The sequence below is a fragment of the Lycium ferocissimum genome, chromosome 7 (assembly GCF_029784015.1).
Source record: "Lycium ferocissimum isolate CSIRO_LF1 chromosome 7, AGI_CSIRO_Lferr_CH_V1, whole genome shotgun sequence".
Lineage (NCBI taxonomy): Eukaryota > Viridiplantae > Streptophyta > Magnoliopsida > Solanales > Solanaceae > Lycium > Lycium ferocissimum.
This window is the reverse complement of record NC_081348.1, coordinates 29,884,228-29,954,824: the sequence shown is the minus strand read 5'-3', so window position 1 is coordinate 29,954,824 and position 70,597 is coordinate 29,884,228. Positions and strand designations below refer to the sequence as shown.

General features: G+C 35.3%; 9 protein-coding genes and 1 non-coding gene across 20 annotated transcripts in view; 6 read left to right on the top strand and 4 right to left on the bottom strand.

The window, feature by feature from the left end:
• The window catches only part of LOC132064264 (pentatricopeptide repeat-containing protein At5g14770, mitochondrial), a 5,396-nt gene extending 1,044 nt beyond the window's left edge, over window positions 1-4,352 (top strand). Inside the window, exons 1-5 of one of the 10 annotated variants that reach the window (XM_059457189.1) lie at window positions 1-2,356; window positions 2,654-2,834; window positions 3,394-3,458; window positions 3,542-3,721; window positions 3,815-4,352. The exon at window positions 1-2,356 is cut by the window's left edge and continues 1,044 nt beyond it. In XM_059457189.1, the coding sequence (XP_059313172.1) occupies window positions 1-2,252 (2,252 nt within the window). In that variant the 3' untranslated portion in view covers window positions 2,253-2,356; window positions 2,654-2,834; window positions 3,394-3,458; window positions 3,542-3,721; window positions 3,815-4,352. Of the gene's footprint in view, window positions 2,357-2,653; window positions 3,459-3,541; window positions 3,722-3,814 lie in introns of all 10 variants that reach the window. The other 9 variants (XM_059457185.1, XM_059457187.1, XM_059457184.1 and 6 more) reach the window with 9 other exon arrangements.
• Window positions 2,748-4,171, top strand: LOC132062112 (nucleosome assembly protein 1;4-like). The gene is made up of 5 exons (XM_059454753.1): window positions 2,748-2,834; window positions 3,008-3,105; window positions 3,394-3,458; window positions 3,542-3,721; window positions 4,086-4,171. The coding sequence occupies exons 1-5, from the start codon at window positions 2,748-2,750 to the stop codon at window positions 4,169-4,171; spliced, it is 516 nt and encodes a 171-aa protein (XP_059310736.1).
• A 5,503-nt stretch (window positions 4,353-9,855) lies between the features above and the next one.
• Window positions 9,856-10,603, top strand: LOC132064263 (rapid alkalinization factor). Its single transcript, XM_059457179.1, has one exon. The coding sequence runs from the start codon at window positions 9,960-9,962 to the stop codon at window positions 10,305-10,307; it is 348 nt and encodes a 115-aa protein (XP_059313162.1). The 5' UTR covers window positions 9,856-9,959; the 3' UTR covers window positions 10,308-10,603.
• Window positions 10,604-35,679: 25,076 nt separating this feature from the next.
• On the bottom strand, window positions 35,680-35,750 carry TRNAG-CCC (transfer RNA glycine (anticodon CCC)). The gene has a single exon. It is a non-coding gene; the product is annotated as a tRNA-Gly (tRNA).
• A 519-nt stretch (window positions 35,751-36,269) lies between these two features.
• On the bottom strand, window positions 36,270-47,723 carry LOC132064262 (ATP-dependent DNA helicase Q-like SIM). 2 transcript variants are annotated; one of them, XM_059457178.1, is made up of 16 exons: window positions 47,602-47,723; window positions 46,447-47,064; window positions 46,137-46,356; window positions 45,944-46,054; window positions 44,967-45,156; window positions 44,092-44,440; window positions 43,060-43,286; window positions 42,335-42,391; window positions 41,574-41,654; window positions 41,267-41,330; window positions 40,260-40,359; window positions 40,098-40,181; window positions 39,582-39,669; window positions 39,392-39,484; window positions 38,421-38,513; window positions 36,270-36,741 (listed from the first exon to the last, which is right to left on the bottom strand). In XM_059457178.1, exons 2-16 carry the CDS (start codon window positions 47,021-47,023, stop codon window positions 36,442-36,444), a joined length of 2,634 nt encoding a protein of 877 aa, XP_059313161.1. In that variant the 5' UTR covers window positions 47,024-47,064; window positions 47,602-47,723; the 3' UTR covers window positions 36,270-36,441. The 2 variants fall into 2 exon arrangements, 1 of the variants encoding a protein (XP_059313161.1); XR_009416522.1 differs by lacking the exons at window positions 36,270-36,741; window positions 47,602-47,723 and having other exon boundaries at window positions 39,578-39,669; window positions 46,447-47,573.
• Window positions 47,724-52,729: 5,006 nt separating this feature from the next.
• LOC132064261 (histone H2A.1) lies at window positions 52,730-53,470 on the top strand. The gene is made up of 2 exons (XM_059457177.1): window positions 52,730-52,980; window positions 53,070-53,470. The coding sequence occupies exons 1-2, from the start codon at window positions 52,777-52,779 to the stop codon at window positions 53,304-53,306; spliced, it is 441 nt and encodes a 146-aa protein (XP_059313160.1). The 5' UTR covers window positions 52,730-52,776; the 3' UTR covers window positions 53,307-53,470.
• A 1,224-nt stretch (window positions 53,471-54,694) lies between these two features.
• LOC132064260 (autophagy-related protein 18a) lies at window positions 54,695-59,619 on the bottom strand. The gene is made up of 4 exons (XM_059457176.1): window positions 58,651-59,619; window positions 57,099-57,306; window positions 55,185-55,311; window positions 54,695-55,055 (listed from the first exon to the last, which is right to left on the bottom strand). The coding sequence occupies exons 1-4, from the start codon at window positions 59,521-59,523 to the stop codon at window positions 54,965-54,967; spliced, it is 1,299 nt and encodes a 432-aa protein (XP_059313159.1). The 5' UTR covers window positions 59,524-59,619; the 3' UTR covers window positions 54,695-54,964.
• A 1,796-nt stretch (window positions 59,620-61,415) lies between these two features.
• Window positions 61,416-63,409, top strand: LOC132062693 (protein SRC2-like). The gene has a single exon (XM_059455223.1). The coding sequence runs from the start codon at window positions 61,515-61,517 to the stop codon at window positions 62,436-62,438; it is 924 nt and encodes a 307-aa protein (XP_059311206.1). The 5' UTR covers window positions 61,416-61,514; the 3' UTR covers window positions 62,439-63,409.
• Window positions 63,410-64,871: 1,462 nt separating this feature from the next.
• On the top strand, window positions 64,872-65,930 carry LOC132064259 (SART-1 family protein DOT2-like). Its single transcript, XM_059457175.1, has one exon. The coding sequence runs from the start codon at window positions 65,024-65,026 to the stop codon at window positions 65,678-65,680; it is 657 nt and encodes a 218-aa protein (XP_059313158.1). The 5' UTR covers window positions 64,872-65,023; the 3' UTR covers window positions 65,681-65,930.
• Window positions 65,931-69,176: 3,246 nt separating this feature from the next.
• LOC132062692 (protein SRC2-like) lies at window positions 69,177-70,159 on the bottom strand. The gene has a single exon (XM_059455222.1). It carries the CDS (start codon window positions 70,039-70,041, stop codon window positions 69,235-69,237), a length of 807 nt encoding a protein of 268 aa, XP_059311205.1. The 5' UTR covers window positions 70,042-70,159; the 3' UTR covers window positions 69,177-69,234.
• Between the last annotated feature and the right edge of the window lie 438 nt (window positions 70,160-70,597).

Here is a 70,597-nt window from a genome sequence, read left to right as displayed (position 1 = left end):
TGATTAATGGTTTCGGTATAATAGGAGATTTTGATGCAGCAAAATGTATCATGGATGAGCTCTCGGACTCTTATGATGGTGAAAATAAGGGCCTGGTAGTTGGAGACTTGGGTTTAGAACCAAATGCTATTACATACACCACATTGATTAGTAAATATGTTAAGTGGTTTCAGTTTGAGAAAGCATTTGCTACATTTGAAGAAATGACGAGGCGTGGTTTCGTCCATGACGTTGTTACTTATAATTCCCTTATATATGGTCTTTGTAAATGTGGGCGGTTGTATGAGGCCAAATTACTTCTTGATGAGATGAGAAGAGTGGGAGTGGATCCTAATCATGTGACATACTCTATTTTTATTCATCATTTGTACAAAAGTAAGGCTGAAAAAGTTGCTGCTCACTTTCAAAGTCAAATAGTGGTTAGAGGAGTGTCTTTCGATGTTGTCTTGTTTACCTCTTTGATGGATGGGCTTTTTAAAGTTGGAAAGGCCAGGGAAGCAAAGGACATGTTTCAGACACTCTTGAAGTTTAACATAACTCCAAATCATATTACTTATACTGCATTGGTCGATGGGCAATGCAAATCTGGTGACTTAAACAGTGTAGAGCTTTTACTGCAACAAATGGAACAGAAAGGTGTTTTACCAAATGTGGTCACATTCTCTTCTGTAATTAATGGTTATGTCAAAAGTGGAATGGTTGATGCAGCCATGGAAATAATGAGGAAAATGGTAAGCATAAATGTTAGCCCTAATGTTTTCACATATAATACTCTGATTGATGGCTGCTTTAAGGCTGGTAAACATGATATGGCTCTTGCCCTGTATGAGGAAATGCGGTTGAAGGGTGTTGAGGAAAATAAATTCTTGTTAGATACATTTGTGAATAATTTGAAAAAATTGGGTAAAATGGATGAAGCGGAGGCATTTTTTGTGGATATGGTATCTAAGGGTCTGTCACCTGATCATATTAACTACACATCATTGATGGATGGACTCTTTAAAAGAGGGAAGGAGTCAACTGCTCTTCAATTGGTCGAAGAGATGAAAGAGAAAAAAATATGCTTTGACACAATAGCGTGCAATGTACTGCTTAATGGATTATTGGGAATTGGCCAGTATGAGGTACAGTCTGTTTATGCTGAAATTAAGAAATTCGGTCTAGTTCCAGATATTCAAACTTTCAATTCTTTAATTAATGCTTATTGCAAAGAGGGAAAATTGGAAAGTGCTGTCAAACTTTGGGGTGAAATGAAGAGCTGTGGGATATTGCCTAATTCAATCACTTGTAATATATTGGTGAAAGGACTTTGTGAAGTAGGTGATATTGAAAAAGCAATGGATTTGTTAACGGAAGTGGTGACAATTGGTTTTCACCCTTCACCAGATATTCACAAATTTGTTCTCGATGCTGCTTCAGGCCATAGAAGAGCAGATATAATCCTAAGAATGCATGAGCGACTTGTCGGCATGGGGCTTAAGCTTGACCAGACTGTTCACAACACTCTTATTGCTGTCTTATGCAGGCTAGGGATGACCAGAAAGGCAACGTCAGTACTAGAAAATATGAGAGAAAGAGGACTTTCGGCTGATACTACCACTTATAATGCCTTCATACGTGGATATTGCAAAAGTTACCAATTTCAAAAGGTTTTTGCAACATATTCCGAGATGCTGGGTGAAGGAGTTTCTCCTAATGTTGCAACATACAACACTATATTAGGATCTCTCTCAGCTGTTGGACTGATGAATGAAGCAGCTGAATTGCTCAATGAAATGAAGGGGAGGGGTTTTGTCCCTAATGCTAATACGTATGACATTTTAGTCTCTGGCCATGGGAAAATTGGAAATAAAAAGGAATCCATCAAGCTTTACTGTGAGATGATTACAAAAGGTTTTGTTCCTTGCACTAGTACCTATAATGTACTCATCTTTGACTTTGCAAAGGTGGGAAAGATGAGACAGGCTCAGGAACTAATGCATGAGATGCAAGTCAGAGGGGTATTACCAAATTCTTCAACATATGACATACTAATAGTTGGATGGTGCAAGCTATCAAAAAGGGTGGAGCTTGAAAGGTCATTGAGACTGTCAGGTCGCAGTGAGGTAAAGAAATTACTTGAAGAGATGAAAGATAAAGGTTTCACTCCAAAAGAAACCACCCTTTGTTATATCAATCCTGCCTTCTCAAAATCAGGAGAAAATGACACAGAATGGTGGTTGAGCAGATGGCACAAGACGAAGCAGACTTGATCCTTGAAAATTAAAGGTGGAATTTCTCTGTGTTTTGAAGTTGAAAATTCAGGTTAAGGTTAAGTGATGTGGATGAGAGAAGCGAGCAAATGAGAAGAATTTACGTAAGTTTTTCTTTCCCGTGTGTTTCCTGTTTTGTTTCCGCCTCATTCTTCTACTCAATTGTATAGGAAGTCAAAATGCCTTATATTGATTGTCTACAGGAATTAAGCTTTTCCCTTAATGCAATCCAATTACAAGGATGTATCAAGATATGATGATTAATTGGGGACTAATGGGGTAGTTTCGTATATGTGCTTTGCATAAATAGTGCTAACAACAACAACAATGATGCTTCAATCCAAATGGACCGAACTTGTCAGGTCACTATATGATATGTGGATTATCTTTGTTTTCTTTAGGCTGGCATATTAATATGCTTGTGTAACTGTCAATTGCTCCTCCTGTAAAAGGAAGAAAAAGACTTGACATGATTTTTCTAAATATAGAGCCAAGATGATGAGCTTGAAGCGAAGTTTCTGGAGGAGAAAAGCTGCACTTGAAGCTAAATACCAGCAACTGTATGAACCATTGAATACAGAGGTACGAAGAATATTTTTTTGTTGCTTGTTCCATGTCTGCTTGTTGGAGGTGAAATTAGCTCTTTCCTTCCAGTCACAGAAAAAATGGCATACAGTTTGGCTGTCCTTCCGGTTTATGATTTTGTTGATGTGTTGCACAGATATGAAATAGTAAATGGGGTTTTCGAAGTGTAGGGTGTTAATGAAGCTCCCATGAACATGGATGAGGATAAAAAGACTGAAAATGCTAAAGTTTTTATTGGATATTTCCTTTCATCTGTGCATATTGATTGGTAGGCTTTAATTTTGTTATTGGTGTGAAAAATTGCTGCAGAGAGAGGTGTTTCCAACTTCGTGCTGACTGCAACGAAGACTAATGAGATATTGGCAGAGGAGGTAAATAACAAATCGTTTAAATATTTCGTGGTTCTAAGTACCAAACTTTTAACTGCAAATGACTCTGCTTTAGATCTTAAAGCATGACCAAGAAGCTTTGAATTAACTCAAGATATCAAGTGGTGCAGGATTCATAACCAGAAGTGTTTTAAGCTTCACTTCTTTGATACAAAACCTTTTCTCAGGAGTTCTGTCTTGAATAAAACCTATCACATGATTGGTGATGATGAACATATACCGGAGGTATTAGGTAGGTTTTAACTTCTCAGTGTTTTGGCTTTATATCATATGATCCTAGTCTTGTTTGTTCATTTGATGTGCGATGTCTTGCAGGACTGACAGAATGGCATCCAGGTAAAGGCTTGGCTCAAAAGATAATAAAAGGGAAGCCAAAGAAGGGGTCAAAAAATGCTAAACCCTTAATCAGGACTGATACCCGCAAAAGCTTTTTCTGTATCTCTAATCCGCCAGAAGTATGTGAAGATGATGACGACAATGATGAAGATGTTGCAGGTTTAACAACTTTGATTTCCTTTCAATTACTCCATATGTGATTCTAAATGTTCTTGACCTGATTTTGTAAGTACGTCAAATGTAACTTGACAGGCTGACGACCTCCAGATCTAATGGGAGAAAATCATTGACATTCGGTCAGTTGCTGGTTTCTTCTTAGCTTTGGATTTCGTTTTGAGTTGATGTCCATGTGTCATTCAATCCAGTCAACAACTTCTACGTGTTCTATGAGTTATATGGTGCCATTGTTAGGAAGTGAAGTTAGATTGAAGTAGTAAATTTGATGTTCCAATTTGGGGCTCCAATTTAGCAACTCGACAATTTGGGACAAAGTACATCCCCTGTGTTGTGTCATGGTTTATAGAGGCTTTTGGAAGGGATGAATTTGAAGATAGTGAAGAAGATGAGGATGAACAAGAAGACGATAAGGAGGAGGATGAGGATGAATAAGAGAAGAGCAAGAAGAATTTACGATAAGTTTGGCATGTTTCCGTAAATGATTCAAATTTTTGCTCTTATTATTTGGAGATGCTGAAAGTTATTTTAGTCTGTCTGTATGATTTTTTTTTCAATTGTCCTTTTAGTGTCAACATCAAATATGAGATGAATGGCTTTTGTAGCATGTTTCATAGGTGATGTCGTAAATTGCCTCTCCTCGTTTTTTTTTTTTTTTTTAGTATGTGACATGTTTATTCAAGAAAATAGTAGAAGAGTGCCATAGCACAAGTTGGAGAAGGTCAGCACGGAGAACGTCCTCCAGAGTGGGAACTGTAGTTTGTCTTCTGCCCATGACAGCTGATGGAACAAATGGAAGAAAAATTTGGTATGCACTATTACAAGGTGCATTTTATTCCTAAGCAAATTGCAGTATTAGACACCCTTTTTTTTCTTCTGTTTATATGTCAAAACTGAATAGTCAGTTTATGTTCCACATTGTAACTATGCTGCCAGCTCAGAGTTTAAATTGCAGTGAAGTCGTCTAATGTTGTATGGGAAGTATCTAGCATCAAGATCCAGCCTTGCTATACCTCTTTTCTCTATCTCAGAAATTTACTGTTTCTTAAATTTCTATAAGGACGCCTGTTTTTCGTTTATCCTTACTGTTGCAGAAAATTGCCAACACAATCGAGTATGCTTGTGTGAGAGGCTTGTAGGTAATTTATATCAATGCTTAAAACAGTGCAAAAAGATTCTGTGATTGGCATAAACCTTGTTTGGACCTAACAGATCTTGAGCGCTTACCCATCTTCAAAAGTTGTCGTCAGACCATCACCAAGAGAATTTCAGAGGTTCTAGTCTTTTTAGTACTCTGGATAATCCCTGTTAAGTAATATGTATATTATTTTCTTCTCTTTTGTAGAATAGTCGTCGTTTAAGTAACATCATCCCGTGAATATTTCCTGACAAGGTCTTTAACTGGTTCCCTCTTATAGCTCTGGTTGAAATGTTGAATGTCTAGTTAGTTGATAAAATGCACTTGAAGTTTCTGAAAATATGGAAAGTTGAGTGGTTCAACATATGGTTAGTTTGTCGATGGATTGAGCAGATTTTTGTCTCCCACAGTTCACATTAGCATGATCCCAGGACAATGCTTACATGCCAGGATGTTATTCAATTCTTTATTAAATTACAACCACTCTAATTGAGGACCACCAAGTCCATTTCTTAGACCCTAGCCAGTATGAACTTGTAGTTTTAGTTTATTAGTATAGGTTTGGTAAAAGGAATCTGGTATCCTCTAGGCATCTAGAAATGAGGTAAACTTGAAATATATTATTATTACCAATGTGCCATATTAATAACTTATTAGACGGGGCAAAGTCGGCTAATAAGCTCTAAGTAATCCCTCTGTCTCAAAATATTTGTCACATTTCTTATTTACAAACTCATTAAAAAAGCATTTATAAGGGTAGCATTTTGATTATTTTACCAACTTAACATATTTCATCATGTTCTCTCTCCTCAATAAATATTTACTCCATTAATGACGAAACCTCTTAAATGTTGATATGCAAACTCACAAAATCAACCAATTGATATAATTAATACTAGGGTAAAATGGGAAAAAGCTACTTAATTTTATCTTGGGTAAATAAAACGATAAATATTTTGAGACAAGTATTTTTGGTAAGGACGACAAATATTTTGAGGCCGAAGGAGTATAAGTTAAAGTCTAAGCCTTTGTTAGTTAGAGGTTATAAATTCAATTATGGTGCGATTACTTATGTATTTAATTTCATTTCTTTTAATCTTTCAACGAAATAGTTCAACCAACATAGCATTACCAAAGATAGTGGACAGAATCAAGTTACCAAAACAGTAGTTAAAGCTCTTTTATTTTTATCTGGTGGCTGTTCCCTTTAATAAAAGTAGGATGTTAATTACTTTTATGATTAAAATACTGATATTGGTGCATATTTTTAGTAATAAATTTATTGGACGATACAGCTGGCTTTGGCCATTGAGAAAGAGTTTGGTTTAGGGACGCGCACACACCGACCCATCCTGTGATCTGTTATTGGGACCCCACACCCCTATATATATATATATATTGCTGTACACAACGGATACTTCAGATAACGTTCCCATATAACACCGTTAGTGTTCCCAAAGTCCTTATACTTTCTTTTTCCTTCACTGAATAAAGCTTTCTTACTGATGTTTTCGAGACTGACTTCTTTACCGTTGCCTTATTTGAAAATGTTATCTCGGCGCCAGTGCCAAGGCTAAATGGCTCCTTCTTTGTCTAAAACCTTGATCACTATGCGTTTTTCCCGCTTTATATATCTAAACTAAAAGGTTAAAACTATTATAAACCGCACAAGTAATTAAAAAGTGAACCTAATATGCACCCCATACTGTGTCTAACTACTTCAAAATTGATTTTGCATAACAAATACTTGACAGTTGACATATGTGTGACATATGACATGAAGCTCCTATAAGTTACCTAAACACACACACTGACAAAAGCATACCCTTATAGTCAATTTCAGTTGGTCGACATTTCATTGCTAGTTAGTGATGACTTTATAGTTTTCTGCCAAGCTCCCAATCCAATTCCACCATCATTAACGAGTATTATGACTTAGATGAGTCATTCACATGTTTAGCTTACATAGATAATTGTAAAATCAAAGAGAATTATGTTTGCTAAGGTAGAAAGAAGGGCAAAATGTAACACGAAAGGGAAATGACAAGTGTATGTTATTGCCCACTTTCATCGGATGGAAAGTTGGCGAGAGTTGTTAGTTCAAAAGCCAATTTAGACATTTTCTCTTCAATTATATGTTGTAATAAAATGCTTGAAGCAAAGTTTTTTTTTTTTTTTTTTTCACCTAACCAGATTTATATAAAGATATTTAAATGTTGTGATTAACCAAAGCAAGTTAAAATTAGTGGAACGGGTAATATGCTGTCATCCTTTTTATTTAATACTTTATTTATTTAATTAAATAAATTTGACATAAAGCAGAACACCAAACACAATCATTGATAACGGGGAATCTGTAACACACACACTGACAAAAGCCTAGCCAACCAGAATAGAAAGGGGAAAGAGCAAATCTCGTGTTTTAGTTAGTTGACTTTAGATTTTTGGACGGACTTGCCCAAATTATATAAAACCATCATTACCTAGTATTATGTCTTTTTTTTTTATATTTATTTTACTTTGTATCCCTATTTTAGATAATTGTAAAATCAAAGAGAATTATGTTTGCTAAAGGTAGAAAGAAGGGCAAAATGCAACACGAAAGGGAAATGACAAGTGTATGTTATTGCCCACTTTCATCAGATGGAAAGTTGGCGAGAGTTGTTAGTTCAAAAGCAAATTTAGACATTTTCTCTCTTCAATTATATGTTGTAATAAAATGCTTGAAGCAAAGTTTTTTTTTTTTTTTTTTCACCTAACCAGATTTAGAAAAGATATTTAAGTGTTGTGATTAACCAAAGCAAGTCAAATTAGTGGAACAGGTAATTGCTGTCATCCTTTTTATTTAATACTTTATTTATTTAATTAAATAAATTTAACATAAAGCAGAACACCAAACACAATCATTGATAACGGGGAATCTGTAACGGTGACGGAAGTGAGCTGGACGCATAAGCCTAGCCAACCAGAATAGAAAGGGGGAAAGAGCAAAACGTGTTTCGGTTGACAAGATTATTGGACGGACTTGCCCAAATTATATAAAACCCTACCTAGCTCTGCCGTCTTTTTCTTTATATTTATTTACTTTGTATCCCTATTTTTAATAAATACTACAGCTCCACACTATTCTTTTCTCCCTTATTTTCTCTTCCTACTACGGGAGCAGTGGACAGCTCAGTCAGTCGAATATCTTTTCATTTTCTACCCATTTTGGACATCCTATTTCCTACTTATTACGATAGTTGCCATTACCTAACCTTATCAAAATTTAATTTTTTTTCTTGTCCTTTCTTTTTCCTTGGATATTGCCATAGTAATAAAACTCATTACGACCAACTTTCTATCATTTTCAAACATTTCTTTTGTTCTAGTTAAGGAATTATCATGTACATTGCTCGTAGTCATCTTCTAAAATAAGTGGTTATTTTTTCTAACAATAGCACATATAGTTGTGTTTTCGTGAAGTTTGTCTATCTTTATACTTTGCTTCAAGTACTAGGTCAATCAATGAAATAATTGTGCCTCAATTTAAATTAATGAAATTAAGCAAGTGCCAAGACGGCACATTCTTGTAAATTTAATAGTTGAAAAATCATAATGATTTTGACTATCTTTTTCATTGTCTATTAACCTGTTTCAACCTTCCTCCTTCATGTATAATTCAAGATAATAAGAAGAAAATAATTGGTAATTGTTTAAAGAGGTAAAAAAAATATGGAGTAGTTTTCTACTGTTAAAGTGATTTCAAGTGGTTGATCAAAGACAATTTCAAAATTATCAAATTGATGATAAAAGAAGTTTGTGCATATTGATTATGTGCAACTAAATAAAATTACATGCTAAGTAGTAGGTATTAGACTATGAAACGGTACACACGTTATAAAAGACCATTCTAATCCTCTTGTTGTCATAAGGAATCACATTATTTCAACTATTTTATAGTAATTTGTAATCTATTGGACAATGTCAAACTCAACCCTTTCTCAACATTTGATAGCTACCTCACCATTTACTTTGAAAAATATATTTTTGTGAAATGAAATTTTAGCAATAATGATAATTATAGTTTGCGTTTGGCTAAATTATTCAAAAATCGCATTTGTTAATATTATGGAAGCAATTCATATAAAGTTTGGCCTCTCTTTAAAAAAATATTTCTTTAGCGTGCATTACGAAAAAGAATGGATAAAAATTCACTTTACAATTAGTAATCCTTATTTAAATAGATAAATTATTTGAAATATTTATGATAAATTTTAATTAAGTGAAATTCTTTAATTTTATTTAACTAAAATGTAAAACATAAAGTCATAAGATACATCAAAGAGTATGTTTATGAGACTTTTTTTCATAAATCTGTTATCGACAACGGATGAGATCAATTTTTATTTTTACAATTGGGATAATTTGGAAAGTATCAACTTTTGTTAAGAATATTTTTATCTTAAAATATTAAAATAACTTGTACTTCTACTTCATATGATGATATATCCATCTTTTCGGCTTGCTGTACACGACAGAAAAATAACTCGCTAAAACATGTTCTCTCTTTTTTCAAAATTTTTTAGAACTTGGTCAAACCAGCTATAAGGGACGATACTCACATTAACACAACACAATATTTCATTCTAATCCTTTTAGTCCATAATTAAACCTCAGATAATATCAAGTATTTTATGACTTGTTTCTTACTTGGAAATTGTCAAAGCTCAATATGTGATTGCAATTTTCTCAACAATATTTGATAGCTACCTCACCAATTATATATGCCATACATGTCTAACGCCGGCTTTAAAAAAAATTAAAAATAAACCCCAACCTCTAAATTCTCCGCGTTGAAAATAAAAGTTAGTGGACACCCAATAAATCAAAGTATCAAACTTTCCTAATCCTCCCTGGCAATATAGTAATAAAGTCCAATATCAAGGGCAGATAACCAATCCCCCCTACTTATAACACAACTGGCCTTTGCCCATTTATAATTGTCTTCTTCTTCAGAGAGTTTGCAAAAATAACCAAAGTTTCAACACCGAACACAAAAACAAGAAGAAACAAGCAAAAGGGTGTCTTGATTTTACATCAAAAATGGGAATTAAGTCGTGTTTGGCTATTTGTGTTCTTGTTTTTGCATTTTTCATTTCAATGGCTAAGGCTGGTGACAGTGGAGCCTACGATTGGATAATACCGGCAAGATCTGGGGAATCGTGCAAAGGGAGTATAGCAGAATGCATGGCTGAAGAAGAAGAGTTTGCTTTGGACAGTGAATCAAACAGGCGTATTTTAGCAACAAAGAAGTACATCAGCTATGGTGCGCTGCAGAAGAACAGTGTACCATGTTCTAGACGTGGTGCTTCATATTACAACTGTAAACCAGGTGCTCAAGCAAATCCTTATTCTCGTGGATGCAGTGCTATTACTCGTTGCAGGAGCTAAGAAAAAATAAAAAGTGTATTTCTCGTGGTATATTGAATTTTTATTTTTATTTTACTTTTTTTTTTTTTTTGGTTGTTGGTATACGAATGAAGAGAGAGAATGGTGATGCTCACTTGATGGGTATTAATTGTTGTCATAAAACTCTTTTTGATTATTTTTTCATTTTTTTTCTTTTTTTTGGATGGTGTTTTTATATACAGAACTTATAGTAACTGAATTTGTCTGTCAATAATTCAATTTTAACAAAATTGTTGGTACTAGAATGTTTATTAGCCTCTCTTTGGATGGTGTTTTTATGTAGTAGTACAACTTATAGTAACTGAATTTGTCTGTCAATAATTCAATTTTAACAAAATTGTTGGTACTACTATATGTTTATTTTAGCCTCTCTTTGGATGGTGTTTTTATATAGTAGTACAACTTATAGTAACTGAATTTGTCTGTCAATTCAATTTTAACAAAATTGTTGGTACTACTATATGTTTATTAGCCTCTGTTTTGATGGTGTTTTTATGTACTACAACTTATAGTAGCTGAATTTGTTGGTACTATATGTTTAATTGCCTCTTTTTCAGATTTCTGCTCTTATTGAATGAAAATTATTGGAAATTTGTGAGGTTTGTTTGGATAGGTATTGTCATTTTCAAGATTTGAGTTTTTTTAAAATTTGTCATGTTCGAGATCTGGATTTGAATAGACCTTGTCTTCTTCTGTTTGATACAGACTGTTTTTTGATTTGATATGTTAATTATTTGAGCTAGTAAAAGGGGAAATTTTGACCAGTGACGAAAAAAGAAGCAAACAACTTTTGAAGCTTTGTATTTCAATTCCCAGCTTTTCATTGGTCATGGTGGTGTGAACATAGGAAATTTTGACCATCATTTTGAATTGCTTTTTTCTGTTTACAGTTTTCTTTTTTTAGGCAAAAGCTGAGAAATACAGAGTAGTTGCGATGTTTTTGAGAGAATAAAAGAATAAGGAAATGACTCAAATGAGGGGAAAGGTTTGATGAAGATTTGAATTAGATTCTTTGCAGAAAGTGTAGTGAACTTGCAATTTTGAAGTTTTAGGTAGACTGACAAGCAATGAAGGAATCAAATTTCGAAAATAAAAAACTCCCGTCCCAATTAAGTTAATGTTATTAGTTTTATGAGCTAATTTCGTATTTTCACTGATATTGTATTTTATTGTAATTTGCTTATTCACTTGTTTCTCAAGCTTTTGAGCCAGCTCTTTCAACTATTATCTCTCTAATTTCCTAGCATATTCGATGACACAGAGTCATTTGATTTAAATTTTCCTCTTGTTTTTTGTCTTGATAAATGGACTAGCTAAGATTATTTTTCTCATATAAAAAGTGGATCTTTTCAAAATATTGAAGTAGAAAACTTGCTAGGAAGCGTCTATTGAACGTAATTGCAATCACGCATTGTGAATGCAAGTGTATGTGCATTTATCATGGCATGGTGAAGAGAACAACACCTGGGAAATGGAAGATGGAAATATTATTTTGTATGACGAGCAAAATTGAGTTTGTATGAGTACTCCAGGACAGTTTTAGGTCTTTTTGAAATCACCATTAATTTTTGTCACAGGACATAGCAAATTGTGAACCTCTTCATAAAGAAGTAAATTTTTGCTAAGTTATCTTACAATAACAAGTCTTCATAGAGGATCTGAAAATTTATAATAGTAGGGGTAGTATAGTAGCTGGTTAGAATTATGCGGGTATTAGTAATGCAATGATTAGATATGAGAGAATTTATGTATTATTTTATGTTGGGATTAGTTACGCAGGATTTAGTTATCCATATATTAGTGATTTCATTTTCTATCTTGCATAAAATAATACATAATTTTTCTCATAACTTATTTATATATTAGTTATGCGGGTTTCTAAATTACAAACCAAACACCATATTAGTGTGTTGAATATTATACATAGCAAAAAATTGTTACTAAATATGGTACTCCCTCATAGGATCAAAAAAGAGTTCACAGCCCTATTTCGCACACTTTCTTAGAAAATACTAACTTCTAAACAAAAATAGGTAATTTGACTAAATTACCCCTAATTAAATAAGCATTGGGATTTGATCATATAACACTTAATAGGAGCAAATCTGAAAAAATAATGTTAATTCTTTCTTGATTTGATAAATGGACACTTTTTTTTACTCAAGAAAAAAAGGCTAAGTGAACATTTTTTTTTATCCGGAGGAAATATTACTTACGTAGTGGTTCTTAGTATTAACTTAGCTCCTATCCAACTGCCAAATTCTTAAATTTTGAATCCGTTGTATTTAATAGTGATGATCCCCACAAACTATAACTACACTTTGATGCTCTGCTTCTTATAACTGCCTTATCATGTTACTTGGAAAGCAATTAATCATCACTTATTTAGTATCTCCAGCTACACAGACAAAGCAGTAGAAATTAAAAAACAGTTGAGTATTATTAGGAACATTGCAAAACCTCTCAATGAAGTCTACATTTCCTCTGTAGTCTCCTAGCAATAATATCCTATATTATAATTATCAAAAGAAAAAGAGCCCTGTCCATCGCAATGTCAATTCTCTTTTTCTTTTTCTTTTTCTTTTTCTTGTTAAAGCCCTTTGGCGGCCCTTAAACTTTTGGTATTAAAACAATTTAGCACTTGAACTATTTTTGTGCAATGATGCCCCTATTGAATATTGAATATTGAAACATGATTAAGTTGGTATTCAACCAAATCCTATTAAATATTGATATTGTAGATAAATTCAATAGGCATTTTAGTATTTTTAAAGTGAAATTACAGAATTAGATAATATTTTCGAAGAGTTTCTCTTCCCAATAAGTTCTTGAAACAAAAAGAAAGAAAATCTAATACTTTGAAATGAAAGAAGTAGGAGGGTTTTTTAGCTTCAATATAAAATAAAACATGGAAACGATTGACTGAATATGAAAATACATAGAATAAAGTCTCTGTTTGTTATTTGTCAAAGAAAATATTATCAACATTTCACAAATTCTCTCCACCGACAACGTTCAACTAAGTTAAGTGGAACAATTAGGCAGAAACACAATGGAAGTGTTTAGAATTACTAGTATTTCATTGTTCAAGATAATCTTCTCTTATAAAAAAAAAATCAAATTACTAAAGAGCCAATTTAACCCAAGTTAATCTACCAATCTTTTCACTAAATCTTGGAGAGGATAGGGTATAAAAATGTAACATTATTGTACTAAAAAGATCTTCCCAACATATAAAATCTTCCAACATAAGGTGTGAGTGTGGGTAGGGTTTGATTCAATCATGACAGTGCCATTTCAAGTTAAAAATTAAGAAAAAGATTCACCAAAAGGTGGATAGTTCGCATTTGGTGGCTTTGCCCCTTCTATTTTGATTTCAGGTTCTTTAAAGTCTTCACATGCAGTCCATAGACTCAATGATTTTACTCGAAACATACAACAAAAGTATCATACATCTTTAAAATTAGATTTTGGTTTGTCTTTCCATTATTAGTTTTCTTTATGAAGCCTGTTGGTTGTTAATGAAAGGTCCATTTCAACCCCCATGCCATTCATTCTACTTATTTCAAAATAAAAATCTCTTCCCACTTGGATTGCTTTTATTTTCATTTGAGGCCCCATCTAGCTCTATTTTTTCAAAGCACTCCCACTAGAAATCATTATTGATGATCTTCATCCTTGAAACTACGTTCTTGTTTTGAGAGTAAATGAGAGTACTTAATTTTGAAACCAATTTGTAAATTATGGTAGCTATAAACCTAATTTTGAAATGTTCAAACAAGTACTAATACTTCATTCATTAGCTAATAGAAGTTAGGTGAAGTAATACATTTATACTTTTAAAATTGAGCGATTTCATTTTCCATTAAAGTTTTGGTCTAATATTATCTTTGCCTTTAAAAATTTTCATTTTTTCCCATGATCCCCTAACGAAGCTTTAACATGAGGATAATTTTTAACTTTTTTTTTTTTTTTTTTGTAAAGAATTTAAATACGTGAAACTCACTCATTTTACACTTGAGCTTTGTTAATAATACAAACAAATAAGCACAAAATAATTTGCTAATGTCAGTCTGAATAAACTAAAAAGTTAACAAATACACAAAATTGAATCGTTTAAAATAGTCCTAATGTCATAACTTGTCAAGTCAGCAATCCACAATTGTCTAAAAAATTTCCTTTTTTATCATCGGTTCCACCATTTGACATGTGAGTCAATTGGTTCAAGTCATCTTTACATAGTAGGCGTTTGGACGTGCATGGACATGCGATTTCATCTCATGAGATGAAATTTCATGATTTGGAATTCTGAATCATGATTTCAATTTTTTTTAAATGTGAAAGTTGACTCATAAGTTTATATTTTGTAAAAATAGATGCATTAGTTGATAGATATATTTACCAATCATGTTTTCCAACCATTTATATCAATTATTAAAAGATCTACAAGTTGGTAGCAAATTTATAACAAATTTATTCTTACCAACCATGTGAGAGGATTATATTAAAGAGTAGTTACATTACAACTCATGTTCAATTTTTCATTTAATTGAACTAAAGTTTGATCAATTGATGTTGTATCTTTTAGAAAGGCCTTTTAGTTTGTATTAATTTTGTTATGAAAGATGACTTACTCATTTGGAAAGATTATATAAGGTTGGGAAAGTTTTGATGGTTTTCACAACTTGTGGGTTTTTATGTCTATAAGAAAAATAAATTGCATGTCCAAATAAAACTTTAACTTCAAATCATCATGATTTCATCTTTTGATTTCAAATTATGTCTAAACGGCTCCTTAGTTACAAGCTCGGATGGTTCAACTTTTGGTAATCGGTCATTATAGTCACTCAACTTTGTTTTATCTTCCAAAAGTCACTCAACTTTGTCTAGTTAGCTTTCATGGTCATTTTAGCCTGAAATATAATTTTCGATACCTATTTAATAACGTATTTCATCTTATGATTTCAAATCATGTCTAAACGGCTCCTTAGTTACAAGCTCGGATGGTTCAACTTTTGGTCATCGGTCATTATAGTCACTCAACTTTATTTTGTCTTCCAAAAGTCACTCAACTTTGTCTAGTTAGCTTTCATGGTCATTTTAGCCGGAAATATAATTTTCGATACCTATTTAATAACGTGACTGTTGTAATTTTAAATTCGCAATCTCACATTGACAGCTATATCAAAATAATACCATAATTATGGTATAAATAATCTCGAGATTGTTAACTGCAGAATCAATACTTCAACTAAATGCAAGTAAAATATAATATTATTTTGTCACAGAAATATTATCCGTTATCACACAAACTTTCTTCTACTTATTACCTATTTTTCTATGGTAATTTATGAAAATTACAATGATAAAATAAATGACAAAAATTTATCAAAAATAATTCCGCTGCCCGGAATTGAACCCGGATTCCTATTCTGATCGTCACTATGATCAACATGGGAATTGCCAGTGCTACAGTGGACCGTTTAATTCATGTAGCGGCAATAAATATCCCAGGTATGTGTTTCTCTTTTATTTTTCTTTAATTTTCCATTTACTTGAACAAGAAATATTTATTAGAGAATATTTTCGAAAAGTACATTATTTTTTAATGTTTGATCGCTAAAAAATACTTTTTACGGAGAACATTTCCCCTAGATGAGAACATGACGTCCAGTCACTTTTGGATAGAAGTTGTTTTCTTCCCAACTAATCTTACTTCTCGACTTCATTTGAATGTTCCAACCAACATTTAAATATTACTGGAGTATTACCTTTTAATCAAAAATGTTATTAAAATATTATTATCTGATTTCTAATATAATTAATAATTTCTAATAAATGTTTGGATGCATAGATTGTACTTTATTATTTCGCTAAAACAAATTAAAAAGTAGTGAACACTTTTTTAAGTATTTACTTACGCTGCCATTATTAGGGGAAGGGGTAAAATAGAGCTAGGGTGGTGAGGTGGCATGCCACATGCAGAGTGACGTTCACCATAACTAAATGTGAGGCAACGTAGGATTTAAGTGGCTGAATCCTAGTAATGGTGGACATCCATTAGATATAGCGGCATTTGTAAAATAAAGTTCAATGACTTTGCTACATAATTCACCCTAGTTGACTGACCTTTTAAGATATTTACTTTGTTATCACAAGCAAAGAACAAAATATGTCTTTGTAAATGAAAAAAACTATACTATTAAATTATAAAGTACTAACCAAAATAAATAAATTTATATGTTGGTCTAGTTCAATTATCTTTCAAATCAAATAAACATGTGTCGTTCTTTTAAGTCGATTTTAATTTAGTTTTTCGGTTTTTCTTGAACACCCTACCAAGATAACATAGTAGGAAATTAGAGAAATTGCCTGCTTTGAACAAAAAAAAAAAAAAAAGATTTCAATGTAAAGAAAAGAGTTATTGCAGATGATTTGCTTTGAGAAGAAAGCAAATACTACATATATCTTTTTGTTGGCTGTGATGTTAATTACTCCCTCTAGATTAAAAAAAAGTGTCTACTTAATCTTTTTTTCTTCAGTCAAAAAGAGTGTTCACTTATCAAATCAAGAAAGAATTAAGCTTGTTTTTTCAGATTTGCCGTATTGAGTGCTATGTGATCAAATCCCAATATCTATTTAATCAGGGGCAATTTAGTCAAATTACCTCTTTTTGTCTAGAAATCAGAATATTCTTAGAGAAAATTTCATAAATGACTACATTTTGACGGTTAAAAACTGCATAGCTACATGTTGCTTAATTACATCTCGTAGCTACACTTAGCTGGTCCAGTGAAGGAATTTCCCTGTATTCACAATATGTTCTCGCTGTATTCCAATTCGACTATATTTCAATTCGGTTGTATTTCGCTGTATTCAATTCGGATGTATTCAATTAAGTTGTATTCATTCCTAACTTATTTTACATTGTAGTTAACTTATTGTATTTTAAATTCGATTGTATTCAAACATCATAAGTGCAAAAAAACATATGAATATTCAGCTGTATTCAAATACACTGTAATTATTTGTATACAAAATCGAAATACAGGCGAAAAATACATAAAGAAACACTGTATGTTGCACTAAAAATATAACGAATACAGTGAAATACACTCAGATCTGAGAAACAAGAAAAATGCACTCAGATTTGAGATAAAATGAATAAAATACACTCAGATTTGCGATACAATAAATAAAATACACTCAGATTTGCGATACAATAAATACACTCGGATCTTAAATACAACGTCGGAGATTTTTCCACCGTCGGCGACGGCGCCGGTAAGGATCTTAAATACATCAGAACGATGCCAGATCGACCACGTCCCTAACGCCGGCGTTCGTTTTTCCAGCAGCGCGAACTCAGTAACGACGCTAGATCTGAGAAGAACGACAGCTGCGGTTTCTTCACAGTTAAAATGATGTTATTGGCAGCATCGATCATCGCGTCGCCGTTAGGTTCTACTAACGTCGACGACGGTTTCTTCACCGTTAAAACGCATTAAAAAAAAAAAAAAACTATAAAGAAGGTTTGATCTGAGAAGAGGGAGCAGTGGTTTCGCCGAAGCTCCGGCGGCGATGTCAATGGTGACTTGTCGGCGCCAGATCTGAGAGCAGTGGTTTTCACAGGGGCTCCGGCAGCGATTCGTGGTGGCCAGCAGCTGCGGAGGGAGAAGAACACCTAAAAGCTAGCCCTAAAATTCTCAGTCAAGATAAAAATAATAAAAATAGAGTATTTTACTTTAAATATATAATGTAGCTATAATAGGTAATTCAACTACAACTTTTAGCTATGAGAAGTAATTAATTCAAACTATTGCTACTAAATATAATTACTTATAATAGTTAGTCACGCCATGTAGATTTTTCATATTCTTAAGGAGTGTGCAAATGGCTAAATGGATATTTTTTTTGATCCGGAGGGAGTAATGTCTTGGCTATCCAAAAATATTATCCCTTTAGTGATCTAGACAATCAAAAGAAGAATGTAGCTTAACCAAATATGTTAGATCAAGAAGCTTCTACCAGGGGGTAATTTTAAATTATTTTTTTTGTTTTGCAAAGAATTTAAGTAGGTGAAAACCACTCATTTTACACCGAAGCTTTGTCAATAACACAAACAAATACAACATAAATTGCTAATGTCCGTCTGAATATAAACTTAAAAGTATAACACATACAGTAACAAATTGAAGCATTTAAAATAGTACAGGAGACAATTTAGATATTTTTTCCGGTAGCAACTCAAATGAAGTGGGGGCTCCGGTTTTAGGTATGCTCGAGCAACACTGCTTCTTATAGTTCACATATGAGTCCGCAACTTTTTTAACTTAAAAAGTGTCTAAAGTTACCAAAATACCCTGCTAAAAAAATAAAAATAAAAGAACCAAACTACCTTTTGGGCACAAATTTAGTGCACAATAGGACCAAAGTGTAAATTTACACTTTGGCCCTATTGCGCACTAAATTTGTTCGCAATAGTGGCTAACTAAAATTCCCATGCCTTTATTATTTTGAATAGTTTTGAAATTCAAGTTTTTTCCGTACTTTGATCAAAGATTAGTCATGTTTAAAAACGCCGGAATATTAATATTATATATAGAACCTGATATATTTTTCCGCGAACAATAATGTAGACTCAACACATCAAGTATACCTATACGTTTGGATCGTCGTTTCAGGGGTTGTAAAGTGCCCCAAAGTAAGTTTTGTTTGTTTGTAAACTTGTTATCTTTAGGTTTAAGTGTTTTATTTTATAGGGTCTTGATTAATTTAGGATGTCGCACGAGTTACTATTAAACGATAAACAATACCAAAAAAAAATATAATATTAACATAAAATGTACATTTTATTTACAAATATACAATCTCCATCCCCCTAGGTCCCACATATGAGAGGCTTTAGAATAACCTTAGGCCTAAGTCGAACCCCACCACCCCCACCACTCTCACCATCATCTCCATCCCCCATCTTCCTCTTAATCTATGCACGCTCTATGGCGTGATCATCCTGCGTTCCCTTCCTAGGGGGCTTGTTCAAAACATGTTTCCTATGGGAGACAACGGTGGCCGAAATGTGATCTTCAGGAGATGACTCTGTCGGAGTAGGAGAGGGATCCACAGGCGCAGAAGAATATACCTGAAATAACATATAATCAATTTAGTTTATTTTTATGCTAAACTAAACATAAAATAACATATAAACAATTAATTTAATACATTATTTTACTGTAAAAAATCAAACTTGTGTGTCGACAGGCTCCTAAGATGGCTGGCTAGAGGGATCCTTAGAAGGCTCATAAGCTGTCTCCTGAGTGGGCCCCGGAGCCGGAGATGTAAATGGTATCGGAGCAGGAGACGGGTCCACAGGCACAGGAGAATGAACCTGAAATAACATATAAACAATATAGTTTAGTTTTATGCTAAACTAAACATAAAATAACATATAAACAATTAACTTAATACATTATTTAATTGTAAAAATTCAAACATGTGTGTCGACGAACTCCTGAGATGGCTGGCTAGAAGGCTCCTGAGATGGGTCTTCAGCAGTCGCCTGAGCGGGCCACGGAGCCGGAGACATGTCGAAATCCTCGAATAAGAAATCGAAGTCCAGCTCCGTGCCACACCGTAGATCACGAGTTGGCCGCTCACCCTGTGGATAACGAACTAGCGGCTGTGTAGGCGATGGCTAGAACATGTGACCTGAAAATAAATCCGGCGTATATACAAGTGTCGACGGATGCTCTGAAGTCGACGGGATCTCTAAAGTCGACGGCCGGCAAGAAGTCGACAGGATCTCTGAAGTCGGCGGAATATAACGTATAAGTTGTGCTCATCTAATAGACCACGACCTCTTATAAAACATCTTTAGTAAGTCATAATCGGCCGCGGCCTTCTAAAAATACCACGTTTAAACCACGCCGCCGATGCGGACCTCGGGTGAATGTGCTTGTCGACGTTCGAGCTCAAAGCATACCACCCTCGGCTAAACCATCCGCGTTTCATATCCCGTGTCTCTCGGGGCATCCATATGGTCCACTCTCCCGGCCGCATCCTACGTACGTCCGTAGTCGCATTTGTTTTTTAATAAATTTGTAACTTAATACATTAAACGATTAATTAAGTTTAAGACTAATAAAAACCAACGCCTCACCGTCCCGAGAGAGCCGCATATCCACGGCCATCCGCACAAGGCCTCGCTGCCAATCAGTCGCGATGACCTATAAATGCATGACTAGTAAGTCGCATAACCACGGCGCGATAATCTGATCCCAACGGTGGACCTGGAGCTGCATAAAGGCCCGCCATGCATCAGTGACGGTCGTACGCTCGTCCTGCGTGTAATGGTCGTGGTCCCAAGTCGGTTACGAGCAAACGCGAAGTCGTAAGACGCGGTCGGGCGCGTGCTCCTTTATGATGTCTATATGTATCAACGGACACCGCGACCTCCACGAGGACTCCGGCAGCCCTACAAAATGCCGGCAGCTGATCCAAAATCTTATCATACGGCGCCCATATAAAAGCCTATAAAAATAATTGAATTAGTTAATAATAAAAGACTAAAATAGTAACAAAAAAATAACATACTAATGTTAAATAAAAAAAACTTACCGTTTCCGACGTCATACGATCCAGCTGATTCTTGAACGGGAGAATATTGCGGTGCGTATCCGCATCTTGGATAACGCCTCCTCTCGTCCATCTCCGTGCGTATGGCATATATATATAACATATGAGCTAAAGGTCTCATCCTAATCCATACCCATATCCGAAAGGGTTATTAAAAAAATATTTTATCGGTCGTCGTTTCAAAAAGCTATATTTAGAATGAAATACACACACGTATAGTACGTGGAGCGGGAAAATGCTCCCGGTTCTCACGCTAATAGACGCTCGACACCCGCGATACATTAAAGCCCCCGCCCCTTAACCGTAACATCCCAAGTATGTAGTAAATCACCAACGTGGCGAACCCGATGTGTTCGGGAACGGGGATGCTCCCGAATATGACGAGAAGATACATACGAGCACGTCGGTCAACCATTGCCCGAGGTGAGTCCCCGTGTAATCGGATGTTGCATGTCTATGGATCCAAGTGCTCGAAGAGGGAAGACATTAAGGTATTGACCCATATGACTCTCCCGAGGCGCGAAACCGCGATCCTTGTCCCGCCGGCTACGAGCATTTCGGCTCCTCAATCTACAAAAGCGTTCATCGACCTAATTTGTGACCTCAACTCCCGAAATGGTGGTCATTAACATGAGATGATATAGTTGGCTAAGAAGCCCATGATTTTCGGCCACAAAGAATTAACGTTGTACTTGATATTGCCCCCAATAAGTATCTCATGATTTCACTTAAATAACTGCTCCACAACCCCGGGAGGTACCAATGGTTTCATGAAATAACTTGTAAATATGGTTTCATAATATAAGGTGTCGTATTTAGCATTTTTAATTAATTATTAACAGTACTATTAATTATGTAATCTTGTATAAAAAAATTATTAAGGCATGAAAACTTGTAGACTTAAACTAAAGATGTTTAATTATACTAACATTTTTAACGGGAAATTATATTAACTATCTAAACCCATGGAATTAATAATTGTTAATTAATTATTATACTAACTAATAACTACAATTAACTAACTAATATTATGTTAATGCTATTTTAATCTTAAAAGGGATGTTAAGCTAACTAAGGATTAGATACAATTAATAACAAATTCATATATAATTATACTAACTAACTAAGACTTTAGGGAAATTATATTAACTATCTAAATTTGCGAATTAATAATTGTTAATTAATTATTAAACCAACTACAATTAACTAACTAATATTATATTAATGTTATTTTAACTCTTAAACTAGGGATGTTCAAACCTAACTTAAAGATTAAATCAATTAACAATTAGCTAGCAAATAATTTGAATTAAATAACAATTGAGCTAGAAAATAATTAAAAATAAATAATTAATTAATGAAACTATTAAAAATATTTAATAACTAATTAATAAATAATTAACAAATAAACAATTAGTTAATCCGACAATTAAGGGTTACGAAATAAATAACCAACTAATAAACAATTACCTAACAAACAATTAACAATTAATTAATAAAAAAAAAATTGGGGCTGCCCATTGCGCACAAAAAAAAGTGGGCAATATTTTTTTTTTCGTAATCCGCAACTATTACACAACAATCATGCGTAGGATAGTAATATATTGAACAATGTAATACAAAATTTGTAGTGAAATAACTAAAATGAAGGTGGCTTTTAGTTTTTGAAATCGAGATTTACGCCGCTTTATTCGGAGATTAAAGCTTTGAAATTTGTTCCTTGCCTTGAATATACCAAGAATATTGAATTTTGGGTTAAAAAATTATTCGAAAACGATGTTTAGTTTGTGGGGAGTATGAAAAAGTGGATCGCCATTTTTTTTTTTTTTTTTTTTTTTGAAAATGGTTGGGGCTCGATCGGGTGGGGAAGATGAGTGGGGTTTTTAGTTAGCCACTATCACAAGACAAATTTAAGGTGCGACCTGGCCAAAGTGTAAATTTACACAAATCGGCATATTGTGCACTAAATGCGCAAAAAGGTAATTTGGTTCTTCTTCTTTTTTAACAGAGTATTTTGATAACTTTAGACACTTTTATGGGTTAAAAAAGTTGCGGACTCGTTCACATATAGAGTCCGGAACCAAAATGCCCCCAAAAAAAATATTTTGAACCAAAATACCCCAACAAAAAAAATGTTACGAAAATACCTTTAGCGCAGTAATTTACTGCGCTAAAGTAGTTAACGGGGACGGTTCCGTTAACTGCTATAGCGCAGTAATTTACTGCGCTATAGTGCTCCTCTTTTTTTTTCCAGCCCTTTTGGTTAACCCTTCTTTCGTTACACTTTTTAACGTACTTTAACCATAGATTAATCATGCTTCGGGACCCCGAAACTTCAATATTTATATAGAACACTACTTATTTTTGTGCGATTAATAAGGTAGAATCAATACATCAAGGATACACAAAAGTTCGGATGGCCGTTTTAGTGGTTGAAAAGTGCTCGAACGCCATTTTCGTTTGAAGACTCGGTGACATTAGCTTGAAGTTCTTTACGAATACTTAAACTTGTTCATTAATAATTAATCAAAAGTTAGTCAAAATGGCAATATTCATACAAATAAAAAAAAACTTAATTAAATTGCATCATTCAGAACCTTGAGTAGATGAAAATACTTAACATACTAATATTCTTCAAAATAACAGTATAATAATATATTAAACTTAAAACTAAAATCACAACATTCTTAATCATCATCAGAGTACAAGTCCTCAATATCGTCCTCAGAAAAATATTGGCGATTTCTTAAGACACATCTTTTTTCAGTAGTAGTTAGTTCTCTACCGGTTGATGATGCTCGTTCTTCGGCCAACTTTAGCATGTAAAATCTACATCGTCTTGCCGTCAAAGATTCTCCCGTTATTTTCTTTTCTAATCCTTTGCACGGCAAGCTCGCAAGTTCTCGGACCTACTTCGAGGCATGGTTAAGGAGTACCTTGTTGGGATTGGAGCGTTGAGATTTTTCAAGTCACGAACAAGACATTCTGATTTTGCAAGCCGATGTGACCATTCTCGGCGTACACCGCAATAATATTCTCGCAGATCTAAATATTTCACACTACAGAAATCATCATTACGCTCTATAAGAAGGTGGGGATTTAGCTCATCTAATTTGAAATCACTGGTATCGCTCGAAAAACTGCTATGATTTGAACTCTCATCATCACTGCTATTTGGTTCTTTTGGAAGGAGTAAAGACCAATTCGAGTTTCTACTACTCGACATTGAATATGGTGTAGTCTAATAACAAAAGAAAGGGCTCCTTATATAGTTGCAAACCCCCAAGTACCCTGGGAGGGAGGGGGAGGGTCTTTATGACCCTACCTACTTACCTTATTGTAAGAAAAATATTAATCTTCATCGGACATTTCACAGTCCGAATCCCACTTGGATCTAAATCTTGTGCTACCATGTATACCATATTCCACCCTATGGTAACGTATTTGCATCCGATTGTTCTCTTCGCGAAAATGATTAAGAGCTAAATTAAACTCTTGTGGAGTTCCGCGAGGCATTGACATAACACGCTTTTTTGGGCGTTTAAGCCCTACTGACGCTAACTTGTGCTCCAGTGCTACAGCCTCCCTAACACGCCAATCCCGCTGCTCTCTCATTCTATTATTGTATTCTCGATTGAATCTATCGTTAGGGTTATTTGAGTAATGAAAATCATCATCATCTAGTTCCCAGGTCCTACCCATTACTTCAAATATGTTTGCTGGAGTGAACGATATAACATGACTAATATCTCTAAATTGGTCAAAAAATGACATAGTAACTCAATTTTGTGTGGAATGTTGTGTGGTTGGTAACAACTATTCGTCAAATGACGTTATATAAAGTTTGATTCGAATCATGACGTTTTTCTGTTTTACAGTTGAGGTGACAATATATGCGGTAAAGGTATAGCGCAAGTAAAATATGCGTTATCCCAAAGATAATGCATTAAATTACCGTGTTATACCGTATTTTACGCGTTAACGCAAGAATTTACGCGCGCACTATTCGTTGGAATCGCCATAACGCAGTTATTTCATGCGTTATGCAACTCTCCGCAGTTAATTTGATTTGACGTAACACTGCAAGACAATGTAATTGCATACATGTGTTGGATCTATATTCAAACTTCAAATCTTATAAATACCGAGTTCGTATAAGGCAAAAAAAAGCAAAAAATTCAAAGTTTCATCTAGTTTTTGCATTCTGTATTCCTCCTAAATTATTCAAAATATGGCAGATGTTCCAAGAATTAGAGTTTCTTTATTCTGGGACGGACAAATTATATTCAAGGAAAATAATTTGCGCTATGATTCTTCCCCAAAATACTATGTTAAGTTTCCACTTGATTTAAAATTCTCAAAACTACTCCAAGCCTTGTATAATAGACTACAAGTTAGGAGAAGTGATTTTGATCTAAATATAATTGGAAAATATCCAACGTCATTTATGCCGCAAGGTGTAACTAGTTATGGACAGTGGTACATTCAAGCCGATGATTCTTTGATTGATTATTTGAAGGCGCCTTATGATTATAGGAAATGCATAACTTTAAACGTCCTTGAAATGTATATAGAAGGTCCTCATTAATCGACTTGAATTCATGGCTGTGGCTCCTCGAAGCCCGAAATAGACCTCGTCTGAGCCCCGTCTATAATTCAGGCCAAAGTCACTCAAGCGGAACCTACTTATTAACACAATTACCCTGACATGAGTACCTATGAAAGCATTTTGACTAGCCAAATGCCTCTGGATAGTTTAAGTCAAAGAATGTGACGAGCGATGGTAAATATTATTATTATTATTATTATTATTATTATTATTATTATTATTATTATTATTATTATTATGTGTAGTGACACTTGAATGCTACTAATGATGTCGATTATATTATTTAGGGGTTATATACCCGATATGGATCATATCGGATGGTCTCCTCAATCGGAATGGATGAATCAGTTGGAACATCCTCACCTATCCAACAACTCAAAGCGACGGTCCTTCCTCAAGTTTCGGTGCGCAATTGATTACTATCGGTACGTCTATTTTTTTAACATCAATAGTGTTATTTGATGTGTAGTAGTTAAAACACCATAATTTCTTGTGTAGGGAGAATGTGGTGGTTGCACCAAATTATAGGCAAAGGCCTGCTATGGATGGTCCGGATTATCCGAATTATATAGTGACATCATCCAGCGATAATGAGAAAATACCTAATGCGGAGGAAAGTGACGACGAGCAAAGTGACGATGAGATTGAGGTTGGAACTAATCCTCGACATCAAGTAGAACTGTTGCAAGACATGATGAACGTATCCAAGCACACGAGGAACCGAATTCACAAGAACCATTTGAACGGCAAGAGTCGACTCGGTTCACCCGCAAATCCAATTTCAACAAAGAAGAGTCGACCCCGATTCAGTGGCATTCCGATGAGATCCCCTATCTTGATCATCTTCAAGATCGCCCAGTTGCCTTTGTCTTTATTAGGGATGATGATCATATTCGGCGAAGTTTGTGGAAAGAGCCAGTGTATCTGGTAAAACAAAAGGCTCATATTGAAAAAGGGATGATTTTCTACCGAAAAAAATCATTGCAAAGGGTTGTTAAGATTTATTACATCCAGGGGATGAGGAGTTTAAAGTTGACGATTCCACACGAAAACTTTAGCGACTGGTCTGCAAGTGAAAATATCAAGGCTGCGAATGGATGCTCCGTGGTAAGGAAACTGCTGAAAAGATGTGGACTATTTCAAAGTTCTACACAAAGCACACTTGTGATATGGGTGACCTCCCAGATGATCATTGCAATCTAGATACTAATTTGATTGCGCGTGTATTAGTTGGCGACATTAAAGAAAACCCAATGTATCCCCTTCGCCTAAGTTTATTTTATTTTTGGTGTTAATTTAATGTTCCTTGTTGTTATATGCTGATATTTCAACTTTTTCGTGTAATTCTATTAAAGATTGTATTAGAGCCGTCCCGAAGGTATATAGCAAAACCGTTACTAGGAGGAAGGCGTATCTTGGGCGTAGGCGTGCACATGAAATTGTCTTCGCAATCGGGAGGGCTCTTTCAAGACGTTGTCGAGATACATGGCGGCTCACAACACTTCAATCATGGTATTGTTATTGAATGGAAGCTCAAATCGAAGCTCGGTGTGCCGTAATATTTTTGATTTTGTGTTTTGGGGCCTTCAAACCATGCATTGATGATTTTGCTCATTGTCGGCACCGTAATATCAATAGATGGAACATGTGTACGGGAAGTATGACATAAAGCTGCTAATAGCGATTTGGAATGGATGCAAATGGAGCTATATTCCCTCTAGCTTTTGCAATTGCGGCTAATGAGAGCATTAGTACGTGGGGTATGTTTTTGGACTACTTAAGGCAACACGTTATTAAGGATCGCATGGGAATATGTGTGATATCGATGTGATACGCCGGCATATTGCACAATATGTTCAATTTGCGGGGTGGCGACCACCCTTTGCCTACCATCGTTATTGTTTAAGGCATTTGAAGGCAAACTTCCAAAAGACATATCGAATCCCGACTTTGCAATTGGATGTGGGCGGCTACAACAGAGCATCGGGGAGAAGAAGTTTAACACCGGATGGACATTATTAGGTCAGCGAATGAGGAAGCCTTCCACCGGTTAAATGCAATTGATAAAGACAAATGGACATTATACTAGATGAAGGTAGGCGATGGGGTATGCCGACAACAAACGACTCTCCGAGTCATTCAATGGCTTGTTGAAATCGCAAGGGGACTACCCGTCACCGCAATGGTGAGAATGACATTTAAGCAAAAGGTTATGGAGCGGTTCGTCGCAGATCAAAAGAGGCCAAAACACACGTACAGAAGGTCTAAGATGGATGCCAAAACCGTCAAAATTGTTCGAGTACCACAAATATAAGGCTCAGAAACATGACCGGATGGAGTACAACCCTGCAGAGCGCATATTTCAACTCACAACAAGTGTGCACCAAGGTAAAGGAGGTAACGTCCACACAATTTGTGAGATTCCAAGAACATGCACATGCGGCAAGTGGAAATCATATCACATGCCGTCAAGTGTTTTATCACAATGGGAAAGAACGCCTCCCCATACATGGCTGAGGAATATACGGTTGAAAATTATGCAAGAACGTATGCTGGAAGGTTCTACCCACTTGGTAGTGAGAGTTATTGGCCATCGCATCCATTTTCAATGGTTACAAATAAAGCATTTATCCGTAAATTCAGAAAGAATGCATACTCGCGTATTCATAATGAAATGGATGTTACACCGGGGAGATACACTCGAAAATGCTCATTTCGCAATTATGTTGGTCATGATAAGCGCAAGTGTCCCTTACGGCATGGTGATCAAACTACATCTCGCGGTGGAAGTACTTCTCGTGGTGGAGGAAACTTTCGTGGTGGAAGTACCTCTAGTGGTGGTGGCACATCTCGCGGTGGTGGCGGAAGATCAACTCAAGGGCATTAATTGATGAATGTTTTTAAGTTTTTTTCTTACTTTGATGATTGTATTTTTAAAAGTTTGGGTTTCTTATTAATGAACAAGTTTAAGTATTTTCATCTACTCAAGGTTATGAATGATGTAATTTAATTAAGTTTTTTTTTTTTTTTGTATGAATGCTGCCATTTTAACTAACTTTTGATTAATTATTAATGAACAAGTTTAAGTATTCGTAAAGAACTTCAAGCTAATGTCACCGAGCTTTCAAATGAAAATGGCGTTCGAGCACTTTTCAACCACTAAAACGGCCATCCGAACTTTTGTGTATCCTTGATGTATTGATCCTACCTTATTAATCGCACAAAAATAAGTAGGGTTCTATATAAAATCAAGATATCATCTTGCCGCCTTATGTAGAAATCGTTGATAATACACAACATATAGCTAGTTTAACGGAACCAATTGATTTTTGTATTGGATTACAAATAGAGAGAAATCGTGGATATCTTATAAAAACGCCACAAAACTTTCAAGATGGAAGATATTGAAGTTTCGAGATCCCGAAACATGATTAATCTATGGTCAAAGTACGTTAAAAAGTGTAACGAAAGAAGGGTTAAACAAAAGGGCCGAAAAAAAAAAAAAAAAAAAAAAAAAAAGAGGAAAAAAAAAAAGCTAAGAGGAACCGTCCGTTGAACTTTTTTAGCGCAATAAATTCTTGCGCTAAAGGTATTTTCGTAACATTTTTTTTTAATGGGATATTTTGATTCAAAATATTTTTTTTCGGGCATTTTGGTTCCGGGCTCTTCACGTATAAGGCAAAGGCTGATTGCATCAATTCACGCCAACTCATTTGTCAAGTCAGCAATCCATTGAGGAATCTCAATGTTTTGAGCCAAGCCACCAGGCCTTTGATGTTCGGCCTTCACTGCTGGGATTCGTGCACCTAGCCACAAAGTTAGAAATATCAACCTTCATGCTCTTCCACCGGTAGTGTTGCTTCAAATCCTTATACATCTTGGTGGATCCGGATGAACCGAATATTTAGAACTATGAGCTTCCATCATTAGTTCTTGTCGAAGACCATCAACATCGGGAACACACAATCGTTTTTTATCGGTACCAACAGAAATGAAGTGTACTCACCCCTTTCTACTCCATCTCTGGCTTTGCCAAAAGTTCATCATCATATTGCTTGAATTTAATCCTTTCTATAATATCGGCAACCGTGATGGCGTGATTCCCACTAACTCTCCATTTTCGGCCTCATCAAGTCCGACCCCAAGACTAGCAAGCCTTCGAATTTCCTTCCCCATGGGGATTTCATGTGCACGCAAATAAGCCAACGTGCCCGTAGATTTCCCCGCTTCAAAGTATCAAGAATACATTGCTTCTCAGATGATACAAAATGTTCAAGTCATAATCTTTCAACAATCATTCCGAGATTCAACTCTCTTTGTTTGAAGATATTCGACTTGTGATGTAAAACATCACAATGCTCAATTGACGCCAAATTTTCAAAGCAAATTCAACTCTAAGTTACATGCTTCTTACCGACGCGACGCATAAGCAATCACCTTACCGTTTTGCATCAACACACAACCCAAACCAATCTAGAAGCATCGTAATACACCACGTATCCAGCGAAGGTAACGTCAAAATAAGAGCCGAAGTCAACCTTGTCTTAAGCTCTTGGAAACTCCTTTCACAAGCTTCGACCACCGAAATTTTTGTCAACTTAGTCAATGGCGAGGCAATGTGAAAACCTTCCACGTTTCCCGTAGTAATTTGCCAAACCCAAGAAACTAAATTATCGGGTGCCAATTTCACTTTTTCGAGGGTCTACTTTAATCTTCACATGACCCAAGAAAGACAATGGTAACTCACACTTAGAGAATTTTGCATAAAGCTTGATAGAACCTTTCCATGAACTCACGTCGGAGCTAGTCACCTCTTATTCCCACATCTCAAACCATACGTGAACAACATCCTTCAACGATTAGCTAAGCCTTAATCGAATGATCCATTGCCTTCAATCCTTAAAGATCTCATCTAAAAAGTGTTTGCTTCGTGACCCAAAGAAGGTTTCTGGATAAGGTATTCCTTGTTGAGCCACAACCAAAGCAACAACATTTGTCTTGACTTTTGACATTTTATTATAGGTGGTGCTTGATTTGGATCATTTATTATCTTGACTTTTAACATTTATTAGTCATTTCCGCAAGGCACGAATTAACGAGCGAATTAGAACGATCCTAGAAAGGACTTTAAGCTCTAAGACAATCTAGAATCAAGAAGAATAGGGAAACACCTATAAATGTCCTGGGAGTTTCTCGGTCATGCAGGTGATCAGGCTGCACAAGGAAAACTCCACTAGACACAGCTCCACAGACACCGACAATAATCCTAGGACGTATTTAAACCTAGGCTCTGATACCAAGCTTGTCACGCCCCAAAACCCACCCTAGACGTGACCGGCATCCGACGTCATGAACAACATCGGAAGAACCTAAGCAACACCATAATAATACTTGAACCCGCCAGGTTCAACATTCGCCTCCAACGAGCTTTATAAAATAAAGGTAAACGAATCACGCATATAAGAATTAAATCACCGGAAGTCTTTAGTTATCTAGACTTGTCAAACATAACAACGTGCCCAAGAGTTAATCAATAACTCAATAACTACCCACAAATGTCACTAGGAGCTTCTAAGATAAAGGATTAATATTGACTTGTGACACTAATGTAACAATTAATAAATCAACTGGTGTCCCACGAACGAATGTGTGGGCTCACCAAATTATCCGCAACAAGTCAAGTCCTTGACCCGGAGTATCACGAAAAGTTACCTAACAATTATCAATAAGAATAGCTCATTCGACTAAAGAGGATATATATATATATATATGAAGAAATCAGTCTTGAAAATCATTTGAAATCAATAAAGTTATATGTGTATTTAAGTATCAAAACCCATTTATAAAGCCTCTTGTTAAGTTACAACTTCAAATATGCCCTTTTTAATCAATTAAGATACTCAACAATTTAAGAGAATAAGAATGTCACGCATGCCATATTTCAAGAATAATCATATCGCGCATAGTTTTATGTAGTACACGGTGGCTATCCTTCCTCCCGAATAGCTAGGCATAAATCACATTTGGAGAACCATGTCGGTGGCTATCCTTCCTCCCGAATAGCTAGGCTTGAATGTCATTTTGGTAATTACTAATCGGTGGCTATCCTTCCTCCCGAATAGCTAGGCAATGACAAGGATAGTGGCTACCCTTCCTCCCGAGTAGCTAGGCCAAACACAACAACAAAATTCATAAATCACAATTTGTCTCAAAATAGTCACACCATCAAATAGCATTAAAGTTCATTATGCCATTACGAAAATCCATAATTTCATAGATAACTTGAAAACTTCTTTAAACAAATTTCTTTGTCATAGTTCCTTTGTAAAATCATCAATACCAAAATTAACCATCATCACTGATCATCTCTTATAGAAGAAAATGATTCATAATATCACATACATATATAGGGTTTGTTACAATCTAGATTTAATGTGGGCTTGTCCCCTCACGCACATTAACCATTAATCAAAACATGTAATAAATTTCGAAGTGTAAAACCAATTCATCATATCATTCAACACATGCTTTTATAAAGAATCAATCTTTCAAGAGAGTTTGCAAAAGAGACATATCAATTACCTTTATATTCAAAAAGGATTTTATTTTTAAAGAGACATACAAATCAAATAAGAAAAAGGAGACATACCTTAATTTGTTAAACAAGGTTTAACAAAAAATGAAGAATACCCAAACCCTAGCTTGAATTACTTTGGAAAGAATTATGTTGCAAACCCTAGGTTTTGGTCATAAAATCATGTTAGAAAGGGATTAAGAACTTGAATTCAACCTAGAATCATAGTAACACTTACCTTGTATGGTTCTTGAGGCTTGGGACTTGTTCTTATTGACTTTAGGGTAAATTTTGATCTTTGGGGAAATAAACCCCAAACCTTAAATATAACCGAAAAACGCGTAAACCCGACTTTTTGACCTGAATCCGACCCGATTCGCGATTGGTCCGCGATGCGGGACCATCGCGCAATGTTCTGCAGCTCAATACTCAGACTTGCGCGATCGGCCCGGAGAAACACGCGCCCCCACGCGCCTGAAAAGACGGCGTGTGTCGGTTCTGCACAGTGTTCGGTAAAATGGACATAACTTCTTGTACGTAACTCCGTTTGGGCTGGGCGACCTACCGTTGGAAAGCTATTTGAAATATCTACAACTTTCATTGAGGAAGTGTTTCCAAATTCACAACACATTTTCATGAAAATCGCCCATTTTCAGACCTACCAAAACTCGAATTTAAGAATAATGGTTTGGTCAAAACTATCCTTATATAGAATGGATTCATATAGATAAAATATCATCTTAATACTAGATTTTTACATATTCACACCTAGTTCAATTTTACCATTATAATTTTAAGTTGGAGTGTGTTTTGAATGCTTCTCCCTAAGAAATATTTATTTGAGAATAATTTCAAAAAGTATATTATTATTTAATGTTTGATTGCTAAAAAATATTTCTCACGGAGAACATTTCTACTAGATGATTAGATAGATAGAGTCCGGCGCCAAAATGGGTTGTTTTTGGAGCTAATAGCCCAAAATAGGATGCATTTTTTTTTTTTTACACCAAAATGGATATTTCGTTGGATAACCAACGAAATACCCACAATAATTACTGTTCCAGTCCGGATTGTTGCATTTCGCTACACTTGTAGCGAAATGTAACAAATAATTTTTTTTTTTTTTTTTTTTTTGTATTTCGTTTATAAAATAACAAATAATTTATCTGACTTCTTTAATTGCTTTCATTTTATTTTTCCTTAATTTTGTTACAGTTTACTTGTGAGGATTGTTTGGTCTAAAGAATGGTGTTTCGGAGCAATTTTTTGTTAGTTTAGATTTGTCAAAAGAAAACAACTAAGTGTTTACAGTTGTCAATAATATTGAGAATTTCACATTTATTTATTGAAAGGTTGAAAAATAAAATTACACAAATGATAAGGGAAAATACATATCAAAAAAAGGTTTTCCGCTGCCGGGGCTTGAACCAGGATTCCATTTTTTATTATATCAGATAAAGATGGGAATTGCCAGTGCTACACCGGAGTCTTTTACAACCATGGATGGAACGAAATATATATATATATATATATCAAATTGGAAAAACTTAAATCACATTTGTGCCTAAAATAACCTTAAATTACATATAACCTCCAAGTTTTTTCTTTGAACAAATTGAACTTTAATTTTTCCTCTCAAATTAAGATAATTTGGCAACTTAGAAAAGTACCCGTGGTATATGAGCCTGTTTGGATTGGCTTATTTTAGGTGCTTTTAAGCCAAAATAGTTTTTAAGCACTTTTGTAGTGTTTGAGTGAGATAAAAAAGTACTTTAAACACTTATTTTTAAACCAAAATAAGTCAAAAGTTATAAGTTAAAATTCCTCAATTATGACTTATGACTTATAAGTCTAAAGTCATAAGCTCATTCAAACAGGCTATGTTTCTCTTCTCATTTCTTTCTTCTTTTTTCCCAAGCTCTTTTTCCCCGTTCTAACTTATTTTTGTTACATATTTTCTTGGTGAGTTATTTTAGTCTTACAGTTTAGATGATATCGCTCAATGTATTAAATTTAAGAGAATTTTTTTCACTAGCCAATACATATTTAGCAAGTATTTATCAAATAGACGAACTTATACATAATCTATTGAGACGTCCTTATGGAGAAATTTTCTCCGTATACCATGACAATCATTTCTTTTTGTTGATAGATTCATCTATGCTTTCAAACTTCACAAAATTTAAAAGAATAAATAAATCGTTATATGAAATCAAAATGATAGATATGCCCCATTTACTTTTCGTAAACTAGATCTCAAAGCACAAAGAGATTGAATTTTTTTATACAACTTGTACTAAGAAAATGACCGTACACATTAAAATCAAGCACTTAAAATAAACAAAAGTAGATCCTTTGTAACAGTCTTATTAAATACTACATCACAACAAAGAACAGAATATGTCTAGACTAATTTGTAAAGAAAAAAATTACATAAATTTATAAAGTACTTATCTTAATAAATAAATTTATATATCAGTTTCATTCGTTTTTTTTCTTTCATATCAAACCAAATCAAACTAATCATGTGTCTAGTCTTTTAAGTTGGTCCGGTTCTATCTAACTATTTTGTTAAATTTCTTTTTCCATAGTCACAAATCAGAGAAATTGCCTGCTTTTGTACAAAGATTTCAATGTAAAGAAAAGAGTTATGGCAGATCTTTTGCTTTAGAGAAGAAAGCAAATACTATAGTCTACATATATCAATTTGTTGGCTGTGATGTTTATTAATGTCCTGGCTATCTTGTTTTTAGTGATCAAGAAAAAGAAAAGAGGAATGTAACTCTTGATATATGCTAATGCATGATGTATTACTCTAATTATTTTTCCTTTGTCTTCTTGATTTCCCAAGTAACCAAACAGGCCTAGAAGCACCTTCATCAGGCTCAGGGTACAATCTGATAACTTCTAGCTGCAAATTTCTGAGAGTAATAGCAAATTCTAGTGCTTCATTCATTGCTTCTCGAGCATCACCAAGTGCCTCTAGTATTTCTTGACTTACAATGTAATGTGAACATATTTGGTTTAGTATTTTGTCGTGTCTTTCTTCATACCTTAAAACTCTTTCCTCTGCTTGTTCTAATGCTTCTGTTATTATCCTCAATTTCTCTGCTGCAATCTGCTGCTTCTGTTTTCTCCTCAAGTTTGGCAAGTATAGCAAGAATGATGTTGAGAAACCTATAAGTGCAAAGGTGATGTTGTTAAAATACATTGAGGCTCTGCTGAGAATTCACCAATTATAAAAGAGTTGTTGGAGTGAAATAATAGAAGGGGTATAGATTCTTTGCTGTGTGTAGGGGTAGACTTGAAAATAGCATGACTTTATATTAGTTCCTTGTGGAGAATAAAGTTCCTTCTCTGCTTAGTTTTCAAATGCACACTCTATTTTTTTAAATACGGAACTTTATAATGGTAGAATTTGGAGTGAATATAACATTTTTGGAAGTGGAATGAAAAAGGTGAAGGAAAAGAAAAGATTCTGGGACTTATAATTTGGAAGGACATGGAAAGGGAATAAAGCCAAAAAAATTTTAACATGCGCATCCAGGGAATCGAACCCTGGTCAGTACCGTGGGAGGGTACTATGATACCACTACACCAGATGCGCTTGTTGTTATGGGTATTCTAATTTACTTATAAGTATATAAGTCATATCATATGCCAAAAAACCAAACGGCGGAAAAGGGAGCTATACTTTTACCGACATCTTTCTTTTATTTTAAGTCATTGATTTCCTATCCTGAATTCACGTTAAAAGGCTTGATCTTTCCTTTGTTTTTCATTATCACTTTCTCACTCTATCAGTCGTATAATGAAGATATCATTCCATAAGGTGAATTATCGATGTCATTGGGAAAAAGAGAAAACTTAAATCATCCAAAATGACGCTGCAAAGACTCTCTGTTCACGTTAGATTGTTGAACGGTTGCAATTAGGAGTCTCTTAGGGTTCCATTTTGCTTCAGGCCCTCGTGCATCTCAACACAGAATGTAGATCTTCATACATGGGTATATAAGCCCCCTCTGCATGTACTGTTTTTCCACTTAAATCTTCTTTCACTTACATTTCCAAGTTTGGAGCTAGGTTTAGACCAAAAAAAAGTAATAATAATAAAGACTGAAGAAAACAAACGTGACACCCGACAAGGATCTATCAATCAAAAACCAGAATATAAAGTGGATGAATAAATAAAGAATGGGATCGTGCAAATTACAATCTTCAATCTTTGTTAAAAGGCTGATTGTTTCAATCTTCAATAGTCACATTCTTTTTAACCAGTTCAATAGTTCACGTTTGCGTCACTTTTTTGATAGCTTGGAAGTCAACCTTCCTCGAACTGTACTACAATCAGGCTTACGTTTACGCGATTTTCGTATTCTTGGAGATTTCCCCGTTCGTTTTCTCTGCAAGCGTTGGCGACGGATCTCGGGATCAGCCCACCCTTTTCCCCATTCAGCAAAACTGGAAAAAGACTTGGGGCTTCTAATAGACAGCAACATATCCTCTTCAGGATAAACCTGAAATGGCTGCTCTGTTTCAGAACTCAGGAACTGCCTTCCACGTTCTGTTAGTTCTGGATATTTTATCTGAACACGGGTCTGTAACATTCCCCAAAAATGATCAGCCGTGTCATTGAAAATAACCACGTACAAACATACTACCAGTTCAACATTGATTTCAAAGGCAGCATAACATAAAGAAAGTGGAAATATTGCACCAAATGAAAATATTTATCCCCCCTCCCAGAAATATACCGCTCAAGATACAGGAAATATCTTGATTATCATTTCTAATAGGCATTATGCCAATATTGTCGTGAAACAGCAGCTGTTTTTACAATCAAACTTTCACACGTTTGGCTAGTTCTATCTTGCCACATCCTCCATCAAGCAGGAGGAACCAGATGGATAAAACAAGCAAATCTCAAATATAGAATGAACAAATCAATAACAACATACCCAGCGTAATCCCACAAGGTGGGGTCTGGGGAACAAAGCAAAGGAGGAATTAAATGTCTTGTTCTTCATAGAACGTTTCAAAATAATGTAACTTTCCTGGAGGACAATCTAATCATAAGACCATCTGTCCCATTAAAATCATCTATTTTCTTTTTGCTTTGTCTCAAAACCCTTGACCTCTTTCTTAATTATAAAAAGATCACATCTAGGACATTTCAAATTATAACAGCAATACTATACTTTCAGAAAATATAATTCTCCAACCGAGGATGAGGGAGGCGATAAACTGATACGGAGGGGCTGGATGCTAAACACCGTTGAAACCTATTATCTAGAATTGTCAGAAAGGAGAGACAACAGCAATACGTGGGAAAAGGTTTGGAACACCAAATTTCCAAAGTAAATTTCTTTGTTTGGTGTGCAGTGCGAGATGCAATTTTAACAGGAGACAACACAAGAAAGAGCAGCAGGATATTTGTGAGTTGGTGTTGTATGTGCAAAGAATCTGGAGGAGATGATACTAATCATCTCTTGTTGCATCGGAGCTTGGCTTTACAACTATGGGGTGTTGCATTCTCATTGTTTAAAATCTGTTGGGTTTTATCACGGACAGTGAAGGAAACAATTACTAGTTGAAGATTGAAGAGGATCGGCAATGAAGGGACAGCAACATGAAAGACAAGACCATCTTGTCTCATTTGGAGTATATGGAACGAATGGAATAGGAGAATGTTTCATAATAGCGAGAATGACGGAGAAAGTATTAGAAGATTTTTTCTATTTCACCTGTATTTCGGTATGATGAAAAAATACCATATTGTATGGACAGTTGGTCAAACTTGGTGGAAGATAATGTATAACTCCAGCAAAGTCACACGCACATCTTGTATGACACCAACTTGATGTTTATTAGTGAAAGTTTTTTACTTACAAAAAAGGAATAAACTAACTGAACCAACTTGATGTTTATTAGTGAAACTTTTTTACTTACAAAAAAGGAATAAACTAACTGAAACCTTTTGACTTACAAAAAAAGGAACAAACTAACTGAACCTTCATTAGACCAATAATAGCAAATTAGAAAGGCTTCCAAGTATTTGTTTCCCCTCCTTGCCACATCGTACATGTTTCTAAGATCCTAGTTTTCAGCATCGAGAACAGCATGACTGACTTGACCCATAATGCAGTGAAGTATAAAAGGAGAAGGATATATCAGATAGGGCCGTAAAAGTAAATAAAGATTGGATGGATTTGAGAAACATAGTGCCAAAACTTAGTACCTATGTGAAATAACTACGGTTATTATGCAGAAAGCTTACCATGTCATCTCCCTCCCTAATAAATCCTTTAACTTCCAAAAGTCGAGCAAGACCTTTCCACCACAAGATGTCACTTGCACTAAATTGCTGATACTACAACACAATATACAGAAAACAAATGACAAGATTAGAGTTGCAATAGGAAAAGGTAAATACAAAAGAGTATTAACAACAATGTTGTAAAACAATAAAAAAGAAGATCTATTTCAGCAAAAGAAATATATTGTTATTCTCTTACACCAATTGAACACGAAATAGAAGGGGTAGAGTCGACGCTATATGCTGGTTGAAAGATTGGCTTCAAAACGTAGAGATAAAGATCTTTCTCAATAAGTACGAGGATTTACAAGAATAGAAAGTCGCATGAGTAACTTTAAAGTGGTATAGTATACCAGCATTAATGCACAGTGGATGGTAAAAGTTCTCTGTAAAAGAAAATAGGCAGCCTTTCAGAGATGAGCAAAATTAAACACAACTTACTAGAGTAGGATTAACATGTAGGTGGAGGACATCTGCTCGACAAGTTAAAGCTACTTTCAGTATGACATAGTAGCTTTACACAAAAGAGACAAAGAATTACAGATTATTATAAGCATCCCAACATATGATTCAAAGAAGATTCTGAAGAAGGCTCTTCAAGAGCAATCCAGAATTACAAACAGCATATATCTCCAGGGAACTCTATTAGCGGTGCAAGAAAGATCCAGAAATTAGTGACAAGAAGCTCATTCAAATTGAAGGAAAAATTTTTAGGTCTCTTTGTCATACCCTTGGTAGACATGTTTTCTAAAGGCCTTCGCTGACAATTTCACATGGGTCATGCACATCAAACTGCTTTCTAACAGGCCTTCGCTGACAATTTCACATGGGTCATGCACATCAAACTAGCAGATAGAAAGGGATAAGAGGGAGAGAGAGAGAGAGGGAGAGGGGAAAAGAGAGAAAGCGAGGGCATTGAGCAGAACTAGTACCTGTTCCCTTATTCTGCTGACTAAAGCCTTGATGTTTGGCCTGTCACCAAGTCTCCCTTCATAGCCACCATAGGAGATGTCTGCAAAATTTCTCTGCACCAGAAAGGATTAACAAAGACCAGCAATGCCAAAATGAGATGACAGAAGTACAAAGAAGCACAAGCAAATGTGAGATGCCAGACGTACTCACACAATGAGCAGCAACAACTTGCAAGAAGATCATCGCCTCAGCCTTTAAATCTTGTCTTTCAGGTGGTCCTTTGATGCATACATCACACCTGTGCATTATGTACCAGGTAAAAGACATAAAATAAGAAAGTGAAATCTCATCGGAAGTCAGGAAAATCTATAGATAAAGGCAAACATCAGTAAGCATGAATTGAAAAAGATATTAGCAATGGGATGCATTTGGCACATCTTTACATGCATAGCAAGTCATTTTACTTCAAACTGCTAGAAATGAACATCTCTTTTACGTAGCATGTCCTATGACAAAACGAGTACCTAAAACCTCAACTTCTAGACTAACCTAAGAGGAGTCAAATATTAGAAACAAACCAGGCTACGGACATTATGTGCCCTCCACACCAACCCCATAAGGGAAAGTGGAAGAAAATCAAAAGAAAAGCACAAGCACACACCCTTGACATGAAGCAGCTTGTAAGGAACAAAAGAGAAAACACAATAGCAAGTGTTCTTGACATACACCAGACATTTCTCCAAAAGGAAGTGCTCGCCAAAGTACTCCACAAGTGTCTTGGCTCTACAGCAAGCAGTGTTCATTCCATATCTGTTGAACATAACCAACACATAAGATGGAAAACCAAAATACTAGTCGAAGCCGTTCAATTAACAATTATCTTACAACCTGAAGCAATCAGACAACATCTTATATGCTTGTTTTGTCTGCTCCTCACTTCTTTGACTCGGTAGAAGTGTAGGTGTCCTTGACAAGTTTGCATACAGAACTGTTTCACAAGAAATCGAACAGCTTAAATATACATGTAGTGCCTCTTTGGAGCCGATGTCCCAGCTCTATGAGATAAATGTGACTCTTCTGGATAATACAAGTTGAATAAGAGATCATTTGGTGAAGTGTATCAAAACCACACCTTAATGCACAGCAGGACAAACTTTGCTAAACCAAGAAGAAGGCATGAGGTTCCTTATCACCATAGCTATTCATATAGTAGTACTTTGACAATGTCAGATTTCCTTTCACCATATCTATTTTTCTAGTCTGTGCACTAAATCTTTCCACTTCTTCCCTTATTGTCCCTGTGTCATTATTATGTTTTTTGTCTTACTTTTCCTTCTAAACTAAGTACCTTCAAGAAAACACTTGGTCGAACATTTATTTAACTTTTTCTAATGAGAACCATTTTGACCCTATGATGTTTAATACATTTTGATATGATTCTAGGATTAGCTCCTAAGTTTTTAAAGTCAATCAATTCATCAAATATGTCAAACAGACAAGAAAAGGTGAAAGAATGACATGTATTTATGCCAATATTTCTCTGTGGGCATCCATATTATACTATAATAAGAGGTTTCATAACCTTTTCCCATGACAACAAATTCCAATATTTAAGTATTTGAAGAAACCAAGTTCTCAGCTTTTGAATTCTATCATAGAACTTCCAGTTTTTTGCTAAAATCAGCACTGCTTTAAGGCTCATTGTTGAGTTTAACTTTCTTTCTCCAAGAAACTGAGTCTCATGCATGGGACAGGAAATTGCTTCATTTCACCATCCCAAGCATTACTATCAATGATAGAACCGGTGGATGACAATTTTGTTCTCTTTGAAGTAGAAATTCTATCTCAAGATTATGATAAATAAACCACAGATAAAAAGAAACAAATTAACTGACCACAATCTGCAACTTTTCCATCCCGACCAGCTCGACCAGCCTCTTGATAATAAGCCTCCAAACTCTGTAATTGACCAAGAAGCATAAATGAAATTTAAGCCATGTAACACCAGAAGCAATGACAAGAAAATAGTTCGAACAAGGTCCTAAACATAATGCTTCTTAAGTACACCCATAAGCATCTGTACAATCATATTGCTAAAGAAGAAAGACCAAATGAGAATGTGGTCAAGATTTTCATGTAGTTCGTTTACACGAGTAAAACAACAGCAAAAAACATTAAGGAAATCTAGCTGAGTAATTGCACCTGGGGCCAACCATAGTGGATGATCCTTCGCACATTTAACTTGTCAATTCCCATCCCAAAGGCAATTGTTGCGACAATGACCTGAATTCCAAAAGTACAATGTATAGCCTCAATTAGTAAATGCATAAGTGTAAAACATAAATGTAAGTAAAACAACTTTAAGCTCAAGAAAATCGCCGATCTGCTGTCAGGATATCTTAAAGATGCTATTTTATCAAAGAGTTAAAGTGGACACAGGCATGCAAAATGCTTGAAACTAGTAAAAGATGATAGCCAGCACTGAAAAGTAATATGCAACAGTTTATAATAGGATATCAAATTAAACAATTCTCAAAAGTGAAATAACTAATTAGGTCAGGATCTGCCAGCCAATATTAAACATCAGCTTCAACAAACATAGTTTTGTTCGGAAGTATATGCGTATTATCTATCCCAAATTCCTGCTTATAAATTCCAGAGAAGGAAAGTTCAGCAAGGAATTATTGGGATGACATTCTAAAATCCGTAAGGTCAGATAAATAACCTATAAAGAAATGAGGACATAAAGATTAATCCAACTTGACTCGCACAAAAATGAGGGTAAAAGGTTCAACATTGAATTTCCTCTGAACACGAGAGAATATGCACAGATCAGTCTAAAATATTGAATATTGAATGCAATGGATCAAAGACCTTCAGATATGCAATAACCTGTTAAATAATATACAAAATGTGTATTTACATTACTTCATCTAAGTTCTAACACATCACCTTAACTTTACCTGCAGAGTGTTCTCGTGAAATTCCTTATGCACCTGCCTTAGATGTGATTTTGGCAACTGAAACAAGCAAGAAAAAGAAAATGTCACTTCTCCATCCACAAGGAAAAGTATATCACGCAACTTCAATCCTGAGTAGCATCGTTTTGTGGAATGCTCATGACGGTGGGCAGCTTGATGCAGGCAGGTCAAAGAGAAGGGATGGAGGGCTGCTAAGCTGGCAAGCTTCCAAAGAAGGGTACATATGACAACATAGGCAAATCCCAAGTTTGAGAGATGAGTGAAGTAAGTTCACATGGTACGTGCGCTTTTGGATTCGATGGTGGCGTAGCCCAAGGGACAAATCCGTAAGGTCTGTTAGGAAAAAAAGGACAATACGTCCATGGACTTGGGCTGTGACATATTTAGACCTTGACTTTAATCTAGCAGGGCATGTAACGCATAATATCACTAGTGACAAGATATACCTAATTACATGGAAGCAAACCAATTGAACAGCATGCTTATGATCACATTTAGTCCACTTTCACAACTATGGTATTTTGCATCTTAAAGACTTGCCCTTACATCGTGAGGCTATGCAAAAATCTGAAGTCTTTCAAACATTTACAAATACTTTTTTCTCGTTCCTTCAAACAATTATCATTTAGTGGCAAAATAAACTCAACATCAATAAAATCAGAGGAAGAGCGAGATAATTACTATAACTGATTGGATATATCAATTACCTTAGCATTGTAAGCAGCAGCCTTGATCCCAGATCTAGAAAGAAATTTTGATATACTTAATGTTTCTTTCCTAGTTGGGACATAGATTATTGTTGGTCCATCTTCCAATGCTTTGTACCGAAGCTTTGCTCTTTCTTCTGGGTTGCTGGGTACATCAGGTGTTTTGGGCAACACAAAATCACTACAACCTTTCAGTGGTAGTTTTCCACTAAATTCACCACAAGAAACTGCAGCAATTTTAACATCAGTACAATTTATTTGAATTCATAAAGTAAATTATAGGAGTAAATGACCAAGCGTACAATTTAACATAACAAATTTATATTCCAGGTAGACAATGAAAAATTGAGGAAACCCCTAAAAAGTACCCTGGAGTCCTGGACATTGCTTTCAAGAAGATGAAGTCTTTACTTAAGCTGCTACATTGCCAGCTAGAGGCTGAGGAAAATCCACAAAAAGCATTTCACTTGTTTGGTTATTAAAAAAAGAAGAGACTATCTACGACACAAAAAGGTCAAGTTTGAGAATGCAAGAAAGAGTAGGATGAGATACATTCATCATATGTGGTCTTTTGATCATGTAGGAGGGTAGTGTCATAGGATAAGAAGATGCAAGGTTTTTTCTTCTATCAATTTACCAGGGATAAGCCATCTCTTTGGCAAGCTAAGATTATATCCTCTTAAAACCTCATACTAAACAATCTTGCACCGTTGTGATGATAGATTGTCCAGTGATTGTTGCCAGTAAGTGAATTCAAACTTAAACACTTTAGAATGTAGATGAAAGTACTGCTGCAGATACGACAAAACAAACGGAGTAATTTCAATCCACACTAAGGTAACAACTATTAAAATTTTAAAAATATTCTCTATATTTACACACAAAAAATTCCAAGGTCTCTGATGGCTTTTGATAACAGATCGAGTTATTTGTTGTGTAAATCTTTAGTGACATGGAAGATGGATTCAATCAAATTCTCTTTAAAATTTGATCTGTACTGTCTAAATGAATAGTCCCAAAACAGAGTTTTACCATCCAAATCATCAACATCTTGCACAAAATCACACTCATCTTCCAGAAACTCAACAGACAATTGTCTATCCTTCGAAGGATCTGAGCCATATCTCCCAGGAGAACATACTTCATCGTCACTCTCAGAAATAGCATCTCCGTCAGTGTTGTCTACATTAACCTCATCAGTTCCATTATGTTCATCCATGCAACCATTGGAAGCACTATCAGAGCTTTCAGAATTCTCCTCCAGATTTGTAGACATTAACTTATTTTTCCAGCAAGACTTCCCTTTTCCGGAATAAGTGCTTATCAGGTCATGAAAATCCTTCTTGTAGGATGCTATAGATGATGTTCTAGAGTGTTTCACCTGCAAACAGCAGAAATGACGTGAATTGTTATTATTTCTATCAGCATATGTTCTTAGAGTGAAGACTGTATCTTTAGAAGGTTCAAGCATTAATATTGTAGCAAAAAAATTAAAAACACTCAAATGAAACCAACCATATTAATATGCACTTATGCAGTATATCCCTTTCATCGTATTATGCAGCAGATATAAAGTGACACAAAGACTAAGGATCTAGCTTAAAATACCATAACTATGATCAAAGAAAGTAGTACTTTAGTTCTTGAGTGTGAATTACAGGATGCAATTGATAGGCAAACATAATGTCAAAATTTAAGTATGAAACACTGTGTATAAAAATCACAAGAAATGTGTTCTCAAACATTTTGCAACCCCCTCCACAAACAAAATAAGAAAAATAAGAGAAAGAATGCACCCTTCACACAAAACAAAGCAAATAATGAAACAGTGCAGTGAAGGCAAATGCAGGAAATAAAAGGAATATCAAACCAAAGGAATATCATACATACATTGTAGATTAACTTACTGAAAATCGGAGATTTGGCCGGAAAAATGAAGTGAGAACAATATGTGTTGCCTTTGACATGTGCAATGACTGCAGAATGTCTTCTCTAACACGAGTAGTGGCAGTAGCAGTCAGTGCCATGATCGGGATGTCAAACTTCAGAAACTTCATCGTATCCTTTCTAAAGTTCTCTCTCAAAACAGATAATCGCCTATTACATACAAAATTTATGTCAATATCTTGTTGCAGTTTTTGCTTGGCAAGAATGGAGTTGGATAAGAGAAATATCAGAGGAGTTTGCCCACTCATATGCATGCCAATTTTTCTTATTAGTTAACAACAATGATGTATTAAGTACCATATCTACACCCAACTAGTAGATCAAAACACTGTAATAGAATAAGAGAAATAAATGGGATATGCTATAGTCAGGTGTAATTTGATAGCCTGCTCTAGCAAAAGACCACATCTACACTGCAAGCACTATGTAGTCCAAGATTAATAATCATACGCATGAATAACCAATATATGGACAAAGAAATTGAAGAAAAAAACATGGAAAGGTGAAATATCAATTGTTTAGTGTCGCATCTTTAGAATTGCACTCATTGGCAAGGAACAGTACGCCTTAAGGCCTTGGTGACGCTTTAGAGCTTAAGCGCCTTTAACAACACTGGCTTCATCCACTAAAAGTTACTGGTAACACTCTCTTTTGAATGATCAAATGCCTAAACAAACATAGAACCAGAATACGGAAGGTGAGCCCACCCCCACCCCCCAATGTGAACTACCACCTCCAACGACTACAATTGGCATGGTGCTTATGGTATGTAAACACTGTATGGAAGGTAAAGAAGTTCCTTCTTGCTTTTGTGCACTCTAGGGAAAAGGCTATAGAATTTATGTTTATCGAAGAGCTTATTCGGTTACTGAAAATTTTGACCACCAACAGAAAATAGTATGAGCCTGATTTATCAAGCAAATAAAAGAATATATACCTGTAATCTGGTCGAAAATCATGACCCCACTTAGAAACACAATGAACTTCATCAATTGCAAATAGAGCAATTCCACGACTTTCTGCAAGGCTTTGGATGGGTTTTATGAGTCTGGCCAAAAAAAAAAAGACAGGAAATTCATCTGTCAAACAACAGCCAATACTACAGTTCAAAAGATTAACAGGCTCAATACCTTAGAATTGTTTCAGGGCATACATAAATGATGCTATACAAGCCTGCCATTGCTTTTTGCTCGACACTTCGATCAGTTTGACCAGATCCAAGGAAGCAAGCAGAAACACCATGTTTTGCTAACTTCAAGCACTGATCGTGCATCAAGCTAATCAACGGCGATATAACAATAACAACCTTCCCAGTCAGCAATGCTGGAATCTGAAAACATAAAGATTTCCCTGCAGAAACATAACTCTGAGACACAGAGAATCACATCTTACCGAAAGGAAGACAATGGCGAAGAAGGAAAAAGTGTGAGGGGCTAATACCTGATCCTGTTGCTGCAAGAACAAGACAGTCTTGGTGAGATAACCAAGCTTCCAGAGCTTCTTTCTGAAAATCCTTCAACAATGAAAATCCGAAGTGCTTCTGCAACAAATTCTTAACCTTCTTTTCCCAATCTGGTCCAATGTCTTCATCTTTACAATAAGATGATAATATATCTTTTTCAGCTACAATGTGGAGATCAGAATCCTCTAAAGGAGGATGCACATTTCGACCTCCGGTATCTCTTTGCAAGATTTCTGATTGAGACATACTCAACTTATTCATTGTCTTACTTCTTTTAGGTCTACCTGCTGATTGAATGAATTCGTTTATGTTTGGTTGCCGCATTTTGTCTGCAGAGCACGACGAAGAAGAGGAACCTCTTTTCCCCAGCGTTCCAGCACGGCTGGTGAAACACGCTTTACTAGTTGATGTACTCGCACTGTTTCTTCGAGAATCATCGAGTAGATAATCAATTGCACCCTCAATTGATGGACCCACAACTTGTACAGCATTTGAAATATCAGATAATTCAAACCCCATTCCGACCAATTCAGCAACAACTTGGTCCCGATCCATTTAACTTCACTCTGATAAAATTGTTTTCAAGAACGACGCCACTAAGAGTACACATACACAGAAAAGTCAGAGAGTCCAGATTGAACTACAATCAAACAAATTGAGAACTCACTGAACAAAACCACTTGGTAAGATTTTTCGTAGCTACATTTACTGCTTTGGGGAACTTACAAACACAACACTAATTTCAATAGTACAAATTTTGCATCTACATTGACAATCTTGAAGGACTTAAACACACCATACCAATTTAATAGTACAAATATTTGCAGCTACATTGACTATTTGGGGGACATACAAACACAATACTAATTTTAATGTAGGAAAAGTATTTCAGTTTTCTTGATTCAATGCTGCAATCAAGAAATCAATTAACAACAAATTCTCACATCAGACCTTTTACTTTCATAATTGTTCAATTATCGCCAAGTGATATTAGGTCTAGATTTCCCCACCCCACTAATTGTTAAATTCTTATCGGTTAAGATGGAATTTTAATATTTGTTCTTAATATCATCTAGCTAATTAATGTGTGCCTATGGCGATTATTAGAGAGGGAATGAGATGCTGTTGATTACCTTTCTACGGAACAGTGAGAACCCTATTGTTGAAGAAACACAAAATTGGATCCCAATGGTCTGCCGCGCCTAATTTAAAGCTTAGCCAAGGTTTGAAGGCAAATATTTTTACGACGTCGTCGGCCACTGCATACAAGTCTTAATGTTTATGTATATTCTTGTTTAATACTCCATATCACTTCTATAATTAATTAATATAGTTTGGTCTAAATACTTACTGCGAGTAAATTTTTTCGTTGTGAGTAAAATTAGGGGGTGCATTTGGTTGTTTATTTGGCATTGCACTATTTGATTTCAATTTTCAATTTTGAAAAAATGCCATTCGATCTGAAATTTATAAAGCTTTTTTTCAAATATCGTAAAGTAAGTATCATTAAGTGTCTTAGGCCTCGTTTATTTTTATTAATTAAGATATAAATATGAATACACATCTGAATATTAAAATGTGTGTTAAGATGTAAATGTTTGAATCTGAATGCTAAGATATTGTATTAAGATCTGAATATCAACTAATTAAGATTATATTGTTTGGTTTCTTAACATCTAAATGTACAAAATTTATCTTTATCCAAAAACTAAAAAATATAAAATTTAAAAAATAATTATATTCAAAAATATATATATATATATAAAATGTATGGTGATTGGTTCTGAGATGACTAGCGGTAGTGATTGTGGATGTTGGTTGGGGGTGGTATTGTGGGTAATAGCTAGTTGTGATAGTGTCTAACATGAGTGGTTGATGGTGGCGGCTGATAGTTATGGTGGATGATAGTGAAAACTAATAGTGGTTGTGAACGATGACAGTGGTTGGCGATATATAGTGGTGACTGATGGTGGTAATTGTCAGTAATGTTCAGTAGTAGTTGTGGTAATGGTGATTGGTGGTGATCATTGTAAATGGCAGCTAGTAATGGTGACAGTTGATTGCAATATTGGCATGGTGGTGATTGTGATTGATGATTGGAATGTTGAGATTTAGATGTTTGAATCTGAATGCACACATGAATATTAAGATATTATATTAAGATCTGAATATTTAATAATTAAGAATGTATTGTTTGGTTTCTTAACATCCGAATTTACAAATTTTATCATTATTCAAAATATAAAAAATATAAAATTTTAATAATATATATATATATATATATATATATATATATATATATATATATATATATATATATATATATATATATATGGTGGTTGGTTTTGAGATGACTAGTTGTGGTGATTGTGAAAGCCGATTGGGGGTGGTATTGTGCGTAATAGTTAGCGGTGATAATGCTTGACAATAGCAGTTGATGGTGGCGGCTGATAGTTATGGTGGATGATAATGAAAACTAATAGTGCTTGTGAACGATGACGGTGGTTGGCGATATATATTGGTTACTCATGGTGGTGATTGTTAGTGGTGTTTATTAGTACTTGAGGTAATGGTGATTGGTGGTGATAATTATAAAAGGTAGCTAGTAATGGTGACACTTGATTGTAGTATTGGTGCGGTGGTGGTTGTGACTGAGAATGGTGGTTGTGGCCGAGGATGGTGGTTGTGTGTGGTAGGTAGTGGTAGTCGATAACAGTGAGCACAGATGCAACTATAATTGATAACGATGGGCGATAGCGATAGTGGTGAGTGGATGCAATTGGCAAACTGTCAACTTTGTAAAAATCTTTAAATAGACATCTTAATGATATTAATACTTTATTACATATTTTAATAATTCAGATCTATTCAGACCTTTTAAGTGGTTGAAAGATAAAAAATAAAATAAAAAACACTTAGACCCTATCTGTTTCTATTAAGATTATTTCATTTGAATGATTAACATGTTGTCTCTATATGTACATTGAATGCTTAAGATTGTTTGTTTCAACATCTGAATGTGCATAATTTATTTATTTCAAATATAATAAATATACAATTCAAATAAAAAAATATTAAGTAATAAAAATATAATTTTACTAAAATAAAATTAATATTTGATTAAAAAATAAAACATTGAAGTTTGTTAGTATGGTGGAGATAGTTTGTAGTGGTAATGGTTGCAAGTGGCTATTAATGGTCATGGTCATAGTTGTGATGGTGGGGTGGTTGGTATTGTAGTGACTGGTGTGATGGTGGCGGTTGGCGGTAGTGGTTGTGATAGTGGAGTTGGTTGATATTAGTAGTTGCCAGTGTTGGTGGTGGTTGAAGGATGTGTAGTGGTTGACGATGATGCCAGTGGTAGTTAACGGCGGTGCTAGTTGGAAAGTAGTTGGCAATAGAGATTGACTACAACGGTGGTAGTGACTGATAGTGATGGCGGAGGTAACGGCAATGGATATAATTATAATGATGGAGACGGTGGGTGTGGTAGCGACTGACAGTAGTGGTTGGCAACAGTTGGTTATCAGTCGGTTGTGACGATAGAGGTGGTTTGTGATGGTGACTGGTGGTTAACGACGACAGTAGTGGTGGTTGCGATGACAAAGGTGGTTAGTGGTGGTGATTGATGGTTGTGAACGGAGTGGCGGTGAAAATTATTCACACAAAAATATTTCTTAATGATCTAAAGACTTTGTTATAGATCTTAATGATTAAGACTTATTTAGATCAAATAAGTGCTTAAATCTAATGTAAACAAATGCACTTAATGGCTTAAGGTCTGAACATTTAGATTTAGACTTCCATTAAGTGCAAATAAATGAGACCTTAGTGGTTGAAATTCAGACATAAAAAACAAATGAACTTAATGACTAAGATGTGAATGATGGGGATTGAGACCTTTTATAAGGACAAAAAAATATTGAGACTCTAGTTTGACTAGACACATGGTTTACGAAAATAAAGGTTTTTTATTTTTTATTTTTTGAGTGTAAACAAAAGATACGTGTAATGTACCAAAATGTCTTTTGAATCTTGATCTTAAACAAGTGAGGTAGAATGTTGAAATTAGAAATTATCAAATATATAAAGATTTTTTTAAATAGACAAAAAAAAAGTAAGATACCTAAATTGAAATGGTGGGAGTACGTATCGAATAATAAGTACGAGTATATTGGAAAAGATAAATAGGATAAAAATCATATCAAATTGATCGTGACATAAAATAATTTTTTTCATTGATACATAACCTCAAATTTAACAATGCACTATAACGAACTTTAAATAATAATCAAAAACAAACAGCACATTGATTATAACCATCTAAATAAGATCAAAAGAAGTCAACTAGTTAGATACGCATTCATTCCTTCCACGATCCATTACTATCGTAAGGAGATTTGAACTGGTGTAGAACAAATAACGGTATTCTTGCAGGCTGAAGTCCAAGTAGATAATATTTTTGCCTATGAGATTATAAGAAGTGCCAAGCACCCTGTTACAAGTTCAAATTTCGACTATGACATTCTAATGTTATAAAAGGGCCTTTTATAAATTTATGCCTCTATCACTTGTTGATAATATTGTGACTTTATGTAATGCTCAAGCTATTTGATTCCTATTTATAAAATTCGAGAAAGATGTTTGGCATTAGTTTATACTCATTATGCCTAGTATTAAATAGAGAGTGAAATCATCTTATCAAGATTTTAAATGAATAATGAGGTCTGACCAACACCTCCTAAATACGCGCCCAAATTAGGCCTTGCCTTTTGTTAGGCTATAGTTCTTATCAACATAAAAGCTTACTTGAGTTTTCGTAGACTTTTTTTTAGTTAAAAAGGAAAAGTAATAAACAAGTGAGCAATTTTTTTTTTCCTTTTCAAAATTGATGGTAGGGGAAAGGGAAATTGGAGAGAAGATTATAAAGGGGGGAATTGAACCCTCACTAACAAGGTGAAAGTAGTACAGGTAGCCAACCAACTGAGCTATTAAGATTCCCCAAGCGAGCAAGATCATTTCATATTCTTTTTGATTTTATGTTTAAGGGTGTCAAAATTATAATTTAGCTCTTAATTTTTTATTTAGGGATGTCAAAATTAATTTAAATATATTGGATGAGTTGATCCAAATCGATACTTCAAATGTTTTTTGAGTAGAATAAATTAAATAATGTAAAACAAGTTCTTCAAAGGTATAAGCAAAATTGGTCAATGAGTTGTTCAAGTGACTAACTACCAAATAAAAATACTCCAAACAGAACAAATAAATAAAATAGAGAGAAAATTTCTCACATACTTGTAGAAGTTGTTTTAGAAGCAATATTATACAACCAACTAGGTTATGGTAATTTACATAACACATATAATTGGATACGACATTTCATAAATGTTGCAAAATTATTTTATCGATATTCACCAAAATGTCAGATCTTTCATGTGACATTTTATAAAAGTCACAAGTAAACGTTGTAAATTTTTTACCAACATTAATCTAAATGTCAAAAATCTAATGTCATTTATTTCTTACCAACATTTACTCAAATGTCGGAAAATTTTAGTGAGATTTAATATATGTCGTTTATTTATTACCAACATTTACCTAAATGTCGGGAAATTCTCGATACTAAAATTTACGATATTTGATGCTAATGTAAATTAAATGTCAGTAAACAAAATTGTGACATTTAAACAACCTAATACATTTATATAATGTCGTCGTATTTGTACCTTCTTGTAGTGAATTTCTTGACGATGTGAATCATGACTATCTAGTAACACCTTTATTTACACAAAACAATATAGAATAATAAAGTATGGAGATAGGGTTGTAACTTTTACTAGTAATAACAAAGAGCAAAATATTTAGGACTATGAAATTGATGGATAAATAGGACTTATTAGGAGTAATAATCCCACTAATCATACTTTGTAGTATGAAATTAAGAAAGGTTTCACGAATTCACAACAAGCGCAAAACAAATTTGGGAAAATTCAAATTCCCCGCGCGCGGTTTTATCTCTCAGTCCCCCAATTCAACCAAACACAACTACGTGTCATTAAATCATTAGCTCTCCGCATTAGCCAAGGATCACTAACCTTTCTTATTTTCCTAGCCGTCAGATCTCACATTAAAAGAACCATTACGCTTCGTTAAACACCAATACTCCTCACCCGGATCGCCAGCGTGGCAATCCATTCCCCTCCCTATAAAATTACAAACTCCCAACTTCATTTCCTCATCAAACATTCAAATCTCAATCTAAGCTTCTTCTACATTACTATCTTCTTCAAGCTAGTTTCATAGCAATGGATGCCACAAAGACTACCAAAGGTGCTGGTGGAAGAAAGGGTGGCCCAAGAAAGAAGTCCGTAACCAAATCAGTCAAAGCTGGTCTTCAGTTCCCGGTTGGTCGTATTGCTCGTTTCTTGAAAAAGGGTCGTTACGCTCAACGTGTGGGATCTGGTGCTCCTATTTACCTTGCTGCTGTTCTTGAATACCTTGCTGCTGAGGTACAAACATACCCATTAAACTTCGTTCTCAGATCCGTAATTTTCTGCTGACTACGTAGTTACTAATTCCTTTTTTGTTTGTTGTACAGGTGTTGGAGTTGGCTGGAAATGCGGCAAGAGACAACAAGAAGACTAGGATTATTCCTAGGCATGTGCTTTTGGCTGTAAGGAACGATGAGGAATTGGGAAAATTGTTGGCTGGAGTTACTATTGCAAGTGGAGGTGTTCTTCCAAACATTAACCCAATTCTGCTGCCTAAGAAATCAACTGCTTCTGAGGAGAAGGCATCAACACCAAGGGCAACTAAGTCGCCAAAGAAGGCATAAGAATACTGTGTTAGAACTGTGATCTGTGGGTTAAATATGCACTACTCTTTTGTCTAGTTTATTGGTATTTCTAGTAGTTGTAGGACGTAGAGTTTTGTTATGCTTTGTTAACTTGTGGTGTAACGTTGCTTGGAAATATAATAGAAAGTAACTCCTTTTTCCTATTTATTGTCTCATTTCGATTTTCGTAACAATGTCTGCTAATGTAATCGTAATGATGGAAGATGAAACTTCTGTATTACCGTCGCTGTTCAAACTGAAAACATAGAAAGTGATAAATCAGAGGAAAGTGGTGGAATCGAAGATTGTTTTTGGACCCTATGCTGCAAGCGGAAGTTGGGCCGAAACAGTAGGTCCTACCAATAAGCAATCCATTCTCTGGAGTCATGGGCCCGAGTGGTGCAAGTACTGGATTCAGTAACAATTGAAGCAACGCCTCAATGAAATGTCTTTATTGTCATTCGTGAAAACTGTGAAGAAGTTTAATTATAACACTGATTTTTGCATCTAGTTATGACAAGCAAATACTCAAATTGTGTGTGCCAACTGCTTAATCGGTATAATGTGATAAATAAGGGCTGTAATTGTTTTGGGCATGATCCATTTAGTTATGCAGCTTCTGAATGTTGGCTTAAAGCGGTATGCTTGTGAACTATAATAGTTTGATAACTCTAAATGTTGATTCTTCTGCGGCTTTTGGGGTTTTGAATATGAATGATACAACTTGTGCAACAGTGGTCGGTTTTCAAAATTGAAGTGATTTTTACAAAGTCAGTAGTGGAGAAGTGTTAATTGGTATCATTTGTAGGCAGAGAGTATACACAGCTGATTTGAATGTACTATTTAGTTTTTCTTAGAAGTAGGGGGTGCTTTGTTGTATGTAACATTGCTTGATGCCTTTCGAGATCAAACAGGCCAAGGTAGTCCTGTTGGTTCTTATTCTCTTCCAGCTTTCAATGAGTAATCATAAGTGTGAAGGAGGATATTGAATTGTAAGCATATTCGTTTTTAGCACTTAATTGGTAGTAGCATTTGATGTGCTGTCATGGACATTGAAATTTGAAGATTATCTTCTCTTTTCTCTAGCCATGTGCAGAAATTATTATACTATGCAGTCCTGCACAATCACCTCTCTACTATCTGAATTCAACTCACATGCTTGTGACTATCCATGTTCTTCCACATGAAAATGAGCCCACCTTGCAAATTACTTTCTGCAGGTCCTCTGCTCTATATTCTGATATATAGTAAAGATGAAATCTAGTAAATCCACTTCCAGCTGCAAAACACGACATTTCAAGCAGGTGGTCACATTGATGTTTCCTTCTCTCTTTTGTTACTGGAGTTCCTGAATAGTGCTTTTATAGAGACAAATAGCTAAGTATATCACTTCAGCACTCAGAGGACAGACATGCTCATAACAATGTTATCCGGCAATATGCGCAGCAGTCACCTATGTACAGCCAGAAGGTTGTTACAAAAGCTGACCGGTTCTCATCTTCTTATAGATTTACATTTTTTTTTTTTTTGGATTATGTATGAATATTTACATTCACTACCACGTCCCCCTGCGAATTTATAAATAGATACAACAAAAGCCACACAAGGAGGAGGCTAGCAAAGAGATCTGTAGCATGCACCCAGCTAGCTTTCCCAAATTAAAAGTTCTCCTCAGACTTCAAGAAACTGTGATGCTCCAACAGGGTCATCTCCCCACCAGCTGCTGCATCAAACTGGCATCGGTAGAAACTGCATTTCCAATTTATCAAGGCATTAATTGTTGAACTTCCAAAGATGCGATTCACTTGTCACAAAATTTGGGACAGCGTTCAAAAAAGAAACAAAGCGACACCTTCCCACCAGGACTAACAGCCTTACCTGCCATCCATGCCAAGAATCACAACCGTATTCTTTTGGTGACCAAAGGCCACAATGTGCTGCAGACCTTCTTGTAAGCGGAACTGCGCCACAGACCACTCAGAGCTGAAATACTTTGGTAGCACACCTGCATGGCAAAACACCAGACGACTGTCAATAAGCTTAGATTATTGAGTTATTGACAAAACTCTCCAACTAATTCTTTTGCAATGTGTCCAAAAAGTTCTCAGTCCCAAGTATACTGGCGACAAAATTACAAGAAGTGGAGGACCTCTTCGGACTGTTTGACAGAACCTACGGTTAGCGTCATCTCAACTGAACCAAGAAAAGATTGCTATTGCAACAAGCTCCTTCAAGAATCTGAACCATAAGATGGCAGTGAAATATGTTTCAAAATTAACTGCACACTTCACCTCCAGGATTTAAAAGTCCTTCAAACTAAAAGATGTGTATTCAAGGCTTGCAAATATGCTGAATTTAACTGTAATGCTTGTTTACTTTTCTTTGTTTTTTAAAACACTAGTTATCTTTCAGATTACTTACCTACATCTAATTCTTCGAAAGGATCATAACTTGGAACAATAAATTCCAACATTTTGTAGTAGACAGCATGACTCAACTGTTGAGGCCAAATACCTCTATCAGACTTATAGTTTGAGCAAATTTTAGACCCAAACAGGTATAGCATCTGTTCCTTCTGAAAGATTCTTATAGCAGCTCTTTTGCCCAATGCCAAAAAATTGTCAAGTTCCTTTTGTATTAGAACATCGCAATTATAGCAGAGAAGTAATAATTGTACCACCTACCGAAGTCAATGCAGGGAACTATACTTAAGATAACAGTTCCATGTGACATAAAGGGAATGATTAGACTTTGCACAAGGCATAGCATTGATTTTAGAAGACAACTAAGGAGGAACTTCATTTCCTAGTCTCTAGTGGGCAAGTACCTGGCTAATCGCTAGGCGATTTTAGGACCTATTCCAAAGATTTTTTTTTTGATAGGCAGAGGACCTATTCCTAGGATACCCAAGCTTCCAATGCCAAAGGAGAACTTTAAGCCACGACCCGGAAAAACATTCCCATCCACATTTCTTTTGTTCAGCTTTATTACATTCTGAAGCCAACTATCCCGCTCCAATTTTCTAGGAGCATATGCCATGAGATGCTGAACAGTAAGATAATCAGTACCCAGAGCTGGATGAGTGATTTCACACATTGTTTCTGAAGAAAGATTGACGAAACACTACGCGTACAAATTGCTCATTTTAATCCTTCCCATACTGTTAATTTATGTAAAACGACTAGCTTAAGAACAAACTTCAAAAGAAGGGATACTTTATTTAATATATAGGTCTGCAATATGCCCCCTCGCGTGCAACCTGATTCCTTCTTTGTGGCAATTACGGGGATATATTCTTGTTGACTGAGCGGCGGTAAAACTCAAACCCAACATTTAGACTTACTCTCGGCTTACTCTAATACAATATTGAATTGTGAGGACCATATCGTGTAAAAGCTTAAGATGTTAAAAACGGGACACATTTACGCAGGCCAAAAACAAATATTTCTCTTCATTTATGATCAAATTAACTGATATCACTGCTGGCAATCCTTTATCTAAGGAGAAACGTTACCCCTTTTTATCCGTGTCAAACTTTAGAAAATGTTAGAATACTATATCAGAGCTATACATGCATGTTGAAGTATCAGAAGGCCTCTACGGAGGAGTTGATGCTTGTTTGTGAAAGAGTTTAAATGCATGTAGTCGATTACAACAAACAGATCTTTGTACTTCATGGAGTTCTCTGAATAACTACGCTCACCTCCCACACTATCAACAGCATACACTTCCTCAGGAAACTCTGCATTTAGAGTCGAGTAACTAAAGACAAGAACATAACAGGCCTATTACCTCTAATGAAGGAGAGATGAGACACAGCTGATGGAGATGTAGCATTTGACTCAGATGCCCCTCTTGGTCTATCAACTCCTAAAGCTGGTGAATCAACCTTTAGATTGAATACATGGACAGTTCCTTTATCACTGGAAACAGCTAACCATTGTGCAGTTGGAGAAAAAGCAAGGCTATAAATTTCTGCTCTATCTGCACCTCTCCTGACCTGTATTAAACAACAAAAAAAATGCTTAAGATCAAAGATAAAAGCTCACATTCCATTTCCGAAGTGGCAGTTGTTAGCAATAACACACCAGAACCATTCATTGGAAATCAAATGGCATTCAGATCTTCAGTGAAGTGGTATCAATAGAAGGCATAAGCAATGCATTTAAATGATTATTTATGCCTGATGCACAGTCTCTGTCCAAATTATTTGACATAGTTGCTACTTGCTAGTCCTTCAAAAGAGGAAGAGACAATAAGCATTGGAAGCACAGACTAATATTTTAAAGTTGTTTCATGCATGAATACCGTAACTAGCATTGAGTAGGACATCAACCTACTTTTCATCTATTTCATACTTTTACGGAGACTGGCTGTGGAGTTACCCAAACTTTTCTCAAATACATGGAGGCAACTTTCCTTCTCCTTTTTGATAGGCTAACTTCATCAAACATATATATGAAGATGGAAACATCAAATCTCAGAAAGTCTTACAATGTCATGCAAATCATTCAGTTTTCCCCAAAACAAGCAGCTACTAAGGCAAACTGATTCCCTAGAAAACTAGCTAATACATTGTCTTGGTAATTCTACTCATATAGTAAAGCAATCTACAAATAATAATGAGACTGTAACGATATATCTTTACACCACAAGGGGAAAAAAAAAGGGCAAACTGGTTCTCTAGAAAACTAGAACATACATTGTCTCGGGAATTTATTCATGCATTAAAATAAAATTATTATGAGACTGAAAAACTAACTTCTTGAAATAATACCAACTTAAACCCACTTCATCTCTATCTTTGTACTTAGCAGAGAACGACATTAGTTGCCAGTTGATAGGTCTGACAGGTTGATTGACAAAGGGATAGAAGCAGGATGCATGCTGAGGCTATAACAGACCCAGTACCTAGAACAGCTGCAACTTTACAGTCTTCAGAGGTATGTGTGTGTGTGTGTGGGGGGGGGGGGGGGGGGACGGAAAGTATAGACAGTTAAAACCATCCACTGTAAGTTAAAGGCAATCGATATCTGGCTTATGAGCACAGTCTAGTTTCGTTTCAATAATCATTGCTGATGTTGCAGCCATAGCCACTTCAATAAAACTAAACCATTCGTCACATACTTTATTACCGAGCCAAACATGAAACAATTATCCAGATAAAACTTTTATTTCAAAAGAACACATTTTTCTATATACCCAACACACCTTGAATTACTTCCTCTATCAGGACTTTAGCATCACCATATAATTAACCATGTAAACAAAACAATTGCCATATTAACAGTGTAAATAAAACAATTCAACAAAGTACAACAATTAATTCGGCGTAAGCATATACCTCTTGAACCAAAGATCCATCTAAAGTATTATACACTCTAACAAGAGTCCCTTTACTGCTACAAGTAGCCAACAACCTGCCATCATTCGTCAACGCGAAACAAACAATCCTCGAATCATGTGCCATTATAAACTTAGTCCTCTTAGACGCGTAATGTTCCACCCTCACCTGACCCTTCTGCAAACCTGGACAAACCAAAACCATCGATCCCGACACTTGTGAAACCTCACACAAACCCTTAGGATTCGCCACAGTTTCAATCTGATGTAACAGTTTCAAATCAGAGAAATTGTACACAAATATCTTTTGAGCCAAAACAACCACAATTCTATCCCTTCTTAACCTCACAGATTTCACCTCAGATCGAAACGATAGCTCACCTATACACCTAGATTGATGATCATCCCAAATCATCACCTTGTTTAAAGGATACTGAGGTTCGTTACCTCCACCGACTAAAGCTAATATATTGCACCGGAAAAGCATCTGAACAACACCGATTCCACCACCAGTGTTGGAAGTTCCGGTGAAATCGCGTCGGAAAATCTCCCGGAGCGGGTCACAGTTATAGATCCGAAACCCGCGATCTGTACCCGCTGCGAAGCAACCGTAATCCTGGTTAAAGGAGAGGTAGAGTACATTCGGAGGTGATGAATCAACGGAATTAGGGCTAGGGTTAGGGTTAATGACGGCGGGGTTAGTGGGAGAGGTAACGGTGACGGAGCGGGGTTCATCGTTAACGGCGGCGTCAGTGACGGCGGCGGAGATATCGGAGAGATCAACGGAATCGGAATTTGGAGACATGTGAGGGGAAACGAAATTAGGGTTTGTTGGATTGGGCCAAGGGGAAGAGGAAGGGAGGGTAGAGGTCATGGAGGAATCGCGTGCTAGTGTATAGAGAGAGAGGCGGTGAGGGAAGAGGATGAGAATGAAATGATTGAACGAAGCTAGGGGTGTAAGTGTAAGGTAGAAGTAAATTTACGGACGCAAGGTTGCTTTTTTAGCTTTCCTTGTTGTGGGCATTCTAGTGCTGCTTTTTTGTTTTCTTTCACTTCTTCTAGACTAATCAGAAGGGTCCCTTTTCACTTTTTATTAGGAGTATAATAACTGCTATAATTTACGTTTTCATGATTTTCTACTTGATTCAAAGATATTTTAATACGCTACACACATTTAATTTAGGATTATAAGATTTAAAAATCTTTTTTTATTCCTTAAATTTTGTGTATAGTCAAACTAAGATATTTAAATTGAGACAAAGGGAGTATTATCTAGTCTAGAGAAAGAAACTTTTTTTTATATAAATTATTATGAGATAGATTTTGGATGATTGTTTTGTATTTTTCACTTAATTTTATAATAAGGATGTCAAATTTACAGAGTGTACTTGTTTGTACTTTGTATGATTAGAATATGATTATGAATACCAGTAATGCTTAACTACTTATAAAAGGTGATTACCAAATTGGCTGAAATGTAATATTCAGCAATCATATAGGAGTAACATTTTAAATTATCCTGTCTATGTATTTTAAATTGCTATGATTATCTGGAATAATCAAACAAGTTTTTCTTTAGTTATTATTTTCTCTAACATTTTAAAATGTTTTAAAATTTTAAAATTTGGGTTTAATAAATTACTAATATCTTTCTATGTGACGTTGATAAATGATTTTTACAATCAAACAGTTAAAAGTGTAGTTTTTCTTGTAACCCATGTAAGTGTCTATATTTTTGTATGATCAATAAAAGAGATGTTTCCCTCACTTCCCACAATAAAAAGAGATGTTTCCCTCACTTCCCAAGCTTCTTACTAGCCTTTCCTTTGAGTTTTATGTGTTGTTTGGCCTAGCAATACACAAGATAACCTTTCCGCTAACACTTCTCTCGCACTTGAGGCAGACTTTACCTAAGTGTTGTGTTTGCTTGAATCAAACCACAATTTGTGTGAGGTTTAAGCTAGCATCTACCAGAAGATTAATTGGGCTAAGTGACATATCGATGCTAGAGACAAGAGGTCATGACTATTAGCTCAAAGTTTAGAAGTGTCTCAAAATATCATCCTTTAGACTCTCGTAATCCCTATGTGGCCTCACACGCTAATTTCATGGACATCAATATTTTTAGTAGATTCACAATTTTGACAGTGGAACTATATAGAGAGATTCGCAGAATTTCCTCTAATGATGCGAAATTAAGATAAGCTTCATTTATGAACCTTGATTAGTACTTTGAACCCCCATTAAGCTACAGTACAAGTAGTTTTTTCCTTTACAAGGTGTACGATTTGATTCTCATTAGATTCTTTCCTTCCTCTTTTCTCTACCTAAGGCCTAACCACCCTTCTAGATCCCAAAATAAAAGAAAAGCTTGCACTACGAGAATAGAAAAAGAGGAAGTCGAATGAATCTTGCTGCCAATAGATAAATACCTTGAGTCAAATCCTCCCTCTGTTAATAGCCTCTCCATAGTATTATTTTATATACATTAAAATTTAAAATGTTAATTTGGATTATCGATTTTATTAGTGACACCGAAACAGATATTAATTAAAGTAATCAATGACTCATTAGTTTGGCAGATAAAACTTCACAATGAAATTTAAAATTCAAGAGTTCAATAATTAAAATTAATATATTGTGAATTAGCGAGAAAGAGGGGATCAAGAGAAGATAAAGACCATTAATCTAGTTCATATTTGATTCCACTTTAAGCGGTTACTTTTGCGTCTCCTAATTAACATACTTCTCACATTGTCCCCATTAAAATCCATCCAAAAAGCACAAGGCCAAAAAAAAAAGAAGGGAACAAAAAAGAAGAACATTTTTTAACCAAATTCCCTCTCTTTTCTGTTGAATTCAACCATGGATTGGCGTCCGTTAGATGTCATGGTGATCTCTGCCACCGGCATAAAGAATGTCAATTACTTCTTCACAATGGATGTTTACGTCGAAGTTTCAATTTTTGGCTATGCAAAAAACACAAAACGAACCTTCATTGATAAAAAAGGTGGCACAAATCCTAAATGGAATTACCCAATGAAATTCACATTAGACGAGCCTTCCCTCACAAAACCTGGCCTTTCCCTCTGCTTTCGCCTCCGATCCGATCGCTTTTTCGGCGACAAAGATATTGGCATTGTCTCAATCCCTATAAATGATATCTTTGGCCAATCTGCTTCAGGACCTGATGGAAGCGCCGAAAAAGTTGTGGAGTATCAAGTTTTCACCCCAGTTTCTGGTAAACCTAGAGGAACCCTCAGGTTTTCTTATAAGTTTGGGAAGAAATATGGACAACCTCCAGAGCAAATGTTCAAAAATGTAAATCAACCTAATGGCACTTATAACCAAAATGCGCCTGTCACGGCTTATCCATATGCCCAGACAGGGAATAATAATATGCCACCACCTGGCATGGGGTATGGAACGCCAAATCCCAACCAGGGGATGGCGTATCAGCAACCACCAGCAGGATATCCTCCTGCTGGTGGTTACAACACTGGTGGATATCAGCCAGGAGGATATTCTCCAGCAGGATATCCACAAGCTGGATATGGATATCCTCCGCAACAACAACAACAAGGTTACGGAGGATATCCACCCGTGCAACAAGTGCAAAACCCACAGAAAAAGAGCAAAATGGGAGGGATGGGAGCAGGGGTTGGATTGGGTTTGGCAGGAGGGTTGCTTGGTGGTATGTTGGTTGGTGAAATGGTTTCTGATGTTGGAGATGATATGGATGCCTATGATCAAGGTTATGATGATGCCATGGACGATATGGATTATTAAAATGAGGTCTCTGTATATTGAGTAATTTTTTTGTTTATTGGAGATATATAAATCAAATTGGTCTTTGATATTAACAACATTTTCAAATTATTATTGTATTATTTTGGATAAATTGATTATCTGAATTGGAAATTCCTTGCTCATTCCCTTGATTTTCCAAAGTTTATAATATGTTTGCAGAAACGTGGTGCCTTACCATGCGTGACTTCGTTATTTGTACAAATTTATTTTGTTACGTTGTCATTTCTTTAAGGCAAGAATGAAATATATTTGTCTATTGACTGCATAATAGAGTTACATGACATTCTCCTTTGGAACTTTGTCTCTTGGAGTCCTTAAATGTGCTTAGTGAAAAAAGAGGAGATACAACTAGATACATTAGATCCCATTGTTTTTTATTGTAGTATCTATCTTGTCTGCTATTTGGTTACATCCCATGGAAGTATATATGTGATAATCTTGGATGTTGATTCATATCGACAGCAAAATGGAAAGGTCTTTGCATTCTAGACTAAAATGTTTTCATCCATAAGAAATTGAAGTGCTAGTCTGCGGTCTATTTAGAGGGATTGGGCTAGTACGTCACTGGATGAAAGAAAACCTTTTTTTCAGTTAGGCCAAATACATAAACGGGCCCTTAAACTTGTTATGGTTTTTCATTTTAGCACCTTAACTATGACTTGTTTCTACTAGACCCTTCAACTTAATTCAAAGTGTGTCAATTAAACACAAAATGCTCACTTGGCAAAATATGTGTTCTAAACATGCCTTAAGCGATACAAATTTGTTTTTTTCTTTAAAAATCACATTTTTCTATCCCCACCATCTTCTCCTTCATCGAGCTACTACCGCCAGTTCACTGCACAAATTCTTCCTTTCCACCAAATAATCTTTACTCACCTTTTATAAGCTCCCATACATATACTCCTTTTTCCTATAATAACTAATCTTCACGCCACTTTCCTCGAGACTCACCAATCCATTCTCAGACACCCTCTGTTTGAAATAAAAAACTGATTAAAAATGAAAATTTCTCACATGTTTCAATCATCATTTGGTTCATGAAAGTCCCATAACATCTTGGTTGATATAATCCAGTGTTCTACTTTAAGAATCGTCGACATAATCAATTAATTGAGCTTTTCTCACCTAAAACTTCATCCCTTTCCTTCCATATGGAGGCCTAAATATCTTGACAATTTTTAGAGTACATAGAAAAGTTGTATTGTTTCCAATATTGTGTTCCCGAAAAGCAAAATTTAAGACCAAAATTTCTTTGTATATGGAAAGGGGACGGACATGGCGAAGGAAACCGGGGGAGAGGTGTTGGAAGAAAATGGAACCGGCTGGGTGTAGGCGTGGGTAGGGTTGGGAATATATGTAAAAATAGAATTTCTATTTTGTTTTCAGTCAAAACGTTTTTAATTATATTATTTGGGCATAAGTTCCATGTGGGCTGCATTTAATTTGTGGATTTGCCACATAATCTGCATGTGTAGTACACCTCTTTGTTTTTTGACTCATTGCAAGAGTGGTGTTCAATTGACACATTTTGAATTAAGTAGGAGGGTCTAATAGGAACAAATCGTAGTTAAGATCTTTAAAATGAAAAATCACGACAAATTTAAGGGTTCACTTGTGTATTTGGCCTTTTAGTTAATATAAGGAAACAAAAGGATGACTATGACTACACACGTCTACCTTGGAATAAAAGGATTTTGCTATCGACTACTTACTTTGGGACTTAATTTTCTTGGTGTCCGCGTATCATCTAAAGTCTTGGAATCAATTAACTCTATCCGCCGAAACTTGAATAGATTAAAAAAAATCACTAAATATTTTGAGACTTAAAAAATGTATGCGTATTCCAAAATATGAAGTTCAAAATTTTGATGTTGATAATTTAGATGATCTGTGAACGAAAGGATAAGATTTATTTACTTTATATGATTGCTTATTATCTTATTTAATTACTTAACTATAATAAGTAAATATGATTTGAGGTAAAAATAAAGTACAAATAATTATTTTTCGGAACTAAAGCAGCTTCAATTAGAGAATCGTAGTAAGAAATACTTCATCCGTCTCAATTTATGTGGCACCTTTCGAATTTTGAGAATCAAACGAGTTCTTCTGTACCGTAATTCTTTTATATGTTCTTTAAATATTTTAAATTTTCAATTATTCTGACTTATAGTATTTTTTTTACGTAATTTTCAAATATATAAATTTTTATTTGAAAAAACTTTAAGATTCTGTATCCGAATTTATAGTCAAAATAGAATGTTTGACTCTAAAAATATTAACTGTGACACGTAAATTGAGATACGGGGGAGCAGTAGGAAGGAAAGACATAAAAAATTCTTCAGAAATCTACCTTAATTCAATTCTAATTGCTTGTTCGCCAAGTTTTTTTTTCAAGGTCTCTCCTTTTTTGGTTAATAGTAGTTCCCTATTTTCTCCTTGTCTTCCGCTTTGAAATAACCTCTCAACTATAAATACTTAGTCCGTTCTATTCTTGCATCTCTTTTGCGTCTAATAACAAAGCCCAAACTAGCAACCTTTTTGTGATCGAGAAAGAGAAGATGGACCAAGATAATGCACTATTATTTGATAATGATGATAACGTGGATCTTACAAAAACCTACAAAAGAGCCAGAAAGCTTACTTCGAAAAAGCAAAAGGGTCTTGCCAAAACTAATTTGCCAGAGTCAATTGTTTCCCTGATTAATGATTCAACCCTGGATCATAATCCAAGTTCTGTATGTGGAAAGTCACAAGTTGTCTTCACAGAGATGGGAGAATTTGTCTCAGGTCTTCAGCTTCATGAATTAAAAGAACAAAAACCTAGTAATATTCATGTGCTGCCAAATCACTCAACCAAAGAAGAGGAACCAGTTATAACTCCAGATCAGACGATACGTGAAGTTCCAATTGGCAAAGGTTTATCAGAGGCTCTCAAATTAATGAGAGAACGAGGTACACTCAAAGAAGATATTGAATTGGGTGGTCGAAACACGGACAAGAAGAAAAACAAGCTTGTAGACGTTCGTCGTGATGAGGAAGGGGAAAAAGAAATACACATTGAGAGGACTGATGAATATGGAAGAAATCTAACTCCAAAAGAGGCTTTTCGGGTGTTTTGCCATGGATTTCACGGGAAGGAGCCTGGAAAAAAGAAGCAAGAAAAACGTATGCGGCAATACCAGTTGGAGCTGAAGATAAAAAAGATGAAAAATTAAGATACAACATAACTGTCCGAGTTAGGAGATATTCGCACTGTGTTAAGTTCAGCAATGTGTGATTTATATTCTGTTCATACTTTGTTTCTTATTGCCTTGGCTGATTATCGTTGTTCTGATTTGATTGCCAATTTATACTTGGCTAACACTTGGGCACAACTTTTAATTAAGTGTTGTTTAGTTGCTTCTTCTTTAGATTCACCTAGAATTTTACAATTGCAGCTAATTGATTAGATGATTTGGCATGTCACCCCTTGTTACATTTTGGATCTTCCTTTTCCTTTCTTGTTTATTTGATTTTATTCTATTCTGCTTGCCATGTTGTACTTCAAATTGATCTCTAATATCTTTGATAATCTGATGTATATAGAGGTATTTGTATTGGCAAAAAGAAAAATGATCTTTGTGATTCAAGTTTATCTTTCAGTCATATGCCTTTGAGTCATCCCTTTATTACCATGGAACATAATGATATACTACAAAAATCAAATAAGTTGTACTCAATGGTCATAAAACTCAAATAAGCAATACTGTGCGAATATTCTTTACTTGTTCTTAATGAAGTTGTTTATAACTTTCATATCCGTGATGTCGAGTTTTGTCAACAGTATCAACTTTGTATCAAAATATAGTGGTAAATGAACGTAGCACTTGTTGAAGTTTGTTGAAATTCAGATGTTTACGGAAAAAATGTGTACTTGTAACAATTTTAAAGGAATCCCTCGATATGGTCTTCATTTAGATAAATTTATTGAACTTACCTTCATCCTATTATGTATAATCATGCAAATTCATCTTACACGTGTTTTCCTCCAGAGTTTTACACAGAAGTTGCCTGCTGTGCTTTCTGTTCTAAGAGTAAGCTTAGTTAGCATTCTATTATTGAAGTTAATAATAGAAACTCAGGGGAAATTCTAACATTCAGGATAGACCAAAAACCAATAGATTATTCTAAGAAATTGGGAACTTATTAAGAGTATTACATACAATAGCTTCATCTTTACAATCTGGAACTGCAGATTTAGTTGAATGTCTCAAGGCACTCAAAGAATGCAGAAGAAGAACGGAGGATCACCTAGGAGTTTCCTGACTTATTTCCTTCTCCTGTACATCTATATAGTATATATGACTGTTTTATGTGTTTGTCTCTGTTTATTGAATGATCTCCGAATCACTTCTGATTTCATCGTGAAATTCCTTGATTCTTTTCCTCTGCAATCTCATTTAATGCGCCATCTGTATGGATTATACATCAAAGTTTCATTCGAAAAAACTGTTCTTTTCTTTTTTGGTTTACGCGGTGACTGTTTGATCCTGTGAGTTTGAGTGGATAAGAAAGTCTTATCATAAGTTTTTTTAGTTCTATCCTATCTCATCACCAACCCTTCAGCGGTCAACTTTTTTTTTTTTCATACCCTAAGAGAGGGTAATAATACAGCAAACATTCTTGCAAATTTAGGAGAGACGTCCAAGACTACATCTATCCTCACTGGGGATGTTTCCACTCCTAGTGTTAAGAGCCTCAATGAAGTTGGGAGCTGATGGAATACCAAATTTCAGGTTCAGAAAGAAGAAGAACAAATATGTCATCAATGTTTGTTAATACTTACCACTGTGTACATAGCATCCCCTAATGCTGCTACAAATCTCTTAGAAACTTTCTACCACTTCTATGAGCAAGCTGGATATTTTTGTGTACATAGCCAATTCTCATTCTGTTATGGAGGCCAAGGTTTATGTCCTCCTCCGTGTAATTATGATTTTTGGTAAATATGCAGGTTGTAGTCATGCCTAAACTCCTCCATTACATAGATGGACCTTACAAATAATTTTTTAAAAACAATACTGCTGAATAATGCAGGGCGTAAAGTGTGTGTATGCATTTGACTGGAAAAGAGCCCATTTTGTGTTAGTCTCAAGGTTTTGTTTCTTGAGTCATTGAGTTCTTGTTGAATTTATAAGAATCAAAATCAGTGGAATAAATTTGAATATCTTGATGCAGTATTAGATTATAGCAGCAAATCAGTACAGAAAGCTCTAGTATAGTCAATCAAACATAAATAGAAATAACCTATTCGAACAGTCAATCGTTTAACTTAGGCAAGCATACGTAAGCACGACTGTATTTGTGCAGTCCAACATTCTACTTCACATCTGCATTCACTCAAGTGTATCTGAAGTTTGACAAGGAGGGACCGGGGTTGCATACTAAATTTTCAGAGAGTGATGTGATCAAGTGGTGCAGGCTGTGTTACTACCAGCAATGGAGACTTGAAGTTAGCTCTAAGTGGCATGTGGGGTGTATTTAAAATCATTTTACATTGTTTAGTTCACAGTAAGCTGAACTGCAAATGCCTTCGATATAGTTTGTTCTTAGAATACAATCATATTTAGTTAGGAGGATTCGTAAATTAGCTATTACTGAAACTTCTGGATTCCAAAAATCAATATATTTAGTTACGAAAATTGGAATTCAATACCTGCAACAATTTTATTCTATCCATTGCACAGCCTGTTGCTTCAATCTTCTTTTAATTAGATGTGCTTTTGTTTCTGATATAGTTGAGCATTGCCTATGCATTCTGTATTTAAGAATATGACCATTGTGTTTGCAGTTCATTCATCTAAGAGTCCTTCGGTTTAAGACTTTTTCAATGGTAATCGATGACTAATTAGATGAGTTCGAACAAATAGTAAGGTTGTTTACATTGGATCAGTATATATGGTTGTTGTTTAGTTTAGGTTTCAGTAGGACTCTATATTTATGTCCTCATTAATTGATCTTAATTTGACGCACCTGCATGTTCTTTGTGCAATTTTTACAAAACTGTAAGAAGAAAACTTTCGTGCTTTTTCACCACCTCAATGTTTCACTTGCTTATCCAGTTTAATGCATGGTATTGTAACTTCGTGCCTCAGGAATTTGGTCATACGAAACTGTTTAAAAGACCATTTTTTGATTGGTTTCTGTAAGCGAATATCTTCTTTCTGCAACTTTTGGACATTCTGCACAGCGTCTCGGTGCAACATTCTGCATTTTTCAGTGTTTTTGCAATTGCGCACAATGTTTCTGCACAGCGTTCTGCATGTAATAAGTTGGATTTCCATCTCCGGTGGGTTATGCAAGTAATTTATAAGGTTTTCTTGTTTATTAAGTCTACAAGGGCTATGCCTATGCCTAACTCATAGAGCAATATGTCCTATGAACTTAATGATTCACCTAAAGTATATCAGATTTTGTTGGCATTATTGTTTTGCAAACATCAAAGTGCGATTGAAGAGTTAAAACAGAGAGTTCAAAGAGAGGGATGGGGACCGAGAAACCTGATAACATTAAGGTCAAACTCTTGTTTGAAAAATTGTTCTCAAGAGAACTAAATTAAAATAACAAATAGTCTTAGGAACTAAAAGCATATTCAGCTAGAAAATCCTAGCAAGTACTAGTCAAACGATATAAAAATCTTCCAAAATCTACCGAAGTGCCCAACCTTATTACATCTCAAAAGACTAAAAAAACAAAGAAAATTGAAAATTTACAAACTGAGAAAATCAAACTAAAACTTAAAGCCGCCACCCATATCATCCATAGCATCTCTATATCCATCACCATAAGCAGACATCTCTCCAACATCCGAAACCATATCTCCAACCAACAAACCATCAAGCAATCCTGCACCCAGCCCTAACCCGAATCCGTCAAGATATCCGTAACCAGGTTGTTTTACTGGTGGATACCCGTACCCTGGTTGTTGGGGCGGATATCCATAACCCGGTGCAACAGCTGGTGGGTATCCACCTGGTGGGTACCCACCTTGATATCCGTATCCTGGATTTTGCTGATTATAAGCCATTCCAGGATATGTATTACCATGCATTGGTGCAGGATAAGCTGTGACAGGCTCATGATATACATCTATTTTTTGCTCAGGTGCTGTAAATTTTTCTCCAAACTTGTAGGAAAATTTCAGGGTGCCTTTTGGTTTACCGCTTACTGTTATAACTGGATAGGCAACAAACCTCTCGGCTGTGCTTCCATTAGAGGTGGACTGATTAAACAGGTCATGAATAGGAACAGAGACTTCACCAATTTCTTTCTCACCTAAAGTGCGTTCAGATTTGAGACGAATGATTAAGTAAAGCCCTGGTTTTGTAAGGGAAGATTCATCAAGAGTGAATGTCATGTAGTGATTCCACTTGGGGTTTGTGCCACTGTTCTTGTCGATGAAGGTTTTCTGCTTATGGGACTTGATGGAGTAGCTGGAGATGGAGCCTTCTGCATAAACATCCATTTTTGAGAAAGTATTGACATTCTTGATGTTCTCTGCGGAGATCACTTTGATGTCTAATGGACGTAATTCCATTGCTATAATTGAGTTGTTGAAGTAGCCTAGCGAAGAAGAGTTTTAGAGAGAAATTTGGAGAATGAAAATAGTCGTGAGAACTCAGAAAATTGTTGTGTCTGTGTATTCTGTTTACGGAGAATTGGAAGAATTTATTTATAGGGACTGATAAAGAGGAAGGAGATGAACAGGAAGGTTCTAACCTTTAGAGTTTTGGCTTAATTTTATTACCATATTTGGATTTTATTTTTTTCTTGAAGGAAGGAAACAATTTACCATATTTGGTTTTACTTTTCCCAAAAGAAAAATTTTAATATTCCATATTTGGGTAACCTTTTTTTTAATTAAGCCACATCAGTAGTGGGGGGTCCAGTTCATTTCTGCAATAAGAGTACAAGAAGAGGAAGATAGTCCTTTCCTCTGTGAGGGATAATGAGAACGAATAATTCATCCTTGTACAAAATGTGCCCTATGCTATTGTTACAACTTTGAGGATTGCCTATATAGAAGTATCGATCACCTAGCATGTACCCATAAGGTAAGGAAGTAGAAATAAATCCAGTAGCTCATGTCAAGA

What these genes read in the sequence shown, in the direction of transcription:
- LOC132062112 (XM_059454753.1), top strand. Translation starts at nt 2,748, where the DNA reads ATGATGAGCTTGAAGCGAAGTTTCTGGAGGAGAAAAGCTGCACTTGAA. An exon ending in ACATATACCGGAGGTATTAG is followed by an intron (nt 3,459 to 3,541) that starts GTAGGTTTTAAC and finishes GATGTCTTGCAG; the next exon opens with GACTGACAGAATGGCATCCA. An exon ending in CAATGATGAAGATGTTGCAG is followed by an intron (nt 3,722 to 4,085) that starts GTTTAACAACTT and finishes CATGGTTTATAG; the next exon opens with AGGCTTTTGGAAGGGATGAA.
- LOC132064263 (XM_059457179.1), top strand. Translation starts at nt 9,960, where the DNA reads ATGGGAATTAAGTCGTGTTTGGCTATTTGTGTTCTTGTTTTTGCATTT.
- LOC132064262 (XM_059457178.1), bottom strand. Translation starts at nt 47,023, where the DNA reads ATGGATCGGGACCAAGTTGTTGCTGAATTGGTCGGAATGGGGTTTGAA. An exon ending in TGGAAAAGTTGCAGATTGTG is followed by an intron (nt 40,360 to 41,266) that starts GTCAGTTAATTT and finishes CTTGTGAAACAG; the next exon opens with TTCTGTATGCAAACTTGTCA. An exon ending in AAGTTGTTGCTGCTCATTGT is followed by an intron (nt 39,485 to 39,581) that starts GTGAGTACGTCT and finishes TTTCTGGTGCAG; the next exon opens with AGAAATTTTGCAGACATCTC.
- LOC132064261 (XM_059457177.1), top strand. Translation starts at nt 52,777, where the DNA reads ATGGATGCCACAAAGACTACCAAAGGTGCTGGTGGAAGAAAGGGTGGC. An exon ending in TTGAATACCTTGCTGCTGAG is followed by an intron (nt 52,981 to 53,069) that starts GTACAAACATAC and finishes TTTGTTGTACAG; the next exon opens with GTGTTGGAGTTGGCTGGAAA.
- LOC132064260 (XM_059457176.1), bottom strand. Translation starts at nt 59,523, where the DNA reads ATGACCTCTACCCTCCCTTCCTCTTCCCCTTGGCCCAATCCAACAAAC. An exon ending in ATGGATCTTTGGTTCAAGAG is followed by an intron (nt 57,307 to 58,650) that starts GTATATGCTTAC and finishes TGTTTAATACAG; the next exon opens with GTCAGGAGAGGTGCAGATAG. An exon ending in ATTCTTGGCATGGATGGCAG is followed by an intron (nt 55,056 to 55,184) that starts GTAAGGCTGTTA and finishes TTGGAAATGCAG; the next exon opens with TTTCTACCGATGCCAGTTTG.
- LOC132062693 (XM_059455223.1), top strand. Translation starts at nt 61,515, where the DNA reads ATGGATTGGCGTCCGTTAGATGTCATGGTGATCTCTGCCACCGGCATA.
- LOC132064259 (XM_059457175.1), top strand. Translation starts at nt 65,024, where the DNA reads ATGGACCAAGATAATGCACTATTATTTGATAATGATGATAACGTGGAT.
- LOC132062692 (XM_059455222.1), bottom strand. Translation starts at nt 70,041, where the DNA reads ATGGAATTACGTCCATTAGACATCAAAGTGATCTCCGCAGAGAACATC.